Source organism: Saimiri boliviensis, chromosome X, assembly GCF_048565385.1.
Source record: "Saimiri boliviensis isolate mSaiBol1 chromosome X, mSaiBol1.pri, whole genome shotgun sequence".
In the NCBI taxonomy this organism is placed as follows: Eukaryota; Metazoa; Chordata; class Mammalia; order Primates; family Cebidae; genus Saimiri; species Saimiri boliviensis.
This window is the reverse complement of record NC_133470.1, coordinates 25,316,787-25,388,875: the sequence shown is the minus strand read 5'-3', so window position 1 is coordinate 25,388,875 and position 72,089 is coordinate 25,316,787.

Genomic DNA, 72,089 nt, shown 5'->3' with positions numbered 1-72,089 from the left:
CCCTACTGGATCATATCCCAAACCTTTAACACCAAAAATACCTTGCTAACTTCTGTGACAATAAAAAACATGTCAGCTACAAATAATGACACTGCACAAAGCCTGATTTCTGTGAAAACATCTAGTAAACAAGTCTATTGACTGTTATCAAGCTACATTACAGTTAAAGAAACACCCACATGCAGAGATGAGAAAGAAGCAATGCAAGAACTCCAGCAACTCAAATGACCAGAGTGTCTTATGTCCTCCAAACAATCAGAGCAGTTATCCAACAAAGGTTCTTAACCAGGTTGAGTTGGCCAAAGTGACAGAAATAGGATTCAGAATATGAACATGAGTAAAAATCATCAAGATTCAGAACAGCAAAACCCAATGCAAGGAAACTAAGAATCACAATAAAGTGATACAGGAGCTAACAAATTATATAGCCAGTATAAAAAAGAATCTAACTGATATGATAGAGCTGAAAAACACACTCTAATAATTTCGCAGAGTAATCACAAGTATTAACAGCAGAATATACCAAGGTGAGGAAACAATCTTGGAACTTGAAGACTGGCTCTTATTTCTCTCTGAAATAAAACAGATTAAAAATAAAGAAAAAAGAATGAAAAGGAATGAACAAAACCTCTGAGAAATATGAGATTACATAAAGAGGCCAAATCTACCAGTCACTGGCATCTCTGAAAGTGATGGGAAAAAAGCAAACAACATTGAAAACATTTCAGGATACTGTCACGAATACTTCCCCAAGCTCGCTAGAGAGGCCAACAATCAAATTCAGGAAATACAGAAAACCCCTGAAAAAATCTACAAAAGATCATCCTCAAGACACACATAATCATCAGATTTTCCAAGGTCAAAATTAAATATTAAAGGCAGCTAGAAAGAAAGGGCAGGTCACATACAAAGGGAACCCCATCAAGTTAATGGTGGCCCTCTTGGCAGAAAGCCAGAAGAGATTGGGAGCTTATACTAAACATTCTTAAAGAAAATTTTTCAGCCAAGAATTTCAGATCCAGACAAACTAAGATTCCTCAGTGAAGGAGAAATAAGATCTTTTTCACATCAGCAAATACTGAGGGAGTCTGTTACCACTAGACTTGCTTTATAAGAGATCTTGAAAGGAGCACTAAATATGAAAAGAAGTACTATTACCAGCCATGACAAAAACACACTTAAGTACACACTTAAGACCAGCCAGCATATTAACCAGCTAACAACACAGTGACAGAATTGAATCCACATATATCAATGCTAACATTGAATGCGAATAAGCTAAATACCTCATTTAAAAGGTAGAGTGGCAGGCTGAATAAAGAAGCAAGACCCAACAGTATACTGTCTTCAAAAGACCCATTTCACATGTAATGACTCCAGTAGGCTCAGAATAAAAGAATGGAGGAAAATCTACCAAGCAAATGGAAATCAGATATAAACAGGGGTTGCAATCCTAATTTCAGACAAAACAGACTTTAAACCAATAAAGATAACAAAATTGGCAATATAAATTAGTTTAACCATTGTGGAAAGCAGTGTGGCGATTCCTCAAAGAGCTAAAAACCGAACTACCATTTGACCCAGCAATCCCATTACTGGGTATATATCCAAAGGAATATAAATCATTCTACCATAAAGGCACATACACACAAACATTCATTGCAGCACTATTCACGATAACAAAGACATAGAATCGATGTAAATGTCCATCAATAGCAGAGTATATAAAGAAAATGTGGTATATGAACACAACGGAATACTATACAGCCATGTAAAAGAATGAGATTATGTCTTTTGCAGGAACATGAATGGAGCTGGAAGCCATCATCCTTAGCAAAGTAACACAGAAACAGGAAACCAAATACCATCTGGGTGCAGTAGCTCCAGCATGTAATCTCAGCACTTTAGGAGGCTGAGGTGGGTGGATTACTGGAGCCCAGGAATTTGAGTCCAACGTGGACAATATGGTGAAACCCTGACTCTACAAAAAATATAAAAATTAGTGAAGCATAGTGGCATGCACCTGTAGTCCCAGCTACTCAAGAGGCAGAGGTGGGAGGATCACCTGAGCCCGAGGGGTCAAGGCTTCACTGAGCTGTGTTTGTGCCACTGTACTCTAGCTTGGGAGACAGAGTGAGACCCTGTTGAAAAAAAAGAAAGAAAACCAAATACTGCATTTTCTCACTTATAAGCGGGAGCTAAATGATGAGAACACATGAACACAGAGAGCAGAACAACAGATACTGGGACCTACTTGAGGGTAGACCATGGGAAGAGGGTGGGGATCAGAAAAAAACTATTTGGGTGCTAGACTTAGTACCAGGGTGACAAAATAATCTGTACAACAAACCCCTGTGAATCAGAGTTTAGCTATATAACAAACCAACAAATGTACCTCTCAACCTAAAATAAAAGATAAATATACTGTTAGAATGCAAATTAGTACAGTCCCTATGGAAAACAGTATGGAGAATTCTTGAAAAACTAAAAATAGAACTACCATTTGATCCAGCAGTCCCCCTACTGATTATCTACTTAAATGAAGAGAAATCATTCTATCACAAAAGTACCTTGAGTCATATGTTTAACCAATCTAGGTGTTGGTCAGCGGAAGAATGGATAAAGAAAATATAGTCTACACACACCATGAAATGATACTCGGTCATAAAAAAGAATGAAATCGTGTCTTTCACAGCCACACATTCAAAACTGCAAGCCATTATCTTAGGTGAAACAACTTACAAAAAGAAAGACAAACACCACATGTTCTCATTTATAAATGAGAGCTACATAATGCATATACATGAACATAGAGAGTAGAATAATAGACATTGGAGACTCAGAAGAGTGGGAGTACAGGTAGGGTTGGGTGTGTAAGGGATAAGGAATTATGTAATGGATACAATGTACACTATTTGGGTGACAGTTACATTTAAAGCTCAGACTTCACCACTAAACAATATATTCATGTAACAAAACTACACTTGTAAACATTTTTTTAATTACAAAAAAAGGTTGAAGGTGAGGTCTCACTATGTTGCCGGGGCTGGAGGGCAGAAGCTATTTACGGGGGCAATCACGGTACACTGTGTTAAGCACATTCACATTCTTTTCTTTTTTTTTTCTCCTTTTCTTTTTATTTACTTATTTTTATTGCATTTTCGGTTTTGGGGTACATGTGAAGAACATGCAAGATTGTTGCATAGGTACACACATGGCAGTGTGATTTGCTGCCTTCCTCCCCATCACCTATATCTGGCATTTCTCCCCATGCTATCTCTCCCCAACTCCCCACCCCCACGTCCCTCCCTTATTTCCCCCCAACAGACCCCAGTGTGTAGTGCTCCCCTCCCTGTGTCCATGTGTTCTCATTGTTCAACACCCGCCTATGAGTGAGAATATGCAGTGTTTGATTTTCTGCTCTTCTGTCAGTTTGCTGAGAATGATGGTTTCCAGGTTCATCCATGTCCCTACAAAGGACACGAACTCATCATTTTTGATGGCTGCATAATATTCCACGGTATATATGTGCCACATTTTCCCTATCCAGTCTATCATCAATGGGCATTTGGGTTGGTTCCAGGTCTTTGCTATTGTAAACTGAAGCACATTCACATTCTTATGCAAGCTATCTCCATAATTCTTTTCATCTTGCAAAACTGAATCTCTATATCCAGTAACTCCCATTCTTCCCACTCCCCAGCCCCTGACAGCCACCTACTTTCTGCCTCTATGAATTTGATACTGTAGATACCTGATATGAGTAGAATCATATAGTATTTGCCCTTTTGTGACTGGCTTATTTTACTTAGCATAATGTCATTAAGTTCTATCCATGTTGTAGCATGTGTCAGAATTTCATTTTAAGGCTGAATAATATTCTATTATATTTATATAATTTTGTTTACCCATTTCCCTTTTAATAAACACTTGGGTTGCTTCTACAGTTTAGCTATTTTGAATAATGCTACTATGAATATGAATATACAAATAATCTCTTTGAGACTTGACTTTCAATTATTTTGGATATGTAACTAGAAATGGAATTTCTGGATTGTATGGCAATTTTATTTTTAATTTTTGGAGAAACTGCCATACTGTTTTCCATAACTTTCCCACCCATTTTACTTTCCCAACAGTGGTGCAAAAGGATTCCAATTTTTCTGCATTCTCATTGACACTTGTTATTTTTTGCTTTTTTTTTTTTTTTTAGATAGCCATTTTCATGAGTGTCAGGGGATATTTCATTGTTGTTTTTACTTGTATTTCCCTAATGATGTTGAACATATTTTCATATGCTTTTTGGCTGTTTGTATATTGTCTTTGGATAAATGTCTAAGTCTTTTCCCTATTTTTAATTGGGTTAATTGTTTTGGTGTTGAGTTATAGGATTTCTTTATATATTCTGGATATTTAATCTTTGTCAGATATATTTTCTGCAAATATGTTCTCTTATTCCCTGGATTGCCTTTTCACTCTGTTGATTATGTCCTTTGATGGATAGAAGTTTTTACTTTTGATGTAGTCCGATTTATTTTTTCTTTGGTTGCCTGTGCTTTTGGTGTCATATCTAAGAAATCATTGCCAACGACAATGTTATGATTTCCTCCTATGCTTTCTTCCCAGAGTTTTATCATTTTTACTCTTACATTTAGGTCTTTGATACATTTTCAGTTAATTTTTGTATCTTTTATAAGATCCAACTTCATTCTTTAGCTTGTGGATATCCAGTGTTATCAACATCATGCGTTTAAATGATTGTTATTTTCCATGAAGAGATTTTAAATTTTTAGTTTTGATATAAATCTGATTGTTCTTACAATAGTCTCCTCTTTTTGCCATTTTCTATTTATATTTTATATCTACATATTTTGAATATGCCTATACAATTTTTTTTTTTTTATATTTTGTCAAAAGTGTCATCTTATACTTTGAGCTGCCCAACACTGTTCTTAGAGGTGCTGGTCATCCTTCTATTCCTAGTTTTACTCTTACTGATTCTTATGCCATTTATCTAACTTCTCCTCTATAATTTCCTTCCTTTTTCACTACCAAAATGCTCAGATGCTTGGGTAATAATCTTTACCACATTCTACTTGCAATATATGGCATTTGTATTTCTGTCTTCTATGTATTCCTGAAGGTTCCTCTTAATGGTTTATCTTAAAATATTTCCTTACTTTGTCTCTTAAAATATTTCCTTACTTTGTCTTCATTCTGCTGCATTTGACTGTGACTCATTCCATCTTGATTTTCTGCACCTCTTCCCCACACTAATATCCTATTATACTTTTCTGATTGAACAAATTTTAATTCAAAATAATTTCTTTAATACCTTTCATGTTATGCATATGAGATAAGAAGAAAAATTATGATAGCCCTTATCAGTGTTTTCTGTACTTCTTAGATTCCTCTTCCCTTCACTAATTCTCCCACTTTCTTCTGACATTTCTTGTACAGTCTTTAGCTGTCTGTGTCCTCCTCTTTTCCCTCATCCCCCTGTTAAAATTACATACATCCATTTCTTTTCTTCACTAATAGGCAAAGACTGGCCTCGGAGTGAGCAGTACAACATCTTCCACAGAGTAGATACTAATAAACATGACTTGAATTATGGAAAGTCTATAAAGAACAGGATCAAATTCATGATAGCATCAAAAGTTCACATAAGGGGGAAAAAAAGCCACCACTACTCATTGTGTGCTAGAGCAGGAAGAAAATGGACCATAACAGCAGGCTTAAGAAGTGGAAACAGGTAGACTAGGGTGACATTAAGGGGGGCATTGAGTAATATCCCTATAGATAAAGAAACTTTTAGAGAATTATTTCTGAAGTCAGGAAATAAGCAAGTGGGAAAAAACCAAGGTTATGAAAATGAAGAAACAATTTAATATAGAAAAGCACTAAATTTTGAAAAGGTCAAGTATTCTTGGGTCACATGACCTCAAAACTGAGTACTACAAAAATCTACACACAATCTGAGTAATTACTTAGCTGCAACATCCCAATACGTTTTTAGACAAAGGTGAAATAAAACATGAGGTAAATGGATGAAGGGAGTGTTTTAGGGTTTAGAAGCCTCTGACATTACTAAACATCAATTACAAGGTTCTTACAGGAATCAAGATGGAAAATGAACCAAGAACAGTCGACAGAATGATGGATGAGACAGAATGAATGCTTTTCAAGAAGCATATGTTTACAAATAGTGACTGGCAGGGATAGAATAGCTTTTATGCAGGAGACTAGACCAAGTGATTTGAAATGAAAAGCAAAAGTTATTCTTACTAATTTTTCTTTGTAGGCAGATAATGGTCATTAAAAATAAACCATTAACAAGAATAAATGATCTGTGATATAGATTCTATATTATAGATTTTATAATTTCACCACAGAAAGGCAACTCTTAGTGTCCTCTATATTTCTAGAACTCACTTTTGAGAAAAGCAAGAAAGTGTGGCTGCTTCTTGCTTTGTGTCATGTGACTGTCCCAGATAAAACTGATTTGATCATGAATTAATGCTGAAACCTAAGATAAGCAGATAGAGGCTAGATTAGGAGCTAAAGAGGTAGCCCACCGTAAGAACTCTGTCTAGTTTGGGCATGCCATATTGGATGCTAACTACTAGACTCAATGGGATTCTCTCTCAGAAAGTATTTTTTGAGACTCACAAATAAACACAGTCAAACACAAAGGGAAGCAGTAATAATAGTAGAGGTAGAGGGCATAGAAGAAGAAACAGAAATAAAGTATATAAAGAGGAAAAGAGAAAGAACATGAGAAAGGCAGAATTATAAGAGGACAACAGGAGCCTACTTCTTGGGGTATGATGTGATAACTGATTCCATAGAGCTGCTTTCCTGTTCTGAGTCATGAAGGGCTACTGTCATGGTTCTCCATGAGTCCTGAATGGGAAGCTGTTCAGAAGGGTTCACGGTGATTCCTCACTCTGCTGGGCATACATAATAGAATTTTATTAGCTATGTAAATTTAAGCAATTATTATGATGAAAAGATTCTAATATAGAACCATGATGCACATTTTTGGAAGCTATGTTTTTTTCAGATAATCATAAGTTATGAATCTTATGGCAGTAAATATGTTTCTAGAATATCTTTTTCATGGCTGCGTAGTTCTTCTCATGAGTATATAACAATTTATTCAAATCCTGCCCTTTTCTTGTGTATTTTGGTTGTTTCTGATTGTTTGTAGATCCTAAACCATACTGCAATGAACATATATTATGGCTATTTTATTTCCTCAGGATAAATTTCTAGGAACTTTCTATGTCAAAAGATACTGCCATTTTGAAGAAAAATTTCTCCCTAGAAAGTTATACTAATTTATATGTTAACAGAAGTATATAAAATGACCATTTCCTTTTATTTATATGCCCATCTATACCGAGTAGCAACATTGCATTAGAAAATGAACCATACCGCACATAAATACATAATCTTGCTTCTCCAATTTCAACGTATTTGATAACTGGCAAACTTGTTCATTTCTATATTGTGGCCATCTGTATTTTGCTTCTTTTAAAATTACCTATACATATTTCTTTATATTTCTATTAGTCTAATTTTTCCATTTTTATTTGTGAGAACTTTTATGTATTAAACTAGTAACCCTTTGTCTTTGCTAGTATTTTTTTTTCTCCTAGGTTTTAATTCACCTCCTATTTAAAAATACTGTTTATAGCATACAGGTTTTCTGTTTTTGTTTTTGTTTTTGTTTTTTGAGATGGAGTCTTGCTCTGTTACCCAGGTTGGAAGGCTGGAATTCAGAGTGGCACAGTCTAGGCTTACTGCAACCTCCACCTCCTGGGTTCAAGCAATACTCCTGCCTCAGCCTCCTGAGTAGCTGGGACTACAGGTGTGCACCACCATGCCCAGCTGATTTTTGTATTTTTAGTAGAGATGGGGTTTTGCCATATTGGCCAGGCTGGTCTTGAATACCTGACCTCGTGATCCACCTGCCTCAGCCTCCCAAAGTGCTGGGATTACAGGTGTGAGCCACCATGCCCGGCCAGCATACAGGTTTTTTATAAACTTATATTGAAGGATATTGCTTCATATTTTGAGATTCCTTCTGGACTATATGACATAAGTGATATATTTTATCACTTTATATTTTGAGATCCTTTCTGGACTATAAGTGACATAAATCTCAAAGAGAAAGAGTATTGTAATTTTTTTCTCGTTTGCTAATAAGAAGTGATGTTTAGGCCGGGCGCGGTGGATCAAGCCTGTAATCCCAGCACTTTGGGAGGCCGAGGCGGGTGGATCACGCGGTCAAGAGATCGAGACCATCCTGGTCAACATGGTGAAACCCTGTCTCTACTAAAAATACAAAAAAAAAGTAGCTGGGCATGGTGGCACATGCCTGTAATCCCAGCTACTCAGGAGGCTGAGGCAGGAGAATTGCCTGAACCCAGGAGGCGGAGGTTGCGGTGAGCCGAGATCGCGCCATTGCACTCCAGCCTGGGTAACAAGAGCAAAACTCTGTCTCAAAAAAAAAAAAAAAAAAAAAAAGTGACGTTTAATGTCAGTAATCAGATAACTATAGTTCCACCTAATGTTATAATGTTTCAAAATTTTATTACTTAATAAAAAGTAGCTAAATAGAAGAACTAATCCTGTTTCAAATTGTGTAACACGTGATTCTCTTAGAATCACAAATATGTTTGTTATTAAACTTAAGGCATGCCTTAGGATATGCTCAAAGTGGTATCAATGCTATATTTTCTCATAATATGTATAGTTTTTTGCATATAAGTATATATTCAGATGTCAAGTTACTTAGAGCAAATAGGTGATGGGAAGTAAGAAAATTAGTAAACTAAATCACATGAAGTCAGGCTATGAAGAAAATCTGCATATGCCCTTGATGTCAGAAAAGGCTTTTACAGTAGATCTGATAAAAGTTATTTTTTACTTGGTTTTCCTTTATCTATTATTTCCTCTGGGAATAGCTTAGATGATGCAAGAACATTACTGCAGACAGAATGGCTCTGCTTACTGTAATGCTGAATTCATCACAAGTTTAAAAAAAAAAAGTAGCTTCAAAAAATTCTCAAGTAAACATTTGTTGTAGGAGCTTTGGTGGAACAGTTAATCATGATTAAATTGACAATGATTTCAAATACATTTATACATGTTTTCCTTATAGTTTTACATCACTCTGTTTATTTAATACTTGTGACCTTGTTAAATAAGTGGTCCAGAGTGCTCATATTGCATCTTCCATGCTACAAAATCAACTCGTTGAAAAAAAATTTGATGGAGTGGAAAGAAGAGAGAAAGTGGAAATACATATGCATGCACGAACACAATGATGGATAAGCTATCTTCCATTAATTTTACTAGTAGTAAGTACTACCTTTTTACTACTTAAAAATTTTTTATAGAAAAATATATAGCACTTTTCTGTACTAAATTTTACTGGTTGATTATAAGCTATAGCGTTCTGTTTCTGCTTATTTTAGAATTCTAGTCCTATATTCCCAACTAAACTGTGATTCTTGTTTCATTATATAATCCGCATAAGCTAACATACTTCCAAAAGTATTAATAGATGCATCAGGTGTAATACAGTTCCCTAGCTGGAACAACCCAATTATCCAAGTGCAGCTCATGACAGATATTAGACACATTTTACACTTAGTTTTCTTGTTTTAAATTCACCTGCAAATCAACCTTGAAGGCATCTTAGGAAGGTCTAGTTGGAGAGTCTAATCATTTGTATTTCTTTTACTGAAGAATATGCATTCTTTATGTGGGAAGATCCATCCTTTTCACCTTCTATGTAAGTGATAACCTGCACAAACAGCCAAGTTAATATTAATGGACAGTAGAGTAATGAAGGTGGAGCTGGATTTTCCTTGCATCAATATCTGATTAGATCCCAATGATAAACTTGCTGGCTTGGTATTTTGTACTCACAAATCTCAGAAGAAATTGGGGCTCAAAAAGTTTACTTTGCTCAGGTACACAGCAGTAGTAAAGTGGAGTCATATTTCAAACCAGTGTCATTCTGACTCTGAACCAAATGCCTATTGTTTCCATAAAACCATGAAGATAGGTCACCAATGTCTGGGAGGATGAGCAAACCCCTTTTCAGAGGGGGAGACACTGAATTGAGGCTTTCAGGATGGAGGTGAGTGTGCATGAGGAAAGGGCATTTCAGTCAAAGGACGTGACACTTAGAAATGTATTCAAAGTTTCAGATCCACATAGCAGTTCTATTTTCTTGGCAAAATATGTATACTTCATTTGTCTGTAGCGGGGTTTCTGGGCTTCTATCCTATTGATATTTGAGACTGGATAGTTCTTTGTTGTGGGAGGCTGTTGTATTCATTGTAGATTGTTTAGTAATATCCCTGACCTCTATCCACTAGATAGTACCACTAACACCACCAATTGTGACAACCCTAAGTGTCTTCCAACATTGCTAATGTTCCTTATGGGGCAAAATTCTGAGGTTCAGAACCACTCATTTAAAGCATAGAGTATGCTGGGAGGCAGAGACAGAGTTTGAGAAGATAGAAGCAGATGAGTCTTTAAGGACCATCTATTTCAGGAGTGGAGAATGGAAATGAAAAGTCCAAATAAGGGAGTTACATAATCAAATTTCCATTCTGAAAGGCTGAGCAGCAGTTAGGAAATGATGAGAACAGCCCAAGGATGAATTAATGGGGATTTAAACTAAAACTATGGCTGCAGGAATGCAATGGATGGAAAAAATGTGGGGAAGAGTTTGGCAGATTAGAAATGGGGTTTAAAGTGAGCTTGAAAAAGAAAAGTAGCTTTGACAAAATAAAAAAGGTTTTCCATTTGAGTATATAGATTCAGAGGGGCCAGTAGTACCTCGTGGAAGAAATACCTACTAAATATTTCTAGATCTCAGAAAATAGCTCTGTAAATGATTAAAACTTACATGTAGACTCTGTGGACAAAAATGAGAAGACATGGTGAGAAAATAAGATGCTTAAGTAGAGAACCATGTGAAACACTAACATTTAAGTTAAGAGATATTAGAACAGGAAGTTCCTAAAAGAAACTAAAAGGAGCTCCTGGAGTGGTAGGAGAAAGATCAAGAGGTATCACAAATATTGATGAAAGAGGGGACAACTGTATCAACTGTTGATGAATATTCACATAGATAAAGATTCAATGTGGTTTTTGGCCATTGGTGTCGTGAAGGTCTTTAATAACCATGTTAGGAGCAGTTTTTTTGTTCTGTTTGTTTTTTCAGACAGTCTCATTCTGTCACCCAGGCTGGAGTGGAGTGGCAAGATCTCACTGCAACCTCCACCTCCCTGGTTCAAGTGATTCTCCTGCCTCAGCCTCCAGAGTAGCTGGGATTACAGGCGCCTGCCATGATGCCTGGCTGATTTTTGTATTTTTAGTAGAGAGAGGATTTCTCCATGTGGGCCAGGCTGGTCTTGAACTCTTGACCTCAAGTGATCTACCCGCCTTGGCCTCCCAAAGTGCTGAGATTACAGGCGTGAGCGACATCCCTGGACAAGAACAGTTTTAATGGAGCAGAAAAGGCAGAATCCAGTTTGCTGTAGGCCACTTAGGAGCCCAGAGAATGTAAACATGAAGAGAAGGAAGCAATTCTCCCTCCAATGGGGTAACACATTACAATGGGAAACTCAAGCTCCTCCTGTTTTATCTGAGAAATAAATGGACTGTTACAAATAGGTATGACATATGAGGGTTCAGAAGTAATTCAGCCACCACACTCTGAGTTAATAGGACCCACATAAGAGCACTTTGTCCAGGTTTGCTCACATCACCTTCAAAAAGACCACAGACACTTGTTAAAAATGTTCAAAAGTAAAGAAAATAAATCCTATGGAAGAAAGCTAAGTTTTTTGGGTATTTTTAGCCTAGACATGGAAAGAAAACCTGTAGTGTGACTTAATTGCTGTTTCAAGAATATGAGAGATTATATGAAGAAGATGTATATCTGTTATTTCCATGCTCACATAAGAGAAAGAAGCTTAAATCAAACCAAAAAGATGTTCTGGAAATGGCTATCAAAAGAAGTTTTGAGACTCATATTTTTCATAAGATAGTATTCATTATTTAATATAGGAACTATTCCATTAAAGAAATTTACCATGTAAAATGCATTTCCTTGATTTATTAATATTAACTTTCAGAATTCTGATTTACATGCATTAACTTCCAAGAATCAGGTACAGTACTTTGATTTATATATCATGCAAATAAAAGTTCTTATTAATGAGTCCTAAATTTTAAAGTTGTGATTTAGTGTGTTAGTTTATAAATCTTAACTTTGAACTTCCAATTTAGTGCTGTGATTTATGGGAACCAAGTTTCATGCTATTTATGAATCATACTGTTAAAGTTCTGACTTAATACAATAGTTACTGTAAGAAGCATTAGTACAGTAAAATGTGAAATTCTTAAGAGACAAAGATAAAACTGATCAATATTCCTGTATGCAGCACAGTGGACAGAGACTCAGTTACACAGCCATCCTTAGTAGTACGTTTCGAATAAAATGATAAGGCTAGAAGAGGTTACAATGAAGTTTTAATAAACCATATAAAAGGTACTATCTTCTGTTTTTATTAGCCCCTTCATGGTAAAAACGAGCACTACAGAGCTGTTCTACCCCTTACAATTTTAATAAGGAGACAACAAAAGACATCCCAATACTGCCTAATATTAATGTCTTAGTAAGATGGTCAAATTTTCTTAGAAGATATACTACAGGTTAACGTGGCTCAAAGCAGTCTTGAGAATGATTCTGATACCATTCAGCTTGCAAGATATTTAGTCACAAAATTTACATGAATACCACTGAACAGCCTCTAATCCAATTTCCTACACCAACTCTTCTTTCTCTTCTATCTTCCATCCCTGCACTGTCCAATATGGGAGCCATTAGCCATATGTGGCTATTGAGCACTTACAATGTGGCTGGTTGGAATTTACATATGCTGTAAGTGGAAAATACATATTCTATTTCAAAGAGGGCAAAAATGTAAAAATATTTTACTAATCATTTTTACATATGAGATGTTGAAAGCATAATATTTTAGATATATTATCTCGAATAAAATATATTGTTGAAATTAACTTCACCCATTTCTTTTTACTTTTATGTAGCTATTTAAAAATATATTTTAAATATTTAAAATTACCTATTCACTATATAGTATTGCACTAGTCCTTCCCCTGTTTCTCAGAATAGAAGTGCCTAAAAGCTGAAATCACTTCCAAGATAACTCACTCATGTTGTCATGCACAGAACACTAAAAGGAGAAAAGATGGACAACAAAGAATATTGTTTATTAAGTTTGTCTCCATTTACCCAGACCAACTTGATTCTCATTACGAGAAATATATGGCTTAGAGACAAACATTTTTGTTTTTTATAGTGTTTTGTATTTTCCTTCCTGGATAGGTTATAATTTCACTTAAAAATCTTTCTAAGTTTCATTTATTAGCTGCCTACTATGGCTCGAACACTATGCAAAGTGTTTTCTCTATATATTATTTCATTGACTCCTCATCAGTTCTAAAAAGTGAATACTATTAATATACTGCTTCTATTAACATGGACTCTGAGGCACAGATAAGTAATATGATTGAGATCACACATTGGCAGAGTGAAGAGTCAAAGTTAGAATCTGTTTTCTAGATCCCATATATTAAACAGCCGTTCGAGGCAGACATTTGGAATCTGCAGCTGTGAGCCATGCCCCAACTTGTTTGCTAAAAAGGGATATGTAAAGCAGAAATGTCAGGATCTCAGTCCAAACCCCTTGCTTTATACTTTACATTCTTGAGTTTTTTTGACTAAAGATATGTTAGGGAAACCAGCCAAGGCAGTCTGAGCTAGTGGTGGGTTTGTCAGGCAAGTTAACTGGCCATGCCGAGCTCCAAAACTGGTGTTCCAAATAAATTTAGTGGATCATGAGAAAGACAGTATTCTGAGGATATAATGGAGCTTTTTTGAAACTGTTTTCCTAACAAATATGGGCATTTGTGGGCTATGTGGCTTCCTCCTCAATTAGAGAAAATCTCTCAGCTCAGGTGATGGTAGATTATCTAATCCTGCTGCACATGCTTCTAAAGAGGAGAGCAGGAGGTTGGCAGCTTCACACTTTTAATTTGGTGGTGTTCCATGTATCTTTTAAAACCACAGTCATTCTGCCTTGCTTTACTATAAATCTAATAGCAAACTCTAACTTTGCTTTGAATGTTCTATTTTCAAGAGACAATATGTAAAATTTAGAAAAAATTACTAAAATATTTAATAATGATATACTTGGAATTGGAGGATGGATGCGGTTTTGAATATAAATCTGAGCCAGGAAATATCTTTTAAGCTTCCTAAAGGAGAAATTAGCATGCTGATTTGGAGTGGCCATAGCAACATCCAAAACCACAAACCAGCAAAACAAATAAACAAAAAACATCTGTTATTGAAAACGAACACAGTGCATGATGACAAAAAGTAAATGTTAATTATTTATTTAACATAAAAATAGAGACAATGGTGACATTCTTTTCCATATATGTAAAAAATGTTATGAAGTGATGAATGTAGTAGTCCACATTAAAAAAAAAAAAAGCTAAATTGCCAGCAAACAAGAACTTTACAGACATTTTAGTATCTTCTGAGTTAACCTCCATGAGACAGTCACCAAATAAAAATTTAGTTGTCATATGCAATGAATGTAATAGCTATTCTTTTCTTGTTTGTTAGTTCAAAAGCACTACATAACAGTGAGTTTAAGTGTTCTTTTCCAGACGTTGTCAAGGATCATTCCAGGACCAATAATTTCACCATCAGTGAAAGCTTTAATTAAAGCAGGGAAAAATAAAAATGGCAATAAACTGCATCCTAAGCTTCAGCTTTGTATGGATGTTTTATCAACTGACACACTTCTGAAAAAGATGCCTGGGACACGAACCTCTCTGTATGAGAAAATAAATTTCAATGTTAATTTTATCATTCAGAGAGGAAACATGATAAAGTACTGAACACATATCACTTATTTTTATTTAAACTTCAACTTTAAAATTATTATATTTGGGGTATTTGTTAGGATATGTTAAACAGATACGACTGATATGTGCTGAAGAAAACATTAAATTGTGTGGAGATAAAGATATTGAACTGAAACTAGATTTTAGTCATTTATGGTATGCTGATTACTTATACTTTCAACATTTCATAATCTCACTAACACACAGCTTTCAAAGTCCTCTTATTATTTTTCTTTGTTGAAAAGTTATCACTTTAAATCTGCCAATTGTTTATGGTTCCCAGGCCTCACCTGAAAATTTAGCAGGATATTAAGTATTCAGGAGTGTCTTAGGCAGACAATATGTAATAGATTGCTTTATTGTTTAGCACATCTTTACTTCTCTTCCTGTCCCGATCATAAGAGTAGGATATTTCTTCATCCCATCAATAATCGGTTCACCATGTCACTTACTTTGGTGAAAGAATTAATGGAATGTGGGAAGAAGTGACAATGTGCCAGTTCTAAGTAGAGGCAGTTCTGAAGGGAAGCTTTAAGAGGTGCTGTAAGTTTCTGCCATCTCTCTTTTGCTCTCATATTTGCATGAGAATACTCCATTATAATAAGAGGTATTCCTTCAGGCTGACAAGTCACTTGAACCTGAACACTACCTGGAAGAGAGATGTTGCAGCTAACCCAGAGTTCTATGATGAGGAAATAAATATTTTTCATGAACCAATGGCATTTTGGAATTGTTTATTACTATAGTAAAAGTATTATAGTAGAATTATTTTAGCAAAAGCTTTTGCAGAGTATAAAGAAATTGAGAGGTGTCAGTTTATGGATGACCCTGGACTTTCCACAGTCAAACGATTACATAAGATGGCTATGATTAGAGCTTGGACTTGTCCCATAAGTGATATTTTCTTCAGAGGCTGAGAAAAATGAAAGAAATTCATTATATATGGTAAAAGATGGGACAATGACATTGCTATTTATGTGGTTATATCAAAGTAATTAATAAAATATATATCGACATACCTCTGTATATCTATTTATCATCTTTCTGTTTTTAAAGCTCATGAAACCAAATAACAAAGGAACAAACTCTTTTAAAGATCTCTATGATAATTTTCCCAATATGATAGTGGCTGTTGGTAGACAATCTGTGTCTTTCTCAATGTGAGAACACATCAGTGCTGGAGAAACAGCAGTGCCTACAATTCTTACACACCACATCTGCTCTTGACTCACAACCCCCATGGATCTTTAGAGAGTAACTTGCATGTTGGGTCATGTTAAAATACGTTTGGACAAGTACTCCCATGGTATTACACGCCCTTGAATTTTTACTGAGGGTATTTGACAAGTTCTAAAGAAGCTGTTATAATTTAATTCAATTTCGCAGGCCTAGAAGTTATATGCTGGGGAGTTCTCTTGGCTCAGCAACAATCTTGATTAAAAACCTGGGTTAAAGGCATTTCTCTGTGCTTGAGTTTCCTTGTATGAAATTACTTATTTGAGAATATATTAACTAACATGGTCAGGATTAACTCGTAAGTTATGATTAAGGGTTTTGAAAATATAAAGTAACGGCCGGGCGCGGTGGCTCAAGCTTGTAATCCCAGCACTTTGGGAGGCCGAGGCGGGTGGATCACAAGGTCGAGAGATCGAGACCATCCTGGTCAACATGGTGAAACCCCGTCTCTACTAAAAATACAAAAAATTAGCTGGGCATGGTGGCACGTGCCTGTAATCCCAGCTACTCAGGAGGCTGAGGCAGGAGAATTGCTTGAACCCAGGAGGCGGAGGTTGCAGTGAGCCGAGATCGTGCCATTGCACTCCAGCCTGGGTAACAAGAGCGAAACTCCGTCTCAAAAAAAAAAAGAAAATATAAAGTAACATAAAAGTGTATTGTGATGTCCTAATAGTAAAAAAAAAAGGATGAATTTTCTCTTTAAAGAATCTTAGTATATTTGAAATAAATAGTCATTGGCTTCCTAGCAATCATTGATTTCTTTTACAAGTAGATGTTGAACTTCCCATGAGAACCGAAGCAAAACATTTGATTTCCAGAAATGCTAAAGATTTAGTAATATATGCAGATGTTTATACATTCCTTTCAATCAGATCTTACCATTTTGTATCTTTATTATTTTGTGGTTTGAAATGATATAAATTCAACAATTTTGATGCAAAATGTTCTTAGCATCAATGATGGAAAATGGCTCCATACATATATATACCTACTATGTATCAATAAAATTGAAAACAAAAAAGATAAAATGGGTCAAATTCTGAAGTTTTGGCTGAAAATAACAGAAGGTAACTTTGGCTAGAAGCACAATAAAAGATAATTCATTAGAAGGACAGAGGAAGAGTTTATAATTAAAACAAGGCGCCAAATGGACCTCTGCAGAAAGAGTTAAGATACCTAATTAATATGAGCATTTCTGTTAGCCTAACTCAACTAACTAATCCCTAGCTTGTTTCTCTCTTGACATTTCCAGGCCAAAAGTATCTGATTGGCCCAGTTTTAGTTCTGATTCTACCCAAGATCATGCAGGTATAATTAAACGGCTGGAGTTACAAAATAGAGGTAAGTTTTTGTACACCTAGGCAGTTTTCAGACAAGAGGAAAGTCATTCAAAGCTGAACCAGGCAACCCACACATGACTGTACCTGATAAGGGATTTATATCCAAAATACATAAGAAACTCATACGACTCAAGAGCAAAAACAAACAACCCAATTAAAAATGGGCAAAGGAACTGAATAGACATTTTCCAAAGAAGACACACAAATGACTAACAGGCATATGAAAAAGTGTTCCACATTGCTAATAATAAAGGAAATGCAAGTCAAAACTACAGTAAGACATCACCTCATACCTGTTAGAATGGCTATTAACAAGAATATAAGGGATAACAAGTGTTGGTGATGGTATGGAGGAAAGTAAACCATTGCTCACTATTGCTAAGCATGTATGTTGATACAGTCATCATGGAGAACAGTATGGAGGTTCCTCAAAAATTAAAATTATAACTAGCGTATGATCCAGAAATTCCACTTTTAGGTGTATTTCCCCAGGAAATAAAATTAGTATCTTGAAAATATGTCTGCATTCTCTTACTTACTGTAGCATTAATAGCCAAAATATAGAATCAACCTTAGTGTTTATCAATGGATGAATGGATAAAGAACATGTGGTATATACATAAAATACTACTCTGTCATAAAAAATATGGTAATTCTGCCATTTATGACAACATGGATGAAGCTGGAGGACATTACACTAAGTGAAATAAGCCAGATACAGAAAGAGAAATACTGCATGGTCTCACTTATATATGGAATTTTTAAAAGTTGAACTCATGGAAGCAGAGATTAGAACTATGTTAATTTTTTCTATATGGTGAGAGAAAGGGATCCAGTGTCATTCTTCTGCATATGGCTAGCCATTTTTTCCAGCACTGTTTATCGAATCCAGTGTCATCTCTCTATTAATTTTTGTTGGCTTTGTCAAAGATCACATTGTGCAGTCATAAAGAAGAATGCGATCATATTCTTCACAGCAACATGGATGGAGATGGAGGTCATTATCCTAAGTGAAATACCTCAGAAACAGAAAATCAAATACCATATTTTCTCACTTATAAGTGGGAGCTAAATAATGGGTACACATGGACATAATGATGGAAATAATAGACACTGGTGAATTCAAAAGGGGGAGGGTGATAAGGGAAAAAAATTTTCTATTGGATACAATGTTCTCTATTTGTGTGACGGGTTTACTAGAAGCCCAAACCTCAGTATTAGACAATACACCCATGTAACAAACCTGCATATGCACTTCCTAAATCTACAATTACATTAAATTTAAAAGCAGAACTATGGTTGCCAGATGCTGGAGGAGGGAGGGGAAGTAGGCAGATACTGGTCAAAGGGCACATATTTTCAGTTATAAGATGAATAAGTTCTGGGGATGTAACGTACCTCATGGTAACTATAGTTAACACAACTGTATTGTATATAGTCATGTGTTGCTTAATGATGGGGATACATTCTGAGAGATGCTTTGTCAGGCAATTTTGTCATTATGCAAACATCTTAGAGCAGGTGTCCCCAAACTACGGCCCGCGGGCCGCATGCAGCCCCCGAGGCCATTTATCTGGCCCCCCGCCACACTTCAGGAAGGGGCACCTCTTTCATTGGTGGTCAGTAAGAGGAGCACAGTATGTGGCGGCCCTCCAACAGTCTGAGGGACAGTGAACTGGCCCCCTGTGTAAAAAGTTTGGAGACGCCTGTCTTAGAGCATACTTAAATGAACCTAGATGACATAGCCTATCACACACCTAGGCCATACGGTATAGCCAAGCATATGAATGGACTAGATAGCATAAGGAAATAGTAACACAATGGGAATTATTTGTGTCTCTAATCATAGAAAAGATACTGTAAAAATACAGGACTATATTATAATCTTATGATATCACCATCATATATGCAATCCACCATTGACCAAAACATCATTATGAGGTATGTGAATATACTTGAAATTTGCTAAGAGAGTAGATCCTAAGTGTTCTCACCACAAAAAAATTGGTAAGTATGTGATGTGATAGGTGTCTTAATTAGTTTGATTTTGGTGATCATTTTGCAATACATATGTATATAAAATCATCATGTTGTACATCTTAAATATATAATTTTTGTCAATTATACCTCAATAGAGCTGAAAAGAATTTTTCAGCAATATCAAACCACATTGTAAATATAGTCAATCATTGAAACAGTAAAATATGCTTTTTAAGTAAAAGAAGGGGCAAAAGTGATTCCTTACTTCCTCCCTCCCTCTTTCTCTTTCCGTTTTTCCTTCTCTCCCTTTTTCCATTTTTTCTCCTCTTCCTTCCTTTCCTCATCTAACAGTGCCTGTATATGAAGTGCTGAAAATTAACTGCACAGCAAAGTAATACAATTAATTACATGAGACAAAGTCATATGTTATCAAAAACAACATTCATCTTTTCCCTTTGTCTAATACTACAACAGATGAATACAGACTTATTTTCTTGTAAAGTTTGTCTCTTAAAGAATGAGCAGGAAGAAAAAGATAAATGAAAAGGGTAAACATTCCACCATATTGGTGAGTCCAAGTAAATATCCTCCTATGAAAGAGCAGAAGAAAACAGTTACTAAATCTCTCATTTTAAACTTTAAAATGAACTATATTATTCTATGAAATGAAATCAATCAGAAATTCAAAATATTTTTTTCAAGTAATGAATAAAAGCACAATCATAGTGAGAGATTTTGCATATCTCTTTCAGCCTTTACAAATCAGTAGACATGCTGATCAAATTAAAAAATTCAAGAGACAGTAAACAACAAACTTAATGCTGCAGAAATCCATGTAATTAATTTAAAAAATTGATCTGAGACATTTTCTCAGAAGTCAGAGGAAATGGTTAATGAAATGAAGTTGATAAGTGAAAGGATAAGGGACCTAGAGGACAAATCCAGGAAATTCAATATGTATAATAAGAACTCTATAAAGAGAGAACAGAGCAAACTAAAGAAAAACAAAAAGTAAAAAAAGTTTATTAGCATAAGAATTGAATATCCAATGGAATAGGCTTTCTGAGAACAGCAAAAAATAAATATTAAGAGCTACAGTTTATTGAGCCCTTAAGATAATTTTTAAGCCAATACATTTGAGGTGATTTGTTACATTCACAATTTAGAAAAGTAGCACAGAAATAAAAGACAAAATTGAGAAAACCATAATCATGGTAGACTATGTAAAACATATCAATAAGTTTTCAAAGACCAAGTAATCAGGAAATAGATAAAATGGTAAATAGCTTTTACAACAGGATGTTAAATGAACACTATTAAATCTCAGTGTCAGCTATGTCCAAGGACAAAAGGACCATATAGGATTTACAAGGAACAAAGATAAAGAAAACAAATAAATAATGAATTTTATTCCTTGTAGTCTATCACCCACATGTAGTAAGTAAAAGGAAATTTTGAACATTCAAGAGAGGATTTTTAAAAAGCAAGTTGTTGATGTTCTACCTTTGCCCTGCCCCCATGTGCTTTACCAGAGGAGCAAGTATGGATAACACAAGAGGGAAAGATTTTCTGAGTGTACTTTAAGAAACTTTCTGAGCAGGCAAGAAAACCTCAGCAAAATATGGCATTTGAGGATGGGAAGGAGACTAAGTACACAAATATGGAGAGCCATTCACCAACTTTGAGGAAGTTGTTGGTAAGTAACTCTCTTAGTGCCAAACGACAAGAAGTACCTTGTTGATAGAGTCAGACTTAAGTGTTTGCCACAACCAGAAGAAATCAATGGTACAATGAGGCCTTTCTGGACCCTTCACTGCCTCTACTAGTGTCCCTCTTATTACCAGAGGAGCCAGTCATAGCCTGGAAATGAGGTAGGAGAACAAAAATTCTAGCAGGGATGTTGGTATACAATAAAAGTGGCAAAAATAATGTTTTAATAACTGGGCGCTTTTGTGAAGAAAAAAATTCACTCTCTACCTCACAGTGCACACCAATTTTCAAAGGATAAAATATTTAAATATACAAAGTGCAACCCCAAACCAAAACTAACTTGACAAACATGGGATAATCCTTTCACAACTAGGAATAAATAGGAAGAGATCTTTCTACTTTGGTCAAACTTCAGAAGCCACATATAAAGCATTGATAATTCAACTATATAATGTTTAAAAATCTGTGTAAAAATCATAAGCAAAGTCAAATGATAAATAATAGGTTGTGAAAAAAAGATTTGTAACTCACATTACAAATAAAAACATGTTCCATGATATCTGAACACTAACCACTCCCCTATCCAAATGGTTAATGGACATAAAGAGATGGCTCATGAAAAATAAAATACAAATGACTCTTAAAGAAGCATACTCTGTTTTACTGCTAAAAAGATATGCACATTAAAATGTACTGTGATGATATCTTTTACCTACTTGTTTGGAGGCTTTTTTAAAAGTTCGACGATACACAGTGTTAGCAAGGCTATAGGGAAATACGCAGTTCCATTCCTTTTTAGTAAGAATTATAATTTATACAACCTCTTGGAAGGCAATTTGGCAATATCTATCAAACTTACTGTATACCTTTTGATCCAGTGATTACACTTCCTGGAATTTATCCTACAGATATACTCACCATGTAAAAAATGATAAAGTCTTTATTCATTGTTTATAATAAATGCTAAAAAGAGCTGGGGTGCAGTGGCTCATGCCTGTAATCCCATCACTTTGGGAGGTTGAAGTGGGAGGACCACTTGAAGCCAGGGGTTCAAGACCAGCCTGAGCAACATTTCAAGACCATGCCTCTACAATAATTAAAAAACAGAGTGTGGTAGTGCATACCTATAATCCCAGCTACTAAGAAGACTGAAGTAGGAGGATCGCTTTGAGCCCAGGAGTTCAAGGCTTCAGTAAGCTATCATCAGGCTACTGCACACACCCTGGGTACCAGAGTGAGACCCTGTCTCAAGAAACATTTGTTAATGCTAAAAGGAAAAAAAAAAAAAAAAAAAACCTAAATATCTGCCAAGATAATGCCGGTTAAACTAATTATAGTAAGTATGTAAGTAAAATAAACCTGGAAAAAAGAGTAGAGAAGCTTCCTATGTATTGACATAGGTTTAATTATACTTAAGATTTTATAGTTATGCACCATGTAAGACTTGAGTTTCATTTTAGGGCTAGATTTTGTTAAATTATAAAGTTGTATAACTAAGACATCTTTACTTTTATTTAATCCAAATAAACAAAGGTTGCAAAATAAATTTTAATAATATAGTCCTTGAGGTATATTAGTATATTTGTTAATTTTTATTCTCTAGGTGTACCTTAACAAACATTAATTTCAAATATATATGGCATAACTATAAAATCATAAGTATAATTAATACCATTAAGAATAAAACCATAGGGAAAATAATATCTTTCTACTGAGAATGGAAACCAAACAAAATAATGCATCATAAGAGCATATTTATATCCACTAGAAATACAGTTAAACTCTAATATAAATAAGTTAATGTACATTTCCAAAGTGTCAGCCAAATTCTAGACAAGTAATTTTGTTGTGGTGATATTGCATAAATGTAAAGAGACAAAATTCTGTTCATAATTATTTTGTGCTTTCTTACTTGATACTATAAAATTTGTAATATAGAGAAAGATTGCGGATTCCTTTTTGCAAGCCAAGAGTTACAGATGATTTTCATGCATTATGGTTCAAAGAAATAAGCTCTGTCAACAGTCACCAATATTTTGCAATTTACAAATTGTGGAAACACAGCAAACAAAGAGAAAGTAGAGAGCATGTAAGATGTAGGTACTTTCCTGAACTACCTAGATCTCATTCTTGGTCAATGTTCATTTTTTCCTCTAATTTCATCATGTTTTCTCTCTCTCTCTCTTTCTATGCACAAAGAATAGGTCATTTGAGCACACAGGGAGGTGGTAGCCCACTATAAGCCAAGAGAAGAGGTCTTAGAATAAAACCCACCTTGCCAGCATCTTGATCTTAGACTTCCCAGTCTCTGGAATTGTGAGAAGTAAATTTTTGTTGTTTAAACCACCCAAGACTGATATTTTGTAATGGCAGCCTAATACACCTGAAAATATGTTAGAATGCAAACTGTTGGGTCCCACCTAAGACCTATGGAATCAGAAACCATGGCATTAAACCTCATCTGTGTGGTAACAAGCCTACCTACAGACTCAAGTAAGGAAGTTTGAGAAGGACTGGCCTAATACATTGCTAGGTACATTAGTATATACTGAGGGATTTAAAGAATGCATTTGATTAGTTGATTTAAAATGTCTGTTCTCTATATAGGTGTTAATTGTGAAAACTGATACTATAAAGCACATTTTAAAAAGGAAGTTCATTACATTTTAGCAACTATGAACTAGACACCTAGTTTTGAATACTCCTGAATTTTACTATTAAATACTCATTTGGGAATTGAAAACTATCTCATTCAAACCAGGCTTCAGTTTTGTCATTGCTTATTTGTCCCTCCTGTTGCTATTCTTCATTTCTTTCCTACATTTTTATAGTGTAGAAATGGCTGCAAGAGATTAGGATAATTCATTTCCCAAATAAATAGCTTCTGGCTTTAGTCTTCACATTCAATATTTAAAAAGCTTGAAGACTTTTTAGAAAGTCCATGTAATATGAAGAAAAGGTTTCAATGGAAATCAAAATGAGTTACTGAGAAAATCTGAACCCTATTAATAGTGGCACTTTTGTTCTGAGTGGTTAGTAATATGAGAAATTGAAGAATGCCATTAGAGTTACTAACTTGAAACATATCCAGCATTACTTTGTTAAAGTGTTCTGTACTGTAGAAAGAATATATTTTTTTAATAGCAAGATACTTTGCCATCTTCACTGCATAAATGACTTTAAATGTTATGGAAAGGACAGCAGGTAAACATGTACCATTAGATATACTTAAAAAATAATGTCATTTGGCCTTTTTTTAAAGCAATATCTTCTCTTAATTATAGAATACAAAAGTTGTATTTTCATAATTTGTCATTGTATGAAGGGAATTTAAATACAGTCCTCCCAAACATTTAAAGATTTCTTTCTTTTTTGAGACAGAGTCTCGTTCTGTCGCCAGGCGCCAGGCTGGAGTGCAGTGGCGCGATCTCCGCTCACTGCAACCTCTGCCTCCCGGGTTCAAGCAATTCTCCTGCCTCAGCCTCCTGAGTAGCTGGGACTACAGACGTGCACTACCATGCCCAGCTAATTTTTTATATTTTAGTAGAGACGGGGGTTTCACTATGTTGGCCAGGATGGTCTTGATCTCTTGACCTCGTGATCCGCCTGCCTCGGCCTCCCAAAGTGCTGGGATTACAGGTGTGAGACACTGCACCCAGCCCACATTTAAAGATTTCTAATTAAAGAGCTTTCTGCTGAACAATTGAGTTCATTCATGATGCAAGTCACTCACCTTCAAATGCCTTTTAACATGATAGATTGGGGTGGAATAGAGTAAGAACCAAGTATAAAAAGATACTAAATACCTGCACCAACTCATAGTTTGAAAGCCCATGAATAACTCTGAAAAAGATCGTGACACAATGTTCATGAAACCCAGATTTCCAAATATGAAGGTTTCCTTTTATACTTTAAAACACACTTGAAACATGTTCTACTGCAGTATGACCTCAATTCTAATTAAGACGAACTCACCAGATTTCAACAGATTGTTGACTCCTTACAACCCCCAACAGGTAGCATGAGTCTTGGCACATAGCTGTTTATAAATATTTATGGAATGGGTTTGATTTAATACAGGCACAAAGAAAGTCCAGTATAGAATCCCCATAATTTCATTGAGAAACCCTTATTTCCTAGACTTACATAAACTCTCATTTATTGAAAAATTATACATTTTTAAATTAAAAAATGAATTTCATTACAAAAAAATTTGACATGGTTCGAATTCTCAAAACGTTCACCCTATATTATGCTCCTCACTGTGTTATCAATGGTGAATCAAAACTTCAAAGCTAAAATACCTGCTAGTGTGTGTGTGTGTGTGTGTGTGTGTGTGTGTGTATTCCTTAAGTAGGCCACTGAGTCTAATTTTGTCTTATGAGTTGAAAGGTAGGAGTGAGTCTGAATGATTCTGATGATGATTTTCCTGTGAATGACAATGCATTTGAAGCTATTTTCTGAAATTAATTATTTTCAGGCTGATACATTTAAAAAATGCATTTGAAGGAACTGCCTTTCCTAACTTTGGATATGAACTTTTTTTCACTTTTGTAGAAAGGATTTTATTTAGATCTTTCAAAGCTGCACATAAATCTATTGTACATTTATTTTGGCAATACCGTATTTTCTCTTTTATGACTCATTTGAAGTTTTTGATTGTCTGGCGATATTTGAATTTAAAACTAAGTTTCCTTTAAGCAATAACCTTAACTATCAAAAATTTTAAAAGTTCTTACATATGATCAAAATTTTATAATAAAGTCTTCTGTGAAAAACAAAGCAGTTAAAACGGGGTCCCAAGGGTGGGTATATGTTTGCGTAGACAAGTAGTACAAATACAAAAATATTTCCAGATCATGTCTATTATTCAAGTGTGTTCTTCCAGAAGAGATAAAAATTGTGCAGAATCACAAGAGAAGATTGGAGTGATACAGAAATTTAGAAGAGAGAGTTATAAGAGGCACTCTGAAGATTGACAAAGGCATGACCATCAAGTTAACTACAATCCACTTGTCTAATCTGACACTGGACCCTTTTAATCTCCACTGTTCTTCCTTACCAGCCATCAAGACTCAGTAGAGAAAGTGATAAAGGCACCAGACCCTGCTCAAGCAGATTTTAAAGTTAATATTACCCTCTTCCCTCCTCTCCTTCATTCTACTCTACCCCAAGAGATTATAATATCTGGGAAAATAAATGTTTCTTCACTGGATACGTTCAAAGATTCTTTCTCTGAAGCAAAGTAACAAAGTTACACTGGGAAGACGTTATTACTGAGAAAGGTCTCCAGATATACTTTTTAAAAACACTACAATTTTCATGATATGGTATTTACTTGATAGACTTTATGCAAAAAATGTATGTTTACTTGAGGTTGAATCTGCGATAAAACAAGTTTAGAAAGACTAGATTTAAAATTTTGAGATTTAATGACAATTGAAGTTTTAAGTGCTCAATTACACTGAGAAGTGCTAACAGAGGGGTAAACCACTCTTAATGGTCCATGAAACTTTCTTCATATGCTTTTTATGTGCATACTCCCCCCCCCCCCCCCCCCCCCCCCCGCTAAAACATCTCTTCATGTACAAATGGCTCAAAAAGGGCTGGTGTCATGCAAAACACTGCAACATCACTTTCAACTCTATTACAGTATTATGGCTTAGAGAAAAGGGCATGGATTTTGGAATAAAATTCAGGTTTGAAACTGAAGCCTGTCAGAGGATAATCTTATGTAATTTTGGAATAATTGCCTAATGTCTTTGAGTCTGATTATTAGTTTATAAGACAGGATAAATAAGTCAGTTAAGACAGAAAAGTGTATTTTGCAGTTTTAGGGTGCTGTGTTCTATATATGCCAATTAAGAATTTTGTAATATTCTCTACTGATTCTTTTTCTGCTTATTCTATTGATTACAGAGAGATGTATTAAAATATTCTACTGTTATTACAAGTTTGCCTGTTTAACCTCAATTTCACCATATATTAACAAGATTCAAGGCTGTAGTTTAAGCTTTGGAAATTTTGACTTATATATTTTTTTGCCTTATTCCTGGAGCATACTAATTCAGGGGCTTCCACTTTGGCAGGCACTGGAATCCAATGTTTCTCTCTCTCTGGCACTATGAGACTCATAGTGCTAAATGTCCAAATATCTACTTGGCATTATAGTCTCTTAGCAGCTGATTTTTATCTAGGTTTCTTGGCCTTTCACTTCATTCATTTTTCAAGGGAAAATTGAGTGCAGATGTTGGGTTCTTTAATAGTCTCAAATTCTAAGGTATTGGCACCTGAGGTATAGGCTGCCTTTGTTGCTCTGAACTCCAATGTTTGCCTCTCCATCCTCATGAGAATGTTGCAAATTCTAGACTACTACTTTTGGTGGGGACTCTAGATCTAATGAAGATAAGCAAATGCCTGTAGAGGAGGCATGTCACCAAATGCATCTCCAAGCTCATTTCATGCCCCCTCTTTCTAGATCTTGGTCCCTCTTGTTCTGTCATGGTTGCTCTTTGATGCCTTCACAAAATTATTTTATATATTTTATTTAGCCTGTATAGTTTGTCTCTGTAAGAGGCTTAATCTGATACAAGCTACTTTTTTCATAGTAACAGAAATCCCTGCCACTAGGGTGTTTTAAAGTCATATGTATTACACAGCTATTATAATTTCTCAAATCCTTAGTACCAGATTCCACTCCTGCCTCCTCAAAGATAGCGGTCATGAAAAAAGTTTCCAAGATTATCAAGTGTTTTCTCAACTGTTCTCTAAACCTTCCTTTCAGATAAAAAAAAAATACCAGAAAATGTATTCATCATATTCCAAATCAAGATTTAACTGCTAGAAATGCTTTTCTCTTAAATTTATATATAGACTGTAAATAAGATTTATGTTAAACATTTCCAGGAGGTATTCTAGTATTTTCAAAATACATCATACATTTTAAGAAACTGACGAAATTCTTACCTAGAAATCATTTATTTAAAGTGAAATAAAATGCATAAAATTTATTTGGAAAAATACAACAGTAATGCGTGGTTACAGGTACCTCTGGGAAGGGAAACTGGAGCAATGAAGGTCAGTTTTGGGAAGGCGTTTTATTTTAAGATGGTATTCAAAAGCATGTAAGAGAAGTGTCTTAACCAAATTTGGAGTTTATTTATTGATTTTTACAAAATAAGGGATCAATGAACAGGCAAGCAACAGTCAATGCACCTGCTCACAAAACAAAGATAGTGCTTTCCTCTCTGCCTTACATTCCTGTTTTTGGCTTTATTAAGGTTTAATTGATAAATAAAATTATACATATTTATAAAATGTGATGTTTATATACACACATTGTGAAATGATTAAATCAAGCAGATTAACATATCTGTCACCTTAAATACTCATAATTTTTCTGTGAAGAGAACATTTAGGATCTATTCTTGGCAATTTTCAAATATACAACACATTATTATTAACTGTAGTTGCCATGCTCTCAACAGATCTCCAGAACTTATTTCTGCTGACTGAAATTTTGTACCCTAGGCCAACATCTTCCCATTCACCAGCCCCAGCCTCTGGTAATGAGATGTGAAGCTTTTAGTTGTTAGTATTGCAATGATGGTGGCTCGACCTCTAAGAATTTAGTCTACATTCCAGGCAGCGAGAAAATGAGAATAGGTGAAAGGCAAATTTGCATGCTACCTGAGACTCTTCATTTTTATCAGGAAAATAATGTTATGGAACTCCTGCCTAGGAATGTCTACTTCTGTCTTGATGGCCCAAGGTAAGGCACAAAGCCACTTTTAACTGCAAAGGAACCTGTAGAAGTATGTAGAAGTATGCATTTTTTTTTTTTGGAGACAGTTTTGCTCTGTCTCCCATGCTGGCGTGCAATGGCGCAATCTTGGCTCACTGCAACCTCTGACTCCCAGGTTCAAGTGATTCTCCTGTCTCAGTCTCCTGAGTAGCTGGGATTATAGGTGCCTGCAACCACACCACACTAATTTTTGTATTTTCTAGTAGAGACGGGGTTTCACCGTATTGGCCAGGCTGGTCTCAAACTCTTGACTTCAGGTGATCCACCTGCCTCGGCCTCCCAAAGTGCTGGGACTGCAGGTTTAAGCCACCATGTCCGACAAGAAGTATGCATTCTTAAAGGGGCACATAGTTATCCTGAACAAAAAAGTTTATCTTCATAAAATTGTGAGGGCAGATGTCATATAAATAACAAGCATTGTTTGTCTACTTATTGTTCATAGCATATAATTATATACTTTTTAAAAGTGTGCTGTCATTTAAAGCCAATTATATTTTTAGCATAGATACAAATAGCGATATGAAATATTACTGTGGCTATTCTGTGTGTATGTGTGTGTATCAAGAACTTAGTTTAATAAAAGTAAATAAAGTCATCTTTGACTTTGTACATAGATGTCTTATTTTCCAACTTCATAAAATATATGTATTGCATATTTTAATAATATGTATAACTAAATTTTGAGAAGACTAAATAAATCTAACTTATGAACGTACAGTAAAGAGTTGGAGTATGTAACTATATCCAGAGTTATCAACAGTGTTCAAAACTCAGGTTCTTTACAAAATCACTCAAATTTTGCCATGGACCAAGTTATAACAGTTATATATACCCAAATATATCAGATACTGTTGTGTTTTAGTAATACTGTTTCATTAGCCTTGCAGTAATATTCTTGCTCTCCCTTATCAAATTCCTACCCTTTTTCTAAAAAAAAATTCCATGATGACAACCTAAGCTGATATTGACAGATGATTTTAAGAATAGGAGAGTAATCTAAGTTCAAATAAGAACATACATTTTATGGGTATGGCAGCTTAAAATAATAAGAGAGATAAAGGACATCTATGAAAACTCCATAGTTAACATCATACTAATTGTGAAAGGCTGAATTACCTCACCTGAAGATTAGATACAAGACAAGGAAATAAGAAATTCTGGTCTCACTGCTTCCATTCAACATTGTACTGGAGGTTCTAGCTACCGCAATATGACAAAAAGATTTAAAGCCACTAGATTGGAAGACAGCAAGTAAAGCTGTATTTATTCACATATTATACACTTGTCCATGGAGATAACATATTTTCTCTAAAAAATCCAAAGGAATCAGCACAAAACATCTAGATTTAAGAAATCAGAATAGTGAGGTGGCAGGACAGAACACTTAAAAACATCAACACATGGCTCACGCCTGTAATCCCAGCACTTTGGGAGGCTGATGTGAGTGGACCACAAGGTCAGGAGCTCAAGACCAGCCTGACCAACATGGTGAAACCCCATCTATATTAAAAATAAAAAAATTAGCTGGGCATGGTGGCACGTGCCTGTAGTCCTAGCTACTCAGGGGGCTGAGGCAGGGATTGCAGTGAGGCGAGATCATGCCACTGCACTCCAGCCTTGGTGACAGAGTAAGACTCCATTTCAACCAAAGAAAAAAAAAAAAGAGATCAATTGTATTTTTATATACTGGCAACAAAAAAATCACCAAAAATGAAATTAAAAATAATTACATTCACAATAGCATGAAAGTAAAATACACAGAAATAAGCTTGAACAAGTAAGATTTATATGTTGAAAACTATAAAACATTGCTAAATTATTAAAGAATATCAAAATAAATTAACTGATAGTCATGTTTAAAGATGGGAATATTCATTATTGTAAAGATGAAAATTCTCCATAAATTGATCTATAAATTCAATACAATCCTTAATAGGCCAGCAGGAATTCTTATATAAATTGACAACCTGATCCCTAGATTTATATGGAAATACAGCGAACCCTGAATAGCCAAAACAATATTGAAAAGGAAGAAAGTTGGAGGACTCACACTTCCTGATTTCAAAACACGGTAATCAAGACTGTGCTGTACTGGTATAAGGATAAACACATAGACCACAGGAATAGTTGAGAGTCGAGAAGCAAAAACCCTTAAATATATTACCAACTGATTTTTGACAAAGATATCAAAACAGTTCATGGAAGGATAATCTTTTCAACAAATGATCTTGATACAATTGAACATTCATGTGTAAAAAAATGAACTTAGACCTTTACCTCATACGATGCCTAAAATTTAATTCATGAAACATGAAACAGACTTAACTTTAAGAGCGAAAACTATTAAACATCAACAAGAAAACAGAGAAGAAAATAATTATCACCTTGAATTTGGCAGAGTTCTTTCATACAACACAAAAGCATGAGCCATAAAAGAAAAACTGGATAAATTGGGCTTTATAAAACCAAAAACTTTTGTGCTGCAAAAGACATCAAAGAGAAAATGAAAAGACAAGTGATAGTCTGAGACAATATATTTGCAAATCATACACCTAATAAAGGCCTTCTATTCAGATATCTATTCTTACAACTTAATAAGAGAAACAACTCAATTAAAAATGGGCAAAAAATTTGTATAGACATTTCACAAAAGAAGATAAATGAGTAGTTAATAGGCAGATGCAAATATGCTTATCATCACCACTTATTAGAGAAATAAAAATTAAAATCACAATAAGATACCATTGCATGCCTACCAGAATAACCACACTACAAAAAAAAAAAAAAATACTAAGTGCTTGCAAAAGCATAGGGGAAGTGGATTCCTCATGCATTTCTGGGCTCTTATTCTTCGGAGAGCAGTTTCTTAAAAAGTTAACATCAAAAAGTCTGAAAGAGCACAAATAAGACAAACTAATGTCATACCTCAAGGAACTAGAGAAACAAGAACAAACTAAACCCAAACCCAGGAGAAGAAAAGAAATAACAAAGAACAGAGGAGAACTAAATGAAATTGAAACAAAAAATGCAAAAGATAAATGAAACAAAAATCCAGTTCTTTGAAAAGATAAGCAAAAGTGATAGACCATTAGTGAGATTAACCAAGAAGAGAGAAGATCCAGGTAAGCCCAATTAGAAATGAAAGTGGAGATATTACAACTGATACCACAGAAACATAAAAGATCATTTACTGCTTGGCTAATAGGTACAGTAAAATCTCAGAAATCACCACTAAAGAACTTATCCATGTAACAAAAAACCACCAGTACCCCAGAAATGATTGAAATAAAAAAATAATTAAAAGTTAAACATAAATTTGCTATATATACCAACAAATGCACTCCTAAGACTCTACCAAAATGAAATGAAAACATATATTCACACAAAGACATGTAAGTGGATGTTCCTAACAGCATTATTAATAATAGCAAAAAACTGAATACAAATGTTCCTTGATTGGTGAATTGATAAACAAAATGTAGTATGTTTATATAAGAAAATACTATTTAGCAATCAAAAGGAATAAACTACTGATACATGTACAATATGAATGAACTTCAAACACATCATAATGAATAAAAAAAAAGGCAGATGCAAAGACTATCTACTGTATGATTCTAATTGTATGAAATGTTTGGAAGAGGCAAATGTATAAACGCAGAAAGCAGATCTGTGACTATGTAAGACCGCAGCTGGGAGTGGGGATTGACTGTAGATGGGAATGGGGGAAATTTCTGGATAACAGCAATGTTCTATTGGAATATGGAGATGGTTGCATAACATTGTTAATTTACTAATACCATTGCATTGTACACATAAATGAGTGAATTTTATAGTATATAAGTTATACCTGAATAAAGACATTTAAAATAATGAAGACAATTTTTGGCAGTTGTAGATTAAGTGGCCACGGATATTTTTCTGTTACCTTAAACCCATTAGTTTGCACAGCTTCAAAGGCCAAAACAGTTGAGAATTTCGTAAAGTTAGTTTAAAGGTTTTAGTTAGTTCATATTTGTACAGAATTTATATTCATGAATGGCAAGTCCTATTAAAGGATAATAATCATAGGCCTGAATTATATCCTCAATTACTTTGGGATGTAAAACCTTTTATCCATTTAATGTTTTTTCTGTAAACCCTTGTCTGGAGAGTTCTCACAACTTTTGTGTGAACTGGAACTAATGAATAGAGTTACATCTTATTCTTGCTCTTTTCAGAGATAATGCCTTCTCTGAGAAAGAACAAATTGCATTACAAATGTCCTCATTAATTCCTACAACAGGCTTGTCCAGAGAAAATAAAAGTATGTCCTTAAAAACGGACAGACAGTTATTTCAAAATCTTGGTTGCTTCTTAGATTTCAGGAATTGAGGTTGTCTTGATTTCAACATAGACATTACAAGAATAAGTTGTATTTGTAAAACTTTTTTAATGATGCATTTATACTACCAATAAAATATATAAAATTAAATATGAAGTGAAAATGGACTTCAAATATGCAGATGAAAAGTAGTCTACTTCAAGGAAAGCTGTAATCAGAAATGCATTAAGCTTAATATAAATGGCCATGTCTCTCACCTTCAAGAAAGAAAAATATGTCACATACTTTCTCTTCCCTGTAAAAAAGAAGTTTTTTTAAATCATGATTTTTCCAGCTTTAGAAAAATGTCTTGAAATATCAATAATTTCAAAAGAAAAAAAAATGAGTATGTTGAATAGAGAAAGCCAGACTGCATGGAATTCTCTATCACTTTTTTGGCTATCTGGATACTCTCCTAAAAACAAAGATTTTTCGTTGTTTTGTCTAATGTTAAAAATAGTGTTTGGTTATAAGCTTTAAATCATCATTAAGATAGATCTTCACTATGAATTATTTTTAGATTCCAAGGTTTTACTTTTAGTTTAGATTTAGATTCCAGGGTTTTACTTTTACCATATACATCCATATAGTCCATCTCTGAAATAGCCTTTGCAAAAATCACAACTGAGGAAATTATGACAGTGAAAGAGATCGGACCTAACCGATTCCAACTTGCCTCTAACGTCTCAGCTGTCTTTGTTCATTTCAGGGTATAAGGAATTCAGTTTAAAGTATAAATTCTGAAACAAAACTGAAAAACCCCTTCTTGCCTAGGGACGAGTCTGCCTTTGTAGGACTAACAAATTAGCTACAAGATTAGAAATTACGATTGAGGAGCCATGCAGCCTTTGGCTCTAAGAGTCTGACCTCCCCAATTGCTCCTGGGACTAACATCACTGCTGCAAAGCCAAAGATCAGTGCTTGAGATGTTTTGCAGACCCTGCGTTCTGATGCAGCAGATGACACCACCCAGACTGATAATCTGGCTCAACCAGTTCTGCAATCCTACCTAGGAATAGAAGTCAGCAAGAACTCGCTTCAACCCCCTATGATTTCATCTCCAACCCGACCAATCTGCACTACCCACTTTTCAAGCTCATACTCGCCAAATTGTCTTTAAAAAATCTGACCCTCAAATGCTCCAGGAGACTGATATGAGTAATAATAAAACTCCGGTCTCCCACAATGCCAGCTCTGCGTGAGTTCTCTTTCACCATTGCAATTCCCCTGTCTTGATAAATCGGCTCTGTCTAGGCAGCCACAAGGTGAACCCATTGGACAGTTACAACTGCATAAAAGAGAGGTTGCTTGTGTTAATGAATCACAAGCAAATATTGTCATTTAATTGGATTACTACTCCCATTCAAATGCATAATAATCCAAATAGCCTCTCTTTGCCACACAGAAGATTTATTAGAATTGAAAAGACAGATAATAAGTGCAAAAGATGTATTTATCCACTTAGCAAACACTTATGTAGTATACCTATTATGTATTAGTTCATAAGGCAAGGTATGTGAGAAAGAGATTTTAATGGTGGGGAGATGTCACTATTTTATATATGATAGAAGGAAATATCTTTCTAAAATAACATTTGAGCACAGAAATTAAAAGATAGTGCAAGTTATGTAGGAAAAAAACATTCAAGGAATGGGAACAGCAAATGCAAAGTCTCTGAAGTGGGCATGAACTTGTGATGTTTATCACAAGCAGCTTATCTTAGTAAGGGAAAGATGAGCTGGAAGGAAAGGAGATGCATGTGAATCACGTGTTTTCCCTAATATATAAAACAGCAACAACAACAACAAATTATTTTGTTATATTCATTGCTTTTACCTGAGCCCTTGCTCTAGGAAAATAGCAATGATTAAGAATCCCCACCCTGCATGTGTTGTATGCTGGGAAGTGGATCATGGCAGAGACATAAAACTCAGATAAAACTCACAGATACTTACCTCCCTACTGTTTACCTATGACAGGATCAGACACAGACCTTCTCCACCCAATTTAACTCTGTCACATAAATGACCAAGTGAACTGTTTTGGTTCTACTGATCAATTGAAACAAAATACTTGTTAACAAAAATTTGGTTGTTTCTCTCTTCTCAGACCCCTAAAATTTGACCCACCCTCAGTCTGAGCCAGAATACAACCTCTCCTTAACAGTCCCTTTTGAGTAGGTAATATTTTACCTACTTCAAGGTAAAATATTATCTGATCTGATCACATCACCCTTGCTCACCTCCCTTTCCCCGATAGTGTTGCAGGACCGGCCGCAGGAAACAGATCTCTCGGACACCGAACATTGGAGGAAGGAGTCTATTCGGCCGGGAGCAAGGTGGCATATTTGCCTAATATCCAAGCTGCCCTAACAAAAGAAGGTTCCTTCTTTATATAGGCTTATACTTTAGATGTTACATGTGGAAGAATCTTAGGTTCATAGCTTAACATATGAAAAGGGTCTCAGTTTACAGTCTCAGGAATTACATATGAAAAGGGTTTCAGTTTACAGTCTTAGGAATTACATATGAAAAGGTTCTCAGTTTACAGTCTTAGAAATTACAGATGAAAAGGGCTTCGGTTTACAGTCTTAGGAATGAAAAGGGGAAGTTGATCTGAGATGCCTGGGTCTCCCTCTTCATTAGGATTTAGGATACTGTACCACAAAATATGGCACCTTCCATTTGAGAAAACAGCAGAAGCAGAAAGGTTGCTCTCACTCTCCTCCTGCCCTTCTCCTCTGATGCAGGTCATAAGAGCCTGATTTGAGAAGTGCCTTCCCTACATCTGGAGGAAAGGAACATCCTTATCTCTGTAGACATAGATGCACAGAGAGAGAACAAACCGGTCTTGCTAAGTTCCCCTCAGTTCATTACCATTAGATCATACCCTTTTGTTTTCCAATCATATTTCTCCATGACTGTTCACTTTTCACCAAGCCTAAGCATAAAAATATACAAGTTTACCTATTTTGGGGGTAAGACTCCTGTGTCATGTAAAATTTATATTACATACATTTGTACAATTTTCTCTTATTAATCTATCTTTTGCTGTAGAGGCTGTTAGATGTAGTGAACTCCAAGTTTCTCTTTAAAGAATCAGTATCTCAGTAGGTTCAGCTCTCTTATTCTTTAATTCTCCATTTTAAAGTTTAACTTCCTGGTTCTCTGAACCCCCTTGCCTCTAGTTTTGGCAAACAAGTTTCCTGCCAGTTCTAGTCAGTAGTTTACATCTGTTCCCCTGGTCACCTGCTTTGACCTGAGTCGTCCCTGCTTACCTGCTCTGACCTGTTCTACAACCATCCTTCCCACCAAACTACCCACCCAACCACTCTGGTTCATACCTCTACTCTCTTTAAAATAGCCAGTTGGAATTAGTTTAGACTGTGCGATCCAACCCTAGCCAATTGGGGAACAACACAGCAGTAGGAGCTACCTGCATCAGGAATAAGAACCTCTTCCCCTCCCTTGTCCAGGTTTGTGCTTGCCACTGCTCCATTTGTGAGACATATCCTTCCATAGAAGTAAACTGCCTTGCTGAGAAAATTTATATTTGAGTGCTACTTCTTTTGCAGCACTGAAAATTTACCTATAACAAGGTGTAAGCTATCAATCTAGTGATGGAGGAAGAAAGTATATTTCCTTACTCTTTCATCCCCACCTGTTTCTTTCTAGTTTGGTTTACTCCTCCTGTTAAAAAAGCTGCCCTTTCCCAAACTTGAAGATACTTGCAGATCTCATGGTAGAAGCACAGTCTCTGTTCCATTAGCATTCCTCTTCTTCATGTAGTAATCGTTTTGAGTAAAGTCTTCCCTTAACTAAGTTTACACTTGATCTTAGCCAAAAGGCTGAGAAGTGATTATAAGTCTAGATTTGTCTTTTATTTGACAATATCTAGGATAAGAAAATTCTGAGAGAGGGAACAGCAAGTGCAAACTCTCTGAGGTTGGAATGTGTCTGTGATATTTTAGAAACCACAAACAGGCCATTATAGTAGGGACAAGATAGCCTGGGAGAAAAAGCAGCTGATAAATGTGAATCACATGTTTTCTCTAACATATGAAAAAAATTCTTTCGTGATATTCATTGCTTTCTCACCAAGTCTTCCTGACCCTTTGCTATTGAGGACTAAACTCTGATTTTTTTTTTTTTTGTCTTGACCCAAATTCCTATCTTACGTGTCTGGGGAGTCATGCCCTAAAAACCATGATGGGTTTTATTTAAACTTATATATCATGACATTCCAGTCTGGTTCTGGTATAACAAGACAGGGAAGAAAATAAAGTATTTTACCCAAAAACATGTTTCTCTGCCATGTCTTGAAATGGCCCTGCAAAGGCATCCTTTGCGGGAGAAAATCTGCATCTGTAAAGAATCTTTATTAACATAGCTAGATCTTTTTCTTCCAGGCCCTTGGAATTCTGAAGAGATTAACTAAAAGTCTAGTACCATTCAAAGATCTGAATAGGAAACATTTGTCAACAATTGTCTCTAATTTGTGAGCTATTGTCTCTAAGGGCAGCCACTATAGACTCAAAAGAACCTTGATTTCCACAATCTTTTATCTTAACCTGAACATTTCCTTTCTGTGGATCCCAGGTCTTTAGACAAACTCAACCTATTGTCAACCAGATACCTACAGCCTGGAAGCCCCACCCAGGTCCCATCTTTCTGAACCAAACCAATGTATTTCTTAAATGTATTTGATGGATGTCTCATGCCTCCCTAAATATAAAACCAAACTGTACCTCAACCACCTTGGACACATGTTCTCAGGACCTCCTGAGGGCTCTGTCATGGGCCATGGTCACTTATATTTGACTCAGAATAGATCTCTTCAAATATTTTACAGTTTGACTCTTTTCATCAACATTATGGTTTAAACATTTGTCCCTTCCTAAACACATGTTGAAATTTAATCCTCAATGTGGCAGTATTGAAAGGTGGGGTTTTAAGAGGTGATTGGGTCATGAGGGCAAAGTCCCTTCAGGACTTAAGGAATTCATGGGTTAATGGATTAATTAATTACTATGAGATTGGAACTGGGGGCTTTATAAGAAGAGAGACATGAGAATGCTCAACACCTTCACTCATATGACAGCCTGTACTGCCATGAAACTGCAGAGTCTCCACCAGCAAGAAGGCTCTCACCAGATGAAGCCTGTGATTTGGAACTTTTGAGCATTTGTAACTATAACAAATAAATATATTTTAAAAATACATTACCCAGTTTCAGGTATTCTGTTATAAGCAACAGAAAACGGACTAAGACACCCTCCGTTTTTGTTATTTAATGCATTAAATCATTGCATTTTTATCTTGAACAACTGAATGTCTGAGTGGCTTATCATTTACAAGGCTCAAGTGAAAACTAGTAGCACATAGACAGTCTGGGAAAACAGTTTGTGTTTCCTATCTTGTTTGCATGTCATCTTTACATGTTGTTTTCCTAATATAGAATATAAAGATTTAAAAGCTACAGCTGGATTTCTAGTTTAGGTTGCTAGAAGAGTACCTTATCACATAATCTCACTGCCAATATCCAAGGAAATATACAAATTAAAAATTAAAAACAAATAAGTAATGAGTAGAACCATATACTAAGGTAAGGAATATGAAAGGGATATGAGAGACAAAATGCACTAAAGAAATGATTTATTCAGTCTATTTCAATAGGGAGAACATTTATTGGATAGAATTTTTTTTTCAAAGTGGAAGAAAACCTGAGGTTATATAAAACAAGGGAGTTACTGAAGAAAGGTGGAGGCGGGACTTATGCTGGCAAATACAAGAGGAGTTTGGTTCTTTGCGGGTAGCCACTTCTGGGAATACAAAGGGGTTGGCAGCCTCCTTAGTCATTATCTTCCAGGAGCACATAGATCAGGTAAAGTTCAACATTGTCAGGAGAACTATCCAAAGTGGAGGCCAAAGAAGGAGAAAGAATATCCTGGGTCATCTCTGAGGAGCACAACTTTTACTCCACTCTCTAACCCCAGACCCAAGAAACTCCTGACAAGTTAAAACATATTCTGGGAGTTCTCACCAAACTTCCAAATTTGGAAATAAGAAAACTGAGAATTTATCTTTTCCCTCTTCTGAATGTGGATTTAGAAAAAGCCACTGGGAAGAAGAATGGGAGATAGAGCTGACCCTTTTTAATGGAAATGATGATTATAGGCCTCACCCAATTAAGGCAATTAGAATTCCCGAGGTTTAAGAACTGCAAAGTGTCAGTAAGAACACATCATCCAAACACCTGCACTAAGACACCTGCCCAACATTTGCAGGGCTTCCAGCAGCCTAAGGTCATGTCCCTGGGACCCAGCCCTCTTTTAAGTTCCTGTCTGGAAAAGCTCAGGGTTTTCAAAAGAACTGACTGTTCTAGCCAACACCTGAAGGTAGGCCCCTGACCTCCCTTTCCTAGAGCATTTCCTGGAAAGGGCTTACAATGGTGATTAATTTCTCTTCCACTTTGAGATGTGTCTTTCTGAAGATGGAGAGTCATTCCTTTGAAATACAGTCATTTAGGTAGATAGGGCCTCTGTCTCCCGGTCACTATAGGTGGATAGAATCTTAACTTCTTTAATTGCCAGCTAGCAAACACAGCTAGCGCAATCGCATTGATGCTGACCAACTCTGTTATTTTTCACTTCCTTGAATCCACTTGAGCACCTCCCCTCCTTTTCTTTCCGTATATTCCTTAATTTTCCTTTTAGTTACCTCTGTGCATATAGAAATGGAGCTCAGCTCTTTTCCTGACTGTCAACAGTCACTGAATAAAGTATATTTTTACCACTTTGTCCAGCTTTCTTTGACAGTTTTATTCCTCTGTGGCAATGGTATACACTACTTTTCAAGTAGGAGGGGTAAACACTAATGAGACATTTAACAAATTCTTAGAAGAACATGCGAGCCTAAGAAATTTTTAACAAACATAAATCATTGCCTGAACTGAACTTTCTCTCCCATTATATCACCTCAAGTTATAGAAGCAGGCAGGCGGATGCAAGCAGGGTGAGGGATGAGGTGAAGTAGGTATATAACCTGTCTTCTAACTGCAGCTCAGAATGAAACAAACATTTCTCTGGAATGGTGAGAAAGGAGTTGAAATGTTATCTACAAAATGTCAGAAAAAACAGAGCTAGAGAGTGGTGCCTAAGCTTCAGCAAGATGAAAGAAATACGAAAATTATAAAAAAGGAAGGGAGAAAAGTAGGAGGAGGGAAGGTGATGTAAAACACAACTATCCAGTTTAGAATAAAATGTAACCCAAGGAGAAGGTAATTCCCAACCTGTGCCTTGCACTATGAAACAATGTATGCATTCAATACAACTAGAGATCAAAGATGAGATAATACAACAGAAATTGCAGATAAAAAGGCCAAGGGAAATCTTCTTTCTCCACCCTCTGAAGGTTCACTGAAAATAGATTCATGGAAGAAACAGAATACAGATTTACTTAATGTGCATAGTGTGTGGGAATCGAAGAAGAATGACTATCCAAAAACCCAATAAAATCCAGATGTTTATATACTTTTCTACACAGAGGAAGGGGAGATGGGAGTGGGGGCATAAATGTATTTTAGAGGGCAATGAATGGACTCAGAAGGCAGACATTGCCTTGTAAATGATTCTCTTTGCAAACTGAATGGGACCAGAGAAAAACAATAGTTTGAGACAAAGTTCCTCTGGGTTCTAAGTGTGATGGTTAATTTTCAGTCCTTTCCTCTGTGATATGAGTTTTAATCCCTAGTTAGTAACATTTCAGAGAAGGAGTAACATTTCAGGGAAGGAGTTGAAGGTAATTGTGTTCCTCCTCAGTCAATCTAGATTCAAGGCAGATAAAGGAACTTCAGAGAATAACCTCATCCTGTTCATTGGGAGAGACTGAATGTTGAGAGTTGGGACCAGGATGAAGTCAGAGAGACCCTGAGACTGCTTATTTAGTTCATCTTATCAAAGGGCCATATTTGGGGGCATTTGTTGCACCTTTGAAAGGAAAAAAATAAATATTGGGGCCCCTAAATCACTAAACTAAAGGGAAAAGTCAAGCTGGAACTGCTTAGGGCAAACCTAAGCCCCATTCTATTCAAAGTTACCCATCTGTTCACTGAGATAAATGCATATTTTTGGAGAGGCCAATCAGAAACTAAAAAGAATGTTTGTCTTTTATCTACTAATGACCTGGAAGCCCCCTCCCCGCTTCCAGTTGTCCTGCCTTTGCTTTGAGTTGTTCCATCTTTCTGCACCAAACCAATGTTAATCTTACATATGTTGATGTCTCATGTCTCCCTAAAATGTATAAAACCAAGCTGTGCTCTGACCACCTTGGGCACATGTCATCAGGACTTCCTGAGGCTGTGTCATGGGCATGCATCCTCATCCTTGGCAAGATAAACTTTATAAATTAACTGAGACCTATCTCAGATATTGAGGTTTCACATATTCTAACATTCCACAGGCTGAAACTTCCCTAGAAGACTCATACATTAAAAGTTAAGTTCATGGCTGTGGAGAAAAAAAAAAAAAACTGTGTCAGGAGCTGAATGGCAAAAGATCCCATTAAGCCAATCTTTCATTTTTGGGAGTAGGCCAGCCCAATTAAACAGTTATATCTCATTTTAGGAGACAGTGTTGCAGATGGGCTCTCAAAGCTAGGCCTTTACTTATGATGCCGGCAAACAGATCGTTAATAAGAGACATTTTTATGGTAACAGAAGAAAAACAAAGGTTAATGTATAGATTAGTCTGTAAGCTAGTTTCTTTAGAGTCTGGAGGGCATTCAGTTGAGAAGATTAGTGGCAATCTGACAGATTTTTCTGGTTTGCAGTTTGTGTGTACAAAATTTGTTCACATATAAGCTGTTGCGGGATTTTTCTTCAAAGCCAAGTTGACTAGTTTCAGCCTCAGGAAAAAGCCAGTTTTAATTTTTAGCGATTCCCAGTCAGAAGCGTGGGAGAAAAAAATGGAAATTGTTAAAGACTCATAGCCAGGTACTGGAGGAAAGTATAAGAAATTCAGATGCAGTTCAAGTTGCAGGTAACAAAATTTCAAAAACAATGAGCTGCCAGGTGCAGTGGCTTATGCCTATAATCCCAGCACTTTGGGAGGCCACAGCGGGCAGATCATGAGGTCAGGAGTTCGAGACCAGCCTAACCAATATGGTGAAACCCCATTTCTACTTAAACAAAAAAAATAGCCAGGTGTGGTGGCACACATCTGTAGTTCCAGCTACTCAGAAGCTGAGACAGGAAAATCGCTTGAACCTGGGAGGTAGAGGTTGCAGTGAGCTGAGATGGCATCACTGCACTCCCGCCTGGGCAACAGAGTGAGAAACCATCTCAACGACAACAATAAAAAAAAAAATAAATAATTCAGTGAGCTGAAATCTAATAATGGGTGTACTTTTCTTTTAAAGCATTTTTTTTTCTCCAGTCCCTCATTTCTAACAAAACAAATAATACAAAATAATAGAAAGACCAATTTATTTGCAAAATAATTTCTAGTCAAATTATACTTCACCTGATTATTTGAATAAAATGCAGCAAAGATAGTGATTGGTCATATAGGTTCTTTGTAGATTGGCTTAGCTGAAACTATTCATAAATCTTGGATTAAACTTTTTAAAAAAAGTCTCTTGAGGGTAAAAGGTCAAGCTAAGGATTGCCATCAGAATGATTCTGTAATACTTATACAAATTGGGTGAACACTTCCTTTCTTGAGGTCCCCAAAATATTCTGATGTTCTTGTACCTTCCAGAAAATTACATTCTTTACCCACGTATAAAGGCAACCAGGTGAACTGTGTATTTAAGGTATCAAGCCAGATTTTCCAGGGGATTTTTTTTTTTTTTTTTTTGCTTCCCAAAGGGTCAACCTCAATATCACAAAGCAGTCTGCTCACATCTGAAAATACAACATTCCAGTCAAAACCTTGGTAAAACCAAGGTGGACAGGGGTTGCATTCAGTGGCAGCTGCCACATGCAGGCAGCTGGGGAGCATGCACTTTGCTTGTGCTTTGGCCACAGCTCTAGCATCCTGTAGCAGTGGCTATGGATGGAAAAGTTTGTCTTTGGGATGTGTGAAAATGTGTGGAGGCTTTGCTGATGGATATAGTGTGGTCTTTGCCAATGATTTGTGCTTTAGCCCTGAAGGCAGTAGACAGCTGCAGTAGTTGCTGTGGGCAGGGAATGTCAATGAGGCTCAGAGATGTGGAGATGCAGGAGCTGTTGGGCCCCTGGTCTGGATGCAGTCTGGTAGGGATTGGGTTCTCAATATTGCCCCTTGCTGCAGTGTGTTAGAATTCAGGGAGTTTTTGACATCCTGTATGAACTCTCTCTCTGGAGCAATGCTTCCACACAGTCTCCAGGCAGCTCCCTCTGTCAGTCATGGGAATATGAGGGTCTAGGGACTTTCTGTTGCTAGGATGCAAGCATCATAGTGGAAATGTGGACTGCTGTGGGTCACTCACCTATTCTTTCCTCTCACTGGGGTGCCTCTTCAGGCTCCCAGCTAATACCAGCTAAGCAGGTGGTCCTGCTTCCCTCTTCTTCCTTGGTTTAAGTGTTTTCTGACACTTCTTTGTAGAATTCCAGTTTTATCTCTTAGATGATCTATTTGAAGTTTGATTATCTACTTGCTATTTTGGTTCTTCATTGTGGAGGAGGCAAGTGCCAGATGCCTCTAGTCAGCCATCTTGAAGCCTTTCCATTTTTCGTAAATTTTAAGAAACCAAAAGTAAATAAACTTGAACATATGTTTAGCAATTAATCTATTTGTATTTTATTTTTCCTAGAAATGACACAGACATTTCATGATTACTTGATTTAACAAATTTTACTCTAAGTCTTTAAATTACTGGAAAGACTTTTGAAACTATGACAAGTTTATTTATAAATGTTTATCCAGTTTAGATTTAGGAAATGTAATCATTTTTAACAATTATATTTGGATTGCTCATGGAAAACAAAGCTAGCCACTTGAGTGTTTTTTTTTCCCCCTTTTGAGAAAAGCAAAATTATGTTAAGTCTTCATTAGTTAATCTCATCTTAACCAAGGCCTTTGAGATAACATAGGTACTCTAATGTCCCCCCTTCTCCACTGTCATCCTGGGTATCAAGTACCCATATGTCACTAAGAGCAGCTATGAAGGGAAGGGCCTGTCTGGATCCTAAATTTATATGCCAGGTACAAATTCCAGGACAGAGGGCAGAGCTGTGAAGACAATGCCTGAAGGCTGCAACCCCTTCCAGGATGGCCAGGAAGCAGAGCTAGACCAGGGACAACAGAGCCATATTGGACATGGCTCTGCTTTACAGCTGGTGTCCCAGGAGCCACAGACACACACGTTTCCATACCTCACTACTGCCACCTATCTAAACAGAATTCAGAAGCTCAAAATCAAAGACATCAACTTACAACAAGATGTGTGCAAGGCTTTGGGGGTGCCCACCAGCCAGCTGTCACAGCTTTTGCTCATAGACAAATCAAGCAGCGTCAAAAATATCACCGAAGCAATAGTTTTATGACCTAAAAACATGTAGCAGAGAAAGCCTAAATCTGTCTGAACAGTAGACCCTAGTAAAAATGTCTAAATTAAATTTTGAAGGCATTTTTATTTTGCTAACAATTTTTAAACTAGCTTTACTTACCAAAGATTTATTAAGGTCACATGAACTGGAAAAGTATTTGGGCTAGTTGATTTATGATGCTTTTTCAGTCAATTTGGTGGCATGTAGAAAACATAAACACATGTATAGACATACATACATGTAGACATGACATAAAACACATATATGCACACACTTATGCATCTAAAAGCCAAAGAGTTCAAGGAATTCAATGCAAAAGAGAGCAAAGCTTTAGGCCTCAGAGGAACCTGGCTACAACTTTCAGGATTCTGTGAGGAAGGTAGATGACCCCCAATAAAAGGGGAGTTAATGGTACCTTTTTTTGTTTTCCTCAAGGACCCTCATGATTTCTAGACGTCTCCTTTAGATACCCTTATGTGATATCAAAAGTGGCAAGAGGAAGGAGGGGCAGAAGTGAATGGGAGAACAAGTTTTAGAGGAGCCAGTTTGGGGAATTTCTACACTTCGCCAAAGGTCAATGAAGTTCTAGTTAGCAGGAGTTTGAATAAAAGGGGTCTAGTCAACAAAGCTCCTGTAGGGAGAAGCAAAACCCAACATACAGAAATGGAATAAGCTGAAAAGATATGTATTTGGCATGAATATCCGTTTTCAATTAAGCTGAATTGATTATAGAGCTTTTTAAAAAATTATTGTAAATATCTCATTATTAGGTTTTCATCTAGGACAAGCAGCAAACATTTTGCCACGTTGTGAGCCGCCAGCCTTTCACCTGAATGGTGGGAGCAGGATCGATCTCACTTCACTCACTACACCTGGGAGTAGCTAGCTGAATTTCAGCAGAAGGCCTGTCTCTCTACCCCAGAAGAGAAAGCGAGATAAGTGGTAAAATAGCTGTTATCATGCTCTACATATAAACCAAAGTTTTAAATTAAAGGCATACCTTCAAATGACTCAAAACCAAAACAAATATATACACATGAAACCAAAACCATGAGGTCCTCTATGGTCTTAACAAAAATCTCCAAAGAGGAAGCAAAAAGCTGTAACCCTTACACTCTCAACGACAGCTAAAAGGAAAGTTCTGTTAGCCACAATGGGGTGCACCCCACTTCTCTGTCCAGCTATATTCTCTGGGGTCTCAACCTCTTAGCTGGCTGTCTGCGCACAATAGTCTAACAACCTGTGTGCCCCAATAGATGGAAAATTAAAAGGAACAAACAGCTGGTAAGATAAACAGGCAATCAAAAGATGTCCACGGGGAAAGAAAGGATTACAAATGAATGGTACCCACAAAAGGTTAAAAGTCATACTAATATAAACTCAAAACAAATAATTCAAACTAATTCTTAAAATGTTTCTTTATTCTGAGTTAAAGAATTTACATTTCGAAGGAACTGGTTTGCTGTTTGGGAATTCAACCCAGCCCTTGGCACCACATCCTTACCACTAGACCACAAGCTGAAGTGCTTTTTTTGAAATATCCCACAGGAAATCCAAAGCGAGCAGTTTGAGTGTTCAAAAAATGTTAATTTTGTTTTAAATTTGATTCCTGCTTTTTAAAAATCTTGTCAAGGAAGTTTTTAAGGTTGTATTTCTGTTGCATCTTCTCATAGGTACCAATGAGATAGCTATTTGAGAGTTCTCTGAAAACTTTTCTTTTATTCTTTTAAATATAGCTAATTTATTTATTTTAAAAGTGACTCAAGCCAAGAAACCTTCTTTCTGGAAAGTCCCAGAGGTAACTAGCCAGGTTTGAATACCACGAATATAAGTGGAGTTTTAAAAGTGGGTTGCAACAGCCATGATAAAACTACACCAGAGTCACTAAACATAAGGACTTATTCACACAAGTGCATTTCTCCCATTAATCTGAACTTGAAAAGGGGGGAAAAACGATAAACAGTGATTTTTACCTTCTGCTTGACCAGATTTCACAGACACCCAGGAATCTGATTGATAAGAAATTATTTCCCTTTTTGCAGGCTTGTCAGGTCCGGGGTTCCCTCAACTATAACTTCTAGAAGAGTGGAATGGTTTTGTTATCGTAAGTAGTCAGACACGAGCAGGGCAAGAGAGGGCCTGCCCACCACGAATGTCAGGTGACCATGAGGTGATGGTTAGGTGGTTGGTTGTTAAACTACTCTAATAATTGGTCACAGCAGCGCTAGGGAAAGGCAATAGATAAAAAACACCTGAAACTGGTGATCAGCTGCCTTCCGATAAGATCTCAGGAGTTGGGTGAGTGGCCACAATCATGCACATTAAGATGCAAAATGGTGGCATTTACCTGGTATATGACCTTCTAGGGACAGTCGACTGGTAAGTGAAGAACACCTGAAGTGAGCATGCATGAAACTCCAGTAAACACACTGCTCTTGCGTCCCTCCCAAGTGCTAGCCTAGGCCACTGTGCATGCTGACAGCCCTCCCCAAGGGAAGAAACAAGGGAGAAACGACGCAAGACCCCGAAAGCATGCCAATGTATAAAACTCTAAGTCAAAAATTAAACTGCACACTTGATCTCTCAAGTTGTCCTCTTGACCCTCTTCCAAGTGTACTTTCTTTTCCTTCCTGCAATAAAGCTTTTTAATAAATGTTTACTCCTTTTCTAAAACTTGTCTTAGTCTTTCCTTCTGCCTTATGCCCCTCAGTCAAATTCTTTCTTCTGAGGAAGCAAGAATTGAGATTGGTGCAGCCCCATACTGATTAATCGCCGGTAAAATACCTCGGTGTTGCATGACTCAGATATGTTCCAAGGCTAACAGTCTGGGGTTATCTTGCTCACAGTGCACAATCTGTAGGGGCCAAGGGAAAGCTTTCCCTCAGCTCTGTAAAGTTTCACTGACAATGAACTGACAATAGTCAGTTTAATAGGGGAAAAGGCATAAAAATTATTTTAACATACATAGCATGGGGGAATTGCAAGAGAGTAATTACCCAATAACCCAATGGGGTGCAGATGCTTATATAATCTTCTTCATAGGGGAAGGGGAAATAGAGTGGAGGAGCAAATGATTTATATGGGGGAATGAACGGACCCAAGAGGCACACATTGTCTTTTGAATGATTCTCTTTGGAAACTGGATAGGATGAGCGAACAAACAATGGTTTGGGATGAAGTTCATCTGGGCTCTAGATGTGTTGTTTAATTTTCAATCCTTTCCTCTGTGATATGAGTTTTAATCTTCTCTGGTTAATGAAATTTCAGGGAAGGGATTGAAGGCAATTTGTTGCTCTTTGATAGGCCCAGATTCTAGGTAGATAAAGAAACTTCAGAGATCAGTTTCATTCTGTGCTTTGGACAGTGTTGAGTTGGAGTTGGAGAGGAGGTCAGAAGGACCTTGAGGTTACTTCTTCAGTTTAGCATATCAAAGCACCATATTTGGGGGCACAAATCAAAAGAAAGAATATATTGATGACAAAATAAATACTAGTCAGAACAAATACATGAGAAATAAATATCCTAAGAGGGACAAAATCAAAATGACTGAAAAATTTTTTTTTTTTTTTTTGAGACGGAGTGTCGCTCTTGTTACCCAGGCTGGAGTGCAATGGCGCGATCTCGGCTCACCACAACCTCCGCCTCCTGGGTTCAGGCAATTCTCCTGACTCAGCCTCCTGAGTAGCTGGGATTACAGGCACGCGCCACCATGCCCAGCTAATTTTTTGTATTTTTAGTAGAGACGGGGTTTCACCATGTTGACCAGGATGGTCTCGATCTCTTGACCTCGTGATCCACCCGCCTCGGCCTCCCAAAGTGCTGGGATTACAGGCTTGAGCCACCGTGCCCGGCCTTGAAAATGTTATAGGTCTCAATCTAGACCCTAATGGAGGGTTCTTGGACCTCACACAAGAAAGAATTCAGAGCAAGTCCGTAGAATAAAATAAAAGCAAGTGTATTAAGAAAGTAAAAGAATAAAACAATATCTATTCCACAGACCAGAGCAGCAGGATAGGCTGCTCAATTAAATATAGTTATTTCTTGATTATATGCTAAACAAGGGGTGAATTATTCATGAGTATTCCAGGAAAGGGGTGAGCAATTCCTAGAACTATGGGTTCCTCCCCCACTTTAGATCATATAGGGCAACTTCTGGACACTGCCATGGCATTAGTAAACTATCATGGGGCTGGTGTGAGTGTCTTTTAGCATTCGAATGCATTATAATTAGCATATAATGAGCAGTGGGACAAACAGTGGCCACTTTTTTTTTTTTAATATATATATTTTTATTGTACTTTAGGTTCCGGGGTACATGTGCAGATCATGCAGGATTGTTACATAGGAACACACACGGCAATGTGGTTTGCTGCCTCCATCCCCCCATCACTTACATCTGGCACTTCTACGCATGTTATCCTTCCTGGACCTCCCCCCACCCTGTAATATCCTTCCCTTGCCCCCCGCAACCCGCAACAGACCCCAGTGTGTGATGCTCCGCTTCCTGTGTCCATGTTGCAATGAGCCAAGATGGCACACTGCACTCCAGCCTAGGCACAGAGTGACCCTCGGATTAAAAAAAAAAAAAAAGGTATGTGAAGCAACATATATCTTAATTAGCTTGATTTAGCCACTTCACAATGTAAACATATTTTTTTCTGTCAAGGCCTTTTATTTTAAGGAGAAACAAGAAACACATATCGGAAAATAAATCAGTTTTGTAAAGTGAACCATAATCAGGCTTATTTTTCTCTTAAACACTTGTCTTCTCAAACATTTTGTTCTTTAAACACAAAAAGTAAAGAATTCCTTGCTGAGTCAAGTTGTTCCTCATGTCAAAAGTCAAAAATAAGATATTCTCCTTCATCTTAGAAGATAGCTAACTACTATTAAACTTTCCTAAAACAAACAAGTGATTTAAAGGTGTAATCTAACTTCTCCAGCCTCGAGTTTTTTTCACGAGAGGGCTGAAACACAACATGAAAGAACAATGTAAATTATATATTCTATGTATAAGGAATTTTTTTGAAAGCCTGGTTACAAATCTGCATTACAAAAGCACAAACTATTTTATGTATATTATATATTATTATATATATTTATATTTATTTATATTATTATATATATAATAGTTTGTGCTTTTGTAATGCAGATTTGTATATTATATATATATATATATATATATTATATATATATAAAATGCACTTTAGGTTCTGGGGTACATGTGCAGAACATGCAGGATTGTTGCATAGGTACATACATGGCAATGTGGTTTGCTGCCCCCATCCCTCTGTCACCTATATCTGGTATTTCTCCCCTCGTTATCCCTCCCCAACTCCCTATCCCCCATTCTCCCTCTCCTAGTCCCCTCCAACAGACCCCAGTGTGTGATGATCCCCTCCCTGTGCCCATGTGTTCCCATTGTTCAACACCTGCCTATGAGTGAGAACATGTGGTGTTTGATTTTCTGTTCTTGTGTCAGTTTGCTGAGAATGATGGTTTCCAGATTCATCCATGTCCCTACAAAGGACACAAACTCATTGTTTTTTATGGCTGCATAGTATTCCATGGTGTATATGTGCCACATTTTCCTTGTCCAGTCTATCATCGATGGGCATTTGGGTTGGTTCCAGGTCTTTGCTATTGTAAACAGTGCCACAATGAACATACTTGTGCATATGTCTTTATAATAGAATGACTTATAATCCTTTGGATATATACTCAGTAATGGGATTGCTTGGTCAAATGGAATTTCTATTTCTAGGTCCTTGAGGAATTGCCACACTGTCTTCCACAATGGTTGAACTAATTTACACTCCCACTAACAGAGTCAAAGGGTTCCTATTTCTCCACATCCTCTCCAGCATCTGTTGTCTCTGGATTTTTTAATGATTGCCATTCTAACTGGCGTGAGATGTTATCTCAGTGTGGTTTTGATTTGCATTTCTCTAATGACCAGTGATGATGAGCATTTTTTCGTGTTTGTTGGCCTCAAATACGTCTTCTTTTGAAAAGTGTCTGCTCATATCCTTTGCCCACTTTTGAATGGGTTTGTTTGTTTGTTTCTTGTAAATCTGTTTTAGCTATTTGTAGATTCTTGATATTAGCCCTTTGTCAGATGAGTAGATTGCAAAACTTTTTTCCCATTCTATTGGTTGCCAGTTCACTCTAATGATTGTTTCTTTTGCTGTGCAGAAGATCTGGAGTTTAATTAGGTCCCATTTGTATATATTGGCTTTTGTTGCCAATGCTTTTGGTGTTTTAGTCATGAAGTCCTTGCCTATGCCTATGTCCTGAATGGTTTTGCCTAGGTTTTCTTCTAGGGTTTTTATGGTGTTAGGTCTTATGATTAAGTCTTTAATCCATCTGGAGTTAATTTTAGTGTAAGGTGTCAGGAAGGGGTCCAGTTTCTGCTTTCTGCACACTGCTAGCCAGTTTTCCCAACACCATTTATTAAACAGGGAATCCTTTCCCCATTGCTTGTTTTTGTCAGGTTTGTCAAAGATAAGATGGTTGTAGATGTGTGGCATTGCTTCCAGGGCCAACCAGAGGTCACTTTCATTGCCATCTTGGTTTTAGAAGGTTTTCGTTACTGTATCCTGCTTCATCAGCAGGGTCTTTGTGACCTGTATTGTGATACCAGTTTTTCCAACCTCTTATCCCATTCTCTGATTAAGAACATCTGAACCCCTGGGAATACAGCCCAGTCTGTCTCAGCCTTATTTTACCCTGACCCTATTCAAGATGAAGTAAGTCTGCTTCAAACACCTCTGACAAAAATTGAATGACTAACATGGAAAGACGGCTAATATAATCAGAGTCAATGCAGATAACAATAAGTACAAAGAGATTAAAACAATTAGAGAAAAACTAATAGATATGGAAGGTAGACGACTATGATTCAAAATAAAAGTCATCTGTGTACCTGAAGTAGAGAATCCAATAACAAAGATTTAAACATATACAACAAGTTCTCTCCAAAATTGGAAAAAGCACCATATTCCAAGAAACATTAAGACATTATCTGGTTAAATTATTGAAATGGAAGGATAAACAATTCTTTAGTTATTCAAGCCTAAAATTTAAATCACTTTGAGAAAGAAAATCCAGGCCAATGGCCACACATTTCTGAAGGTAACTGTAATTGCAAAATTGATCACCACATACAAGATCACTGTAGTATCAAGACAACAGCCATTTTCAATCATAAAAAAACTAAGGGAGTAGAATATTCATTAGCATTTTCTGTTATATTTTGTGTTTGGAGGAGCAATAATTTATATCTCATTGTATTATTGAAATCCAGAAAATTGAATAAACTAAAATGAAGATCCTGGAAGAGAATCAATAAAATAAAACGATTGAATCACTTTATAATATAATTAGTAATAAACAATTGTGTGAGCTATGGTTGCAGAACAGAATGTAAAATTTATGAATCATGATAATGTAACAATTTGTATAGAGATCAAGAGGTGGGTGGGAGAAAGTGAACACTAATATTCTCTTTCATAGGGGCAAGTTGATGGATTTTATCTTAACTGAAACATGGACAAAATATATGTAATGACTCCAAGTTCTTAATGTTTTCCAGAATCTAATTTTTAAGTTCAGGTGGCTCTTTTAGGATACAATATGTCCTCTATAAAAGATTCATTTATTTCATGTGAAACAAGTTTTCTTTGTTTTCAGTTTACTTTTTCTTTAATTTAAAGTAAAATCAACTTTAAAAATACAAATAGAAAAGTCACAACATCATGTTAATATGATTAGGATATTAACAGATGATTGTTCTTGACCATTTTTACATGTTTAATCTTCTGTAAGTGGTTTTTCTTTCCTGGTTTTTATTCTACTTTCAAATAGTGATGACTAGTTAAAGCTGCCCATAAAATTCTTGTGAATTTTTTTTTTTTTTTTTTTTTAGATGGAGTTTCGCCCTTGTTGCCCAGGCTGGAGTGCAATGGCGCGATCTCGGCTCACCGCAACCTCCGCCTCCTGGGTTCAGGCAATTCTCCTGCCTCAGCCTCCTGAGTAGCTGGGATTACAGGCACACGCCACCATGCCCAGCTACTTTTTTGTATTTTTAGTAGAGACGGGGTTTCACCATGTTGACCAGGATGGTCTCGATCTCTTGACCTCGTGATCCACCCGCCTCGGCCTCCCAAAGTGCTGGGATTACAGGCGTGAGCCACCGCGCCCGGCCAATTCTTGTGAATTTTAAAAATTGATAATAAAAGGTGTATGAGAGAATCAATTAAGTTGATAAATTGATGTGTAGGATGAATATGTTTGAGGTATATAAAAGGCTTTTAAAAACAAAGGGAAAAAAAGGACTCTTTACTCCTAAAATTCAGGTGTTACTTATGGAATACATGTTATTCATGTGTTCATGTCACTTTGCAAAATTAACACATAAATACAAATAAAATTTATTTCATATTTGCATGCTCTTGAAAAGTCAGCTCCAATATATTTCAAATTGAAAGCTTGACCTCTTTTATTGCCAATAGTAATAGAGGTCATTTCAGCACTCAGTAATCATGCAGGAATAGTTGAGTGAAGTGTGAGTTAACCGAGTGGCTCCTAACCAGTCGATTTGACAGCATCCTGACACATTATTTGATTAAGAAATATGTGAGAACTTTGAAGGTAAAATCTTTAAAAAAATTCCTTACAGATTATAGCATGTCTTGTTTTTTTGACCAACACTGATGTTTATTATTTTGTTAATTAAATTATTTTATAAGCAATGACTTAATATAAATGACTAAATATTTAAAAGAAATTCCAAGATACAAATTTGTTTCACAATTGTGTGTGTGTGTGTGTGTGTGTGTGGTGCATGCATACTTTGGTTTGATGAGAGCAGGAAAACATTAATGCTTCCTGTTTTCTAGCAATAGGAAAACAATTTGATAATATTTAGGTGTTATGATGTCTACTTTCAATCTAGACAATCAATATGTATTAACTACATGCTCTGGGCAAATATTTTTATTAAGGAATGACTACAACCATCCCACCCTAAAAAATGTGTAGTGTGGTTGTGCTGAAGGCTAAAATGGTTTTGTAAGCCTTTTTCAAAATTTTAAAATAATGCTTTACTTTTATATAGACCTTTGCTATGTGAATAATATTTACAAATATTATCATATTCATTATGATGATCATTCAGTCTCTTTCTATAGTGACTCACAGACTTATCTTATTCTACTAATTTGAAGCATGGAGACAAAAAAACACGAAGTTAAAAAAAATTTACATTTTTTACTTTACAGAACTGCTTTTCTATATCTTGGTCTCACTCCTAAGTTAGTTCCAATACCTGCTTTCTTCTAATCCCTGCCACTAACACAAGACCAATATAAACCTGTTTTAGAAAAGAAGAAACAGATGTTCAGTAGTTTGTCTTAGATAACACAGATAAGACTATAATGGGACCCTAAATATAAATCAATCCCCCATTTCTTTCCAGTGTGATGTTTTAAATATTATTAAAAATGTGAATATGGCCAGGCATGGTGGCTCACTCTTGTAATCCCAGCACTTTGGGCGGCCATGGTAGGTGGATCACCTGAGGTCAGGAGTTCAAGACCAGCCTGGCCAACCTGGTGAAACCCCATCTCTACTAAAAATACAAACATTCGCTTGGCATAATAGCAGGCACCTGTAATCCCAGCTACTTGGGAGGCTGAGACAGGAAAATCACTTGAACCCAGGAGGTGGAGTTTGCAGTGACCCAAGATTGCGCCATTGCACTCCAGTTTGGGTGACAGACAAGAGTGAAACTCCGTCTCAAAAAAAACAAAACAAAACATGAATACGTTAGCTTGCAGATGACATTGCCAAGTCTTTACTTGATATATTTCAGAAACTCAATTATATATTTAAATACATGTTATATAAATATTATCGATTTAAATATGTTGGTTTTTTCTTATTCACATCACATGAAGCAAATGTATTTCAACTCTTCATCTCTCTTTGACATCAGTATGGGTTGTAGACTGTGACATATGTGGCCCCCAATGAACCGTGACATGTGCAATTCTGTTGTCTCTTTCCCCTCTAGGCTTGGTCTTGCAACTTGCTTTGGCCAATGGTGTAGCAAATATTACACAGGCAAAAGCTTGACACTTGCATAGTTGGCCTTATACTACTTGACTGCTCACTGTTGGAAGCCAGATATCATACCGTAGTAATAAAGCTTGGGGTAGATCACTGAATGATAAAGAGGAGAGGCTATTCTGAACATAAGAGATTCAGCCAAACTCTCAAATGCTTGGGGACTCGAGGCAATGCTGTGTGGAGTATAGATAAATCATCCCCAACAAATTCTGCTCAAATTGCAGAATCCTGAGCAAATACAAAGTTGTAGAAAGTATAGTGGTGGTTACCAGGGAAGGAGCAGAGGGAATAGAAGAGTAGAGATTAGGGAGATGTTGGCCAAAGGATACAGAATTTCAGTTAGATAGGAGGAAGGAGTTCAAGACATGTATAACATGGTAAACACAGTTAATAACAATGTATTGTGTTCTTGAAAATTGCTGATTTTAAGTGTTCTCACCATAAAAAAATAGGTATGTGAAGGCCAGGCGTGGCGGCTCACACCTGTAATCCCAGCACTTTAGGAGGCTAAGGCGGGAAGATCACCTGAGATCAACAGTTCAAGATCAGCCTGGCCAACATGGTGAAAACCCATCTCTACTAAGAAAACAAAAGTAGCCAGGCATGGTGGTGGGTGCCTGTAGTCCCAGCTAGTTGGGAGTCTCAGGCAGGAGAAGCGCTTGAGCTTGGGAAGCAGAGGTTGCAATGAGCTGAGATTGCAACACTGCACTCCAGCCTGGGCACAGAGTAACCCTCTGATTCAAAAAAAAAAAAAAAAGGGTATGTGAAGCAACATATATCTTAATTAGCTTGATTTAGCCACTCCACAATGTAAACATATTTTTTTTTCTGTCAAGGCCTTTTATTTTAATGAGAAAGAAGAAATGCATAATGGGAAAATAAATCAGTTTTGTAAAGTGAACCATAATCAGGCTTATTTTTCTCTTAAACACTTGTCTTCTCAAACATTTTGTACTTTAAACACAAAAAGAAAAGAATTCCTTGCCGAGTCAAGTTGTTCCTCATGTCAAAAGACAAATATAAGATATTCTCCTTCATCTTAGAAGATAGCTAACTACTACCAAACTGTCCTAAAACAAACAAGTGATTTAAAGGTGTAATCCAACTTTTCCAGCCTCGAGTTTTTTCATGAGAGGGCTGAAACACAACATGAAAGAACAATGTAAATGATATGTTCTATGTATAAGGGATTTTTTTGAAAGCCTGGTTACAAATCTGCATTACAAAAGCACAAATTATTATATATATATAAACTATATATAATATACATATATATACTTGCACCTTAGGTTCTGGGGTACATGTGCAGAACATGCAGGATTGTTGCATAGGTACATACATGGCAATGTGGTTTGCTGCCCCCATCCCTCCGTCACCTGTATCTGGTATTTCTCCCCATGTTATTCCTCCCCAACTCCCTATCCCCCACTCTCCCTCCCCTAGACCCCCCAACAGACCCCAGTGTGTGATGATCCCCTCCCTGTGCCCATGTGTTCCCATTGTTCAACACCTGCCTATGAGTGAGAACATGTGGTGTTTGATTTTCTGTTCTTGTGTCAGTTTGCTGAGAATGATGGTTTCCAGATTCATCCATGTCCCTACAAAGGACACAAACTCATTGTTTTTTATGGCTGCATAGTATTCCATGGTGTATATGTGCCACATTTTCCTTGTCCAGTCTATCATCGATGGGCATTTGGGTTGGTTCCAGGTCTTTGCTATTGTAAACAGTGCCACAATGAACATACTTGTGCATATGTCTTTATAATAGAATGACTTATAATCCTTTGGATATATACTCAGTAATGGGATTGCTTGGTCAAATGGAATTTCTATTTCTAGGTCCTTGAGGAATTGCCACACTGTCTTCCACAATGGTTGAACTAATTTACACTCCCACTAACAGAGTCAAAGGGTTCCTATTTCTCCACATCCTCTCCAGCATCTGTTGTCTCTGGATTTTTTAATGATTGCCATTCTAACTGGCGTGAGATGTTATCTCAGTGTGGTTTTGATTTGCATTTCTCTAATGACCAGTGATGATGAGCATTTTTTCGTGTTTGTTGGTCTCAAATACGTCTTCTTTTGAAAAGTGTCTGCTCATATCCTTTGCCCACTTTTGAATGGGTTTGTTTGTTTGTTTCTTGTAAATCTGTTTTAGCTATTTGTAGATTCTTGATATTAGCCCTTTGTCAGATGAGTAGATTGCAAAACTTTTTTCCCATTCTATTGGTTGCCAGTTCACTCTAATGATTGTTTCTTTTGCTCTGCAGAAGATCTGGGGTTTAATTAGGTCCCATTTGCCTATTTTGGCTTTTGTTGCCAATGCTTTTGGTGTTGTAGTCATGAAGTCCTTGCCTATGCCTATGTCCTGAATGGTTTTGCCTAGGTTTTCTTCTAGGGTTTTATGATGTTAGGTCTTATGTTTGTCTTTTTGACAGCAGATTTTTGGACCCCAACCTAGATCTATGGAGTCAGAATCTGCATTATAACAAGACCCCCAAGGTGATTTTTATGTGCATTAAAGTTTGAAAAACAAGAGGTCTACAAGAGAGGTAGACAAACTATTGCCCCAAAAGTCAAAGTTGGCCCATCATCTTGGTTTTGTACATAAAGTGTAATTTGTACACATCCAAATCTGTTAGTTTACATATTGTTCACAGCTACTTTCCCACTGCAAAGACAGAGGTGAATATTTAAGCAGAGATCATATGGGCCACAAAGCTTAAATATTTATTATCTAGCCCTTTATAGAAAAAGTTGGCTGATATCTGATCAGGAATATGACTATCCCATATTTTTTGAGAGGTTATATTGAGAAAACTATCAAGTTTTAAATCAAGTATTAGCTGTGACCTTGGGTTTTTACTTATTCTCTCTGAGCCTTTGTTTTTCTCATTTGTAGAATGGTGACAGCAATGTCCAACAGGGGTGTGTGTGTGTGTGTGTGTGTGTGTGTGTGTAAAATCAATATATAAGATACATAATAAGATACACAATCAGATATTTGGATTCTAAATCTAGTCTCTTTCGAGCTTCTTTCATTCGGGATATAAAAATGAATGAGAATACATAGAGTCTCATTTGGAAACATATGGCATTCCTTACTGCCTCTTACTAATATGTAACCATTTATGGAAGGGAAAATCTGCGATAGAAAATAAAGTCCATTAACCTAGTGAATCTATACATACCTGATTTTCAATTCTCTTAAAAAATAAACATGCCTAGATTTCATAGGTATGACTCTATTAATTTGCTGCTTTGAGAGGCTATTTGTCCTCAATTTCACACTTGTAAATTGTTACTAGGATCAAATCATTCCGGGAAAACTAAAATCAATGACTGCGTAATGCTAAAGCTGGTAATTCAATGAAGATATGTGGAGCTCTCAGGATGTAGCACATTGTATACTGATAGCAAGAAGCAAAGCCTGATAAAAAGAATTTACTGCCTGGAGCTCAATTGGGCAGCGTGCCACAAGTTCAGAATGTAGTAACATCACTCTAAAACTTATGCTGTTGGGCTATTAGGAATATGGTGAGAAGTAAGATTTTCAAAAGTAACTTGCAGCACAATGTAGTTTTTAGCTATTTCTTATAGAAAAATGGCAAATGAAATTGTCTTTAATAAATAGACAATAGAGAGAAAAAGCAGATTGATCTATGGTGTGTATATTCCATTTATTAAGAACCACATGTATTGAATGGTTATGGATAATTTAAAGGTTACAGAAAGAAAGTTTAAAACTGGCTCTTGTTGGCAGGTATAAAAAGCAACTAAATAATACTAGTAATTAAAAATGGCGATGGTATTTCCTAAAAGTTTCTATAGAGACAGGGTCTCACTCTGTTGCCCAGACTGGAGTACAGTGGCACAGTCCTGGCTCACTGCGAACTTAGTTTCCTGGGCTCAAGCGATCCTCCCACCTTGGCCTGCTGAGTAGCTGGGACCACACATGTGCACCACTAAGTCCACTTAATTTTTGTATTTTTTTGGTAGACACTGGGTTTCGCCTTTTTGCCCAGGCTGTTCCTGAACTCCTGGACTCAGGTGATCCACAGGCCTCAGCCTCCCAAAGTGCTGGATTACAGGTGTGAGCCACTGTGCCCAGCCTCTGTCATCTCGCTTGGCCTATCAAAATCTAAAAACCCCAAGCTGAAAGTGGACTGCAGATTTCTAACAGCTCTTCAGAGTTAAATAGGTTTGGAAGTCAAGACAACAATGACTAATTAAGTTGTCTAATACAAGGTGTTCTTAAGCTTAAAAATGCATCATAATCCCCTAAAGGGCTTGTTAAAACACACATTGCTGGGCACCACCCCTAGAATTTCTAATTCAGTAGATCTGAGATGGGATCAAAGAATTTTAATTTCTAACAAGTTTACAAAAAACGTTGATGCTGCTGTCTGTGGGCTACATTTTGGAAACCTCTGGCTCAGATTACACTGTACTGAGAAGAACTGAGGAACCCTAAATCTCCATATTTTATTCTGAATGTTTTAAACTCTCAGAAGGAGATCACAAAGGCTACAGTTACTTAAAAATCAGGTGAGAAGTTGAAAACACTCTTTGGTCTATCCCTGCTATAAAACAATTCTTTAAAATAGTATTTGGATCATGAGCTTAGCATTTCAAACAGCTGACGTGACCTCACTGTATAATTTTGTTATTAGAATTCTTGTTAGAAGAGAAGAATTAGGCCAATTGTCTTTGTCAAAAACTTTTGAAAAGTGAAAATAGTTTGAAGATCGTTTTTATTAGAACTGCTAATTACTCAGGTTTTAAGTTATTATTGCATAACTTTATTTATAAATAACTTGACATTGATTTTCAGTAGTTTTTGAATGTTTAGTATGAAAACATGTTACTTTAATTTACTTATAAGGTTGTAGTAGAAGGTAGGTGATGTGATTCTGCAGTAAAAGCTATACAGTCATCTGAAATGACATGATTTGTGTAATAAACCACGCTATTTACACCTTGGTTGCCAAATGTAGAAAATGATATGTTTACAAGATGCTGTAAAAGAAAAATCCTCCCCAAAACCAAAATCATGCTTTGAAAGATCTGTCTGCTTTATATGTTTATGAGGAAAACTGAAGAAGTCAGTGACACATGAAGTATGCAAATATTGGTAATCCTTTAATTAAATTTATGGTGGGATTTTGTTGCTAACTAGGATTTTGCAGTGAAAAGTTTCCACACAGAAATATGTGTCATCACTGAATAAGCCTAAAATCTATAATAAAACCAAGGAAGATAATGTCAGCCCAAAAGTCAAAATAAAATAAAACTTTAAAAAGCATTAAAGCTTTATTTGCTCTTACTCGAAGGAGTTTCTCATTTTTCAAGATCTGCTAGTAGAATGATAAAACATTGTAAGTCACAATGTTGCAGAGAATAAAATAAAAGCGGAATGATGATAATATTGAAAGTGAATCATGAACATGATATTGTGGAGAATAGAGAAGGCTGAAGATGGGAATAAGAGTAGGCTGTGTCCACAGTAAATCAAGAACATTCTTGAATGCCATAACACATTAACATATAGTATTTGTACACCAGGGAATATAGGTGTGAAAAGAAAGAACCAAATTTTTCTCTTCAGTAGCCCTGTCTATATGTCCAAGCCATATTTACAGTTTCAGCTTTTCAAAGGGTATGGGCAAGATGAGGGAAAGTCATGGAAGTATGATGGGTAAATTTAGGAGAAAGAGTAAATTTCCTCAGTTGCAAGTGATAAAAACCTTGCATCAAATGTAAATAAAGGAAGACAATAAGCAAATTTACCATCTCATATAACATTAAAATCATTGTAGGTAGAGCAAACTCCAGGAGTATTATGCCAGGGTTCCATCCAGATCAATGTCTCCAAGATTCTCTGCTTGTTTCCTACAATGGCCTTAGAAAAGACTGATATTGAAGTGCATTGTATGAAAAAACAGTCTTCTATTTATTTATTCCTCTAAGGTGCGTACATTTGGATCCTGCCTCTAACACTCAGTAAGTGTTTAACCCGGGTAGGTTACTAAGCTTTGCAACTCAGATTCCTCTTTTTAAAACTGAAGATGATATTTATTTCAGTTTTATAATAAATATGTACCTGTGTAAAGCACTTGAAACAGTGACTATAACGTAAATCTCATGTATTAGTCCATTTTCATTTTGCTATAAAGAACTGCCCAAGACTGGGTAATTTATAAAGGAAAGAGGTTTAATTGACTCACAGTTCAACATGGCTGGGGAGGCCTTGGGAAACTTAATCATGGCAGAAGGCCCAGAGGAAGCAAGGTACCTTCTTCACAAGGTGGCAGGAAAGAGAAGTGCCCAGCAAAGGAGGAAGAGCCCCTTATAAAACCATAAGATCTTATGAGAACTTACTCACTATTATGAGAACAGCATGGGGGAAACTGCTCCCATGATTCAATTACCTCCACCTGGTATCTCCCTTGACACATGAAGATTATGAGGATTATGGGGAATTACAATTCAAGACGAGATTTGGGTGCACAAAGCCTAATCATATCATCTCCCAAATAATTAGAGATGGTGATGATGGTGGTGGTGGTGGTGGTGATAGTGATGGTGATGGTGATGATGATGGTGATATCATTCCTTTGCCATTCAAGGAATTTATATAGAAGGTTTCTGTCCTGTGGTAGACAATATTGATGTGAACAAGAAAATGGTATACACATATGTGTAAAATGTGGAAAGCTGTATATTTGTTTCTAGGGCTTAATCAGTAGCCCCACCACACTGACTCCTAAATTCATATTCATACCCAAGCACACTGGTGCTTGAGTATCTCAGTGGGTACTTGATGTCTCAGTAGGTACTTGGTGTCTGAAATTTAAGAGCAATAGCTTCAGCTCCTTTGTCTATAGTCCAAATTAGGCACTGAAGCTGTGAATATTCACCTGGAGAGCATCATAAGCATAATAAGTTCCTGTAGAACCCTTGTTCCTTTCTTCCTCTGTTCCTGAGCTCTTTGAGCTTCACTCAGCTGACTTCTGTGGGATGCTTGGCCTTTATAAATCCATTTTTATCATAGTCTTAGACACTTTCACACTTTCTTTTCTAAGCCATCATTACCACAGATCTCTGTTTTGAACTCCTCTCCTACATTTAGTAATGACCTTTTTCTTTCAAGCACATTTTTTGAAAAATTGCATTTGCATTGTTTGCCTTTTCTAAGGTAAGTATGTAATATTTAGTATATATGTGATGGGTCAATTTTTTTTTCAAAATAAAATACAATAATAAGAAAAAGACAACAATAAGTTGAAGTTCTGGATGCATAAAGAAAATGCATTTAGATTTAGAAAAAAAGTGTTGAAGGTTAGCAATTTGGTGAAAGAAAGAGAAAATCATGATAAAATATGTACTCATTAATTTACTTCTAAAAATGGTCAAAATTTAGATTTCTAGAGATCTTTTGAATGATTCAAATTTTGGTCATCACTGAGGGAGCTGGGTAGAGAGATAACATTCAAGCTAAAGCAAACATTTGAGTTATTTTTATTGGAAGAATCTTTCAAGCTACTGAAAATGTGATTAAGAAGCTAAGAAGTGATTTACTTTGACAAATAGCTTGCCCAGTTCACTGACACTGTAAAAAGATCTAAGCTCTCACAAAATGCAAGTTTTATAAAGGCTGGGATTTTTGACTTTTTTTCCCAATTATTATTTTTAACACAAGTGAATGTAATGCATGGTACTTATTAAATATTCATTGAAGGTCTTAAAAACATGATTGCTCTCTTTTACAAATAGGATGTGCCTCAATTATCACTAAATGTCCATGTTATGTTGTTGCATGTATTTTTATCATCAAATAATAGATCTAAAACTTTATTTTAAAAATTATTTTGACATAGATCAGACTTACAGACAAGTTACAAGAGTAGTACAAATAATTTTTGTATATCCTTCAATCAGATTTCCCAAATATTAGCATGCTCTCTTTCTCTGTATTCATGTTTGTATTAGTCTGTTTTCACACTATTGATATAGACATATTTGAGACTGAGAAGAAAAGGAGGTTTAATTTAACTTACAGTTCTACATGACTGGAGTGGTCTCACAATCATGGCCAAGAGCAAAAGGCACTTCTTACATGGCAGCACCAAGACAGAATGAAGAAGAAACAAAAGCGGAAACCCCTGATAAACCTCCCTCTGGGTCCCTCCCACAACACGGGAGGAATTCTGGGAATACAATTCAAATTGAGATTGGGGTGGGGACACAGCCATATCAACATTTTTTTTTTCCCTAAATTGTTTGACAGTAAGTTGAAGGCATGATGTTTCTTTACCCCTAATACACCAAAGTATTTAGAATTAAAGAACAATCATAACCACACTATAATTATTGAAAACTATCATTGATACAATAGTATTGGTTCATTTGAAGACCTTATTTTTTACCAATTCGTCACAATAATAACTTTTTCAGAAAAAGGGACCTTTGAATCATGTGTTGCACAAAGTTAATAAAGTCTATTTTCTTTAATCTGAAACAGTTCCTCAGTGTTTCCTTGTTTTTATGGCCTTGCCTTTTTAAATTTATGATATCAGGTCAGTTATTTTATAGGAAAGTCCTTCAGTTTGGGTTTGTGTAATGTTTTCCTTATGATTAGATTCAGATTATTGATTTTATAGCAGGAATGTCATAGATGTGTTTGTGCTCTCCCTAAATTCATATTGAAAGCCTAATTCCAATGTGATGGTGTTAGGAAGTGAGGCATTTGGTAAAGTAATTAGACCACGAGGGTGAAGCCCCCAAAATAGGATTAGTGCCCTTATAAGAAAAAACACCAGCACATTCTCTCTTTGTGTTCTCCCATATGAGAAAACAACAAGAAGGCAGCTGCCTGCAAAAGAGAAAGAGTGCTCTCACCAGACACTGAATCTGTTGGTGACTTGATCTTCGATTTCCCAGCCTCCAGAACTATGAGGAATACTCTCTGTTGTTTAGGCCACCCATTCTATGTTATTTTATAGCACCCAGAACTGAGTCAGACAATATAACATTATTTTTAGTGCATTACATTAGGGTTTGCATGATGGTGATTTTCTCCATATCTACTTTTGTTAACTTTGGTCACTTGGTGATATATTAGCTTCCTACTGCTGCTGCTATAAGAAACTGCTACAAATGCAGTGGCTTAAAACAATACAGATAGGCCAGGCACGGTGGCTCATGCCTGTAACCCCAGAACTTTGGGAGGCCGAGGCAGGTGGATCACTTGAGGTCAGGAGTTCAAGACCAGCCTGGACAACATGGTGGAACCCCATCTCTACTAAAAATATGAAAAAAAGAAAAGAAACTGGCCAGGCATAGTGGTGGGTGCTTTTAATCCCAGCTACTCAGAAGGCTGAGGCAGGAGAATTGCTTGAACCCAGGAGGCGGAGGTTGCAGTGAGCTGAGATTGCGCCACTGCATTCCAGCCTGGGCAACAAAGCGAGACTCCATCTCAATGATAAAAAAAAAACCAAACCAAAAAACAGTACAAATATGTTTCTTACAGCTCTGTAGGTCAGAAGTCAGAAACAGGTCTCACTGGGTCTCACTGGACTAAAATCAACCTGTTGGTAGGGCTGTTTTTCTTCTAGAGACCCAAGGGGAGAATCTTCTCCTCCGCCTTTTCCTGCTTCTAGAGGCCACCTAAATTCCTTGGCTTATGGCTCCTTCTTCTATCTTCAAAGCCAGTAATGTTGCTTGTCCCTGTTGTCCCTGACCATTTTTCTGTAGTCACATCTCCCTCTGACCACAGCTGGAAAAAGATTCTCCACTTTTAAAGAATCGTGTGATTGGATTTAGCCTACCTGGATAATCCAGGAAATATTCCCATCTCAACGTTTTAACCTTAATTACAACTACAATGTCCCTTTTGCCATTTAAAGAACAGTCATAGAGTCTGGGGATTAAGATGTGGAGATTCTTCAGGGACCATTATTTTGCCTACCATTCCTGAGGTTGTATTTGCTAGGTTTCTACATGTCTATATTAGCCTTTAAAAAAAATTACTTTCTTGGCCAGGTGCAATGGCTCACACCTGTAATCCCAGCACTTTGGGAGGCTGAGGCAGGCAGATCACAAGGTCAGGAGATCAAGACCATCCTGGCCAACATGGTGAAACCCCGTCTCTACTAAAATACAAAAAATTAGCCAGGCATGGTGGCATGCACCTGTAGTCCCAGCTACTCGGGTGGCTGAAGCAGGGGAATGGCTTGAACCCGGGCGGCAGAGGTTGCAGTGAGCTGAGATTGGGCCACTGCACTCCAGCTTGGCAACACAGCAAGACTCTGTGTCAAAAAAAAAAAATTACTTTCTTATATACTTTTAGAGTTACCTATTTAGGTAATATTTTACATTTAAAAGAGTCTGACACTTATTAACAGCTTAATAAATGTTTAATAAATAAACTCCTAACAGAATGATAGATTGTCCAATTTAATGAGTGAACGTTTGAGTCCAGTCATGACTGTAAATAAATTCCATTTGTAGAACATTTTAATTAGCAATTGAACATTGAATTCATGTTCAATTGCATATTATATTATTGTTTCAAAATAAATATCTAAGTTATTGTTTGATAATTGCAGGGAATTTATAAGCTAACATAACTTTATATATTTTGCTGTCTGAACACATTTTATAGATAAGATTTTTCCTTTTTCCTCATTGTTTTAGAATTATATTTCAAGACATGTTTTAAATTACTTTTTGGTTTATACTATTATCAGGAATTTTTTCCTATGCTCAGTATAGCATTTTAGATACTATTGAGATATTGAGAAACTAAAGTAAAATAAATGTTCTCATCTTCAGGGAATTTGTTTTGCAAAAATGTTAAGATAAATACAATAAACATATAAGACAATAAAAAATCCTTAATGATATCCTCATTAGCCTTCCAGAGTCCTGATCAGTTTATTCTAACTGCAAGTAAAAACTATTTTATGTTCCAGATCATTTCAGTGGCTCTCTTACAAGAGCTAGAATAATTGACCTTTAGAAATGGACAGAATCCAAGAGGTATGAAGGCCAATTTGTGTCTAAAGAAGAGAAACCTGAAGGCTTGGAATTCCCAGAGATGCCTGTCATCACACAGCTGGTTAGGAGAAGTGTCATAATAAAAATGTGGGCTTCTTAGTCTCTTATTTTAAAAATGTACACATATAACTGAAAATGTACTAAGATAAATCTTTATAGGCATATTTTTCTAATAAGAGGGGAGAGTATCTTTCTGGTAACCTTTTTACTCTGTAATCACTACTGTATATTTCCTGGGTGGACATTAAAAATAAAAAGTTAATTGTTTTTTCAAAAGCAACAATACAATGTATTCTCACTAAGCTTTGTATTCAGAAAGGCGTGGGGAAGTTGAAGGTATTTTAAGTTCCATTATTTGAGCATAACAGCAAGAAACATTCCAGTAGCAAAACTGTGCAAGAGTAGGATAATGTTTTGTTTCACATATAATGATTTTTGGTACTATATTGCCTTTTAAACTGCAGCTATTTGTGGTGTTGGTCTGATTATCTTGTGGCAACATTAACAATGTGGTGGTAAGCCTAATCTTGCATAGCAGTTGAGAGATGATAATCTTTCAGCTCAGAATACCATTTTCTCAAGATATATTTTTCATAGAGTAATCTTTACTTATTTCAAAACTAAAGTGAGCAAAACATCAAACTATAGTTACAGAAAATATAAAAAATAGACATCTTCAAAAAAACGTTAGTATATTTCCGGTTAGGAAAGTACAGACTTGGAATTCAAATGACTGAGCCTTTTGTTAACTGTATGCAAGTCTTCTAACCTCTGTTAGCATGGATTTTCTCATCTATAAAATGGGACTAATAACAGTAAGTCTCATAATATAGTTGAGAAGATTAAATAAGATAATCTATGTAACATGTTTAGCATATGTAATGAATTCCTGATAAAATTAACTGTTAGTATCATGAATATTAGAGCAGTGCCACATACCACTAAGACAAACATTAGCAGAAATTAGTGGTGGAAGGCAAGTGTGTTTCAGGGTTGAGGAAAGCAGGATGAAAACACTTTACAAATTCTGCTGCTCTAAAGTAACTAAGATAATATCATGAGTTCAGGATTTTGATAGTGTTTTGTAATAAGATAGATATTACTCAATTTTTAAATTAATCTATGTGATAAGAATTCTTGGCCTGCTATGGTCTGAATATTTGCATCTCCCGATATTCATGTTGAAATTCTAATTCCCAGAATGATGATGTTAGGAACTGGGAGGCTTTGGGAGGAGATTAGGTCATGAAGGTGGATCCTCTCACAATGGGAGCAGTGCCCTTATAAGAAGAGACATGAGAGCTTTCTCTTTCTCTGTTCACTGACACCTGAGGATACAACGAGAAGGCGGTCATCTGCAAACTGAAAGAGTGCCCTCACCAGACAACAGATCTGCAAGCACCTGGATCTTATATTTACTAGCCTTCAGAACTGTGAGCAACTAATTTCAGTTGTTTATAAGACTCCTAGTCTATGGTATTTTATTACAGTAGCCAGAATGGACTACACTATGACCCCATACCTTAATATTTCCAGGAGTTTTGGGTACAAGAGGGAAGGGCAACAATATACCTTTCAATCAATATCCTAAGAAATAGTCAGACCTAAGAGAGCACTGACAATGAAGTTAGTGGGGGAAATGAAAGAGAATTCTTGCTTAAGTGAGTAGTGTACAAGCAGTACTTTAAAATGCCTTCAGGGACCAGATGCTAAAATTATCATCAGCATTCAAATGGATAATAAGGAATCATGGGACTGCGATAAATGGGACTATATGCCTCATTCATAGATCTTCAAATTACACAAACATACTAACAAACCAAATAAAGCAGTTCTATAGACAAAATTTGGTCACACAGCAAGAGTTTAAACCTCTAGAAGCCAGTGAGTCTTAAAACTGTTTTCTTTTCAGTATATAATTTCTCTAACAATTTTTTAACAAAAACAGTCCAGTTAGAGGAAAAATATCTGAGTTTTTCTTCAGGGTCTTCCATGAAATATTATGTATATGGACAAAGAACGACTTTGGAGAATATATAATACTTTCTTTAGCAGATCTTTAAAGATTATTTGATACAATTTATCACGTTTACTGTGAATAACTCCAATGTGCCTTTTCCTACATTATCTCATATAATTCTCACAAAACAAAAATATTGTGGTCTTGTTACTAAGAATGAAACTGATGCTAAGAACAGCAATGTAATTCACTGAAAGTTCAATAACTAAGCGGAAGAGGCAGGACTGGAAACCAGGCTTGTAGCTTAATCCAAATTCCATGAGATGAAATATCACTATACTGTCTTCCAATCTTTATTGAGGGAACCTAATTAGGTAATGCATTTAAAAGAGCTTAAAAACTAAAAAATTCAAGGTAATCTATAATGAATAATTCCACCAAGAAGTAATTTTAGACACTAAAATTTCCCATACATTTAATCAAAACCCAATCTAATATGAAAATACATATATATGTACTTTGGCCAAGTAATTGTATTATAATCTGAAATGAATAGCAACAGGGTTTTACACCATGAAATAAGTGATTGTCATTGGCTTAAGGTAAAAAATATTCTATTAATGTGTTTTAATTTTACTTGAATTTCTGTATTGAAAGATCTTAGATAATCACAGAACTGAGTGTTTCCTTTGAATTTTGTAAATTTTAAATTAAAGAAAATTTCAAATTCATTTTGATTTTTTACCTAGATCATGCGAACATATCACTAAAATTAAATATATAATGTTTTTAATGAAAACTGTATTGTCATTTTTCTTCCAACCTCATTCTGTCACCCAGGCTGGAGTGCAAATGGTACAATCTTGGCTCACTGCAACCTCCACCTCCTTGGTTCAAGTGATTTGGTGGTTTTGTTTTTAATCTAAGTCTTCTGTGTTACAAAATTATCTGCAATGTATCATGATTCTTGTTGCTCTCTTTATGTTTAAGACACACAAAAAATGTTAGTTCAATAAACATGGGGATTACCCATTGAGATTTTTCTCTAGAGCAGTTGGCAAAATTTTTCTGTAACGGGCCAGAGAGTAAATATTTTAGGCCTCATGGGTCACATGTTTTCCATTACAAGCATTCAACCCTGACATTGTATGGTGAGAATAGCCGTAGATAATATGCAATGAATGGGTAGGGCTGATTTCCGATAAAACTTTATTTACAAAAACATGCTGTTGGCCAGATTCGGCCTGCAGACCATAGTTCTAAGATAATTAGAGGAGGAACTTTATTTTTCATATTAGTAAGCTTTTTCTCAGTGGATATTTAGTTTCTTCACAGAATAAAACTCTAATTTCCTATCTGAAGGTGTTTAGGTAGTATATTGACACACTGGTGTTGGGAGCTTTATTTCTCAGTATTTGTTATGTAGGCAACTTCCTGTTTTAGGTTACATACTTCTCTCAGCCTCCCAGAATTTAGATCTCTGATGTTTATTTTCTGCACAGAAAAGGTTTTGGAAACTGAAAGTTTTGTGATTGGAGTAGTCACCTGACTGCTTTACCTCAGTCTTCCACACTAGCTGTTACCAAGTCCTATGCCCTCCAGCATTCTGCAAATAGACTTGTTACTCATCAGTATCTCCCTCTGTAGCACTTGGGTTTTATAATAGTTTCCTTAGCTGCCCTTAATGAGGTATAACTCTTCCATTTGCCTTTCTTCTTCCATAGATTGAATGACATACTTTTTCCAGTGTTATCCTTTCTCCCATTCTCAATGTCTTTCTGGGATTATAACATATTCAATTCCCTAACTGTCATTTTGGTGGAGATAAGAAAGGGACCTGAGATATATGTACATATTCTCAGCCATATTGACCTAGAAGCATGTGGAGTTTTACTATAAAACAGCAAGTTTCACATAATATTAGAAGTGAAATGGAAATATAGAAAACACCTAAGCTCTAATAGTCAGAGGGAATATTTAGTTGTAGTACACAAAATGTATCATAACATTCATGTTTTTGTTCATCAGTGTATCTGTTTTTAAGCAGGATTCAGTCTGCAGCTTAAACTTCATTTCCCAAATTTGAGTATGATTTTTAAAATGTCTCCATCAAAGCATCTTGATTAGCATACACAAAACATATTACATAAGCAGATGAGAATCCAGCATAGAGCATAGCAACTACACTGTGATGTTATGTAGGGTGAATTCTTTCTATGGTTACGCAGAACTGGTTGAAGGATTGTGTAGAGAAGCAAAGCCCCATTAGTAATGTAATTGATTATCAATATTTTAAAAATTAAAAATTGCAATTTTATAAAAAGTCTGATTTCTAAACACATTTTAATACTTATTAAAATAAATATTCCATTGCAAATCATTTTTGAAATTAGAGAAGGGAACCTACAGAACCTAGAAAGGTAAAGAGAACTGAAGAGAGAGTTATCTCAAGTACATCTGTTTTGTGATATTCAATAATTTCTCATCCACTACTGATGTGACATATATTTATTAATCACCCAACATGGTGAGAAAAGTAAGATGGTATATTGGAAAAAGCAGTGACTATAACAAACCATAACTTGAAGTTTATATCCAAGGTTAAGCATATGTCTTTATCTGCTTGCAGTTACATATATATAGATAGATAGATAGATAGACAGATAACATGGGCAAGTTATGAAAAATATTAATCTTTATGTTTAGATCTTTTAAACATTGGGAAACTAATATTTTATTTGACCACAATAAAAGTTAATGAAGTAAACTATGACATGTGCCAGTTCTGTCTTGCAGGTCATATAGGTATTCAATACAGTTGTGAGGAATGTGAATACGGTTTGGAGACAAGGCCTTCCTAGAACTAAATTGAAAGGAAAATTCTAACGTTCCATGCCTAAGTAACAAAAGGACCAGAGGCTACTCCCTTTGCAAACTCCCACCTTTTCTGCATGGTAGATAGAAAATTGAAAGTAGAACATACTAGGGAAAAGCAAAGGAGTGTAACTGCATAGGAGTATAACTTTGTAACTTCAGCCTCTGTTTGGTTGCTTTCCACAACCAACACCAAGTGGCCAATGGGAAACCTCTAGGGGGTACTTGGACCCTAGAAGATTCTGCATCCGGGGCCCTTGAGATGCTGCTGGGGCAGCTCCCACACTCTGGAGTTTACTTTCATTTTCAATAATCTCTGCTTTTGCTCTTTCGTTGCTTCATTCTTTCCTTGCTTTGCTGTGCCTTTTGTCCAATTCCTTGTTCTAAATGTCAAGAATCTGGACAACTTGCAGTCAAGATCCTCTATTGGTAACAGTTGGGTGGGAAGGTGGACACAGTCTGGGTACTGTTGAAGTTCGACCTGTAGATGCAACCTTGCTAATGCAGATATTAATCTGGGTCACTAAATGAAAAACTTGTTAAGTAACACCTTCTGCAGAATATTAGCCTTAACATAACTTATTCCTGTCTAAATCATTAGTGCTCAGTACAGTGCCTGGTACATAATAAATACTCAAGAAATGTTTGCTGATGTAATTGAATTTGATTTTTGCTTACCCTAATGTAATAACATCCCAGAGACAACCAGGAGCTGAGTTTGGCCAAGTCTTTTATGCTCTTTGTTCAATGATTCCTTTTGAGGCTTTTGCAACTTGATTTGCAAATATAGGTTTTATTTATTTATTTACTTATTTTTGAAATGGAGTCTTGCTCTGTGGCCCAGGCTGGAGTGCAACGGTGCGATCTTGGCTCACTGCAACATCTGCCTCCCAGGTTCAAGTGATTCTCCTGCCTCAGCCTTGTGAGTAGCTGGGATTACAGGCGCGTGCCACCATGCCCAGGTAATATTTCTATTTTTAGTAGAGATGAGGTTTCACCATCTTGGCCAGGCTGGTCTTCAACTCCTGACCTCGTAATCCACCCACCTTGGGCTCTCAA